This window comes from Rhea pennata, chromosome 2 (assembly GCF_028389875.1).
Source record: "Rhea pennata isolate bPtePen1 chromosome 2, bPtePen1.pri, whole genome shotgun sequence".
Taxonomy (NCBI): Eukaryota; Metazoa; Chordata; class Aves; order Rheiformes; family Rheidae; genus Rhea; species Rhea pennata.
Genome location: NC_084664.1, coordinates 35,086,006 through 35,158,094, shown reverse-complemented (window position 1 = coordinate 35,158,094; position 72,089 = coordinate 35,086,006). Strand labels below are relative to the sequence as shown.

General features: G+C 37.5%; 1 protein-coding gene and 1 long non-coding RNA gene across 2 annotated transcripts; both read right to left on the bottom strand.

The window, feature by feature from the left end:
- Window positions 1-29,017: 29,017 nt before the first annotated feature.
- Window positions 29,018-34,044, bottom strand: LOC134136916 (uncharacterized). The gene is made up of 4 exons (XR_009957576.1): window positions 33,988-34,044; window positions 33,530-33,567; window positions 31,686-31,824; window positions 29,018-30,148 (listed from the first exon to the last, which is right to left on the bottom strand). It is a non-coding gene; the product is annotated as an uncharacterized LOC134136916 (long non-coding RNA).
- A 10,062-nt stretch (window positions 34,045-44,106) lies between these two features.
- Window positions 44,107-64,617, bottom strand: SP4 (Sp4 transcription factor). The gene is made up of 6 exons (XM_062567803.1): window positions 64,493-64,617; window positions 63,714-63,814; window positions 61,663-63,220; window positions 46,142-46,373; window positions 45,727-45,926; window positions 44,107-44,615 (listed from the first exon to the last, which is right to left on the bottom strand). Exons 1-6 carry the CDS (start codon window positions 64,497-64,499, stop codon window positions 44,368-44,370), a joined length of 2,346 nt encoding a protein of 781 aa, XP_062423787.1. The 5' UTR covers window positions 64,500-64,617; the 3' UTR covers window positions 44,107-44,367.
- Window positions 64,618-72,089: the final 7,472 nt, after the last annotated feature.

Genomic DNA, 72,089 nt, shown 5'->3' with positions numbered 1-72,089 from the left:
TTCTAAATAAGCTTTGACTGAGACACACCAATAATTCTAGCACTCACGAGAATAAATGGCCGTAGCTGGATAGCTACTGTGGCCAGGAGTATCATCTGGTGCGCAGATAAAATAGTATAAAGCTTCTAAAATACATCAAAGTGCCTGTGCTCTAATTCAAATGGGTCTCAAACTGTCACAAAACCTGGCAGATGATTGTTTAAGGGAGGACAACAGAAGGATGGCTACAAAAACATTTTTAGTACAATGGCCAGCAGCTCAGTCAGTAACAGCCTAACACAGATCATAGATCGTTAGTGCTACTTATCAATGCTATGTGTAGCATGCCCGAGATTTGATCAGTTTGGATCAGAAGCTGAACAGAGTAGATGATCTCATTGGTGTTTTCCATTTCTAACTCCTGCAAACCTACAATCCAAACTAATACAAATATCATGTGGCTACATTTCTGGCAAAAGGCAGCAAGAATATTGAAAACTTTTCTCGTAACGATGGTTTCATATCTCCCCTCTGAAGAAAGACACAAAGGAGGAAGGAAGACAGAAAAAGGATGACAAGAAAAAAAGGAGAAAAGAGAGAGAGAGGAGGGGAAGAAGGGAGGGGAAGAGGGAAAAAAGACTAAGAATCAGTCTAACTGTGGAGCAAATTTTCACTATGTAAAGATAGACACATTTTCTCTTATACCCAAAGGATAACAAACATGAAAGTACATGTTGCTATTGGCACAATAAGTATTAAGACTCAAAATACTCAATCACATGTTTACTTAGATAGGACAGATATGCCTACCTGGATGGAAATTATGATATACTTCACCTATTAGCTTGGTAACTCTCATAACAACAATGCCATCACAGAACTACAACATTTCACGCCAAGGAGCAACAGCCCATAACTCCAAACATTGCCGCCTCTATAGGTAGTAAGACTGGACATCAGCGAGAAGTTCAAGGTATACTATGCACTATGTTCAAGAAAGACCTTTTTTTTTTTTTTTTTTAGTAAGTACACCACACACTATCTCCTGCTATAAGCATGAAAAGATTTCCAGCTTCTAGCTTCTGGGTGGGGAAAATTTTAAAATATCTGACAAAGTTAAGTTTCATATTATTCAATCCACAAATAATGTAAGAATGTCTCAAAAGTAATTGATCATACAAAAAAGAGTAAAAGTGTCACTTGATAAGATATATTAGTCTAGTACATTTAATATCAGCAACAGATGACAAAAATATTACCATCAGATCACCTCATACCTGTGCAAGAAGCAAATATGACTTAGCTCTCATTTCCTGACTCTTCCAGGACTGTACTTTAGAGCAATTCATAATCATACTGGAAATTTTACCTGTGCTGCAAAGCTTCACATTTTTCATACAGCTGTGGCTTGGTTGTAGCTTCTATCACATTTTTTGTATTTGCTGCGCCAATCATTAACTCCTGTACAGAAATGCAAGGAAATTAGTTGCAACATGTGGAATTCACCTTAGATTTTTTTTTCCATTTCATACCATTTACTAAATTGTAACAAGAAAATCACTAGGAAAGAGAGTCTGAAGGAGGCATCTCATTGGATTGTTTTGGTTTCTGCTTCTTAAATAGCAAAAGAGAACAAGAAAACAAAGAAAAACTCCACACTTATTTTAACAATGATTAGATCGAACATAAAGGGAATGTAAAATGAAGTCAGGCAATCTCACTGAAGGAAAACAAATGCTACTTTAATTGTACTGTTAGATCTTTTCCAGCAAAACAAAATTGGCCAATAGTGACAGAAAGCATTAACTTGTATTTAATTCTGCCTGTGTGTGTGCAAGCCAAATGCCTTTTTCAACATGCACCATGAGGAAACTTGTACATATTAAACTACAATAAATTCATTGTTCGTAACAGGGTTCTCAACTTGCACGAAAGCATAAATATAGGGTTTCTTTTGTATGAAGTTTGACATGCTGTTGCCTGCATTGTTTAAATCTGAAATTTAAACAATTAGAAATTTATTTGAAATTCTAAATGCAGAACCACACTATATCAGAGCACTGAGGCAGAAGAGATAGGCAGACTTGGTGAGTCCACTGAGAAGCTTCAGATTTTCAGGAATGCATGCAGTGAACACTGAAATATCAAAGCTTTCCCTGGCATAAGTCAACTCAACCACCAGTGTGTTGATAAAATGCAATTTATCTTCCTTATTTAAAGAGGTTTCAGTGACGTTTTTTGTCAGAGTGAACATAAAGACACAATAGTTTGGGGAAGTTAAAATGTTTTATTTGCTACAATTGCTACAATTAATTTTAGTTAAAAATAAGTAATATACCTTAACCTTGTATTTCATTTACTATCATCATCAGTGATATGCATTTGACAGAAGGGGTTTCTGCAACTCGTAAGTATCAGCTTTATATGTGACTCTAGGATGCTAAACAAAAATTAATAAATGGTAGATTACAATAAAAAAAGATATTAAAGTCATGTGAGGAGGCACTTTCCAGAACTTTTCTACAATAATAGTTTAAACAATACGTCCTGCATCTGCCAGTCCACCTTAAAGGAAAACAAGGGAAGTGATTACTACAGTTTTAATAATAAAAGAATATAAATTCTACTTCTAAAATTCTCCTTAGTAAGAGCCTCTGTAATAACTTTAATTCAATGGATTAGAAACAAATCTATCAAAGATAAACTAATTTGTCAATATATTTGTTTTTAAAAAAATCTATTTAATTATCCACTCTATATAGTCAAAATATAAGATATAGACTATCTATACAATCTAGTTACCAGATATGTATTCTAAATATGTATTCTAAATATAAGATTACATTATAATTTGTAATACAAGATATAAAGGGACATAAAACACTAACTGTAGGAGTTCCTAAATAAACAGCCCTACTAACTTTGAAGTTTCTGCCAAATCTGTTTGCACCTTCAGGCAGCTGGCTTCTGATATCTTCAGATCCAGTCAAAATACTTTCTAGATGACTGCATGTACATTGAACTCCCATTCAAATGGAAATGATAGAATCTACAATGTTTCATTTCTTTTGCCAACTTTTCACTTGTTCAATGAAATATTCTACATACATACTTTTCAGAATCACTTGCAGATGAACCTAGAAAAATAAAAAAGGGCAAAAAAGGGCACTAATGAAAATAATTTCTCAAACATAGGAACGATGGCTAAGAAAAGTTTTATAAATTGTCTTGTACCTTATTATGGCTGTAAATCATAACAGAAGACATTTAAAAACATGGAAAAGGACAGTATATTATGAAAAGATTTCAAAAAATCAAAAGCAAGCTGTAATTTTGTTAACTCCTGCACAGGGACAAGAATTTTCCTTAGAATATATATAGTTAAGTAGCATACATAAAATTTCACAGGACTGACATCTGGAGAAAACATAACTCACTATAGTAAAGATTTGGGGAGAAACAAAAACTTTAAGAGTATCAGGATAGTGAATGATACTGATATTACTGATATGCTAATATTACTACTAATTAAATCCTTATTTGAATAAAAAGTTTCAAGTAGTCGTCCATCTGACTTTAATACAGGAGCTCTACTCCAGTGATACAATTCCATGTCTGGCTGATTTCTGCAAGAATCTGGAAATAAGAACAGTAGTAATAATACCTGTCTATACACATCACATTTCGTATTTTTAGTTAAGAACTGTAACTTAATTATATTTAGCACACAGGGATGTTAAATTACAACACAGACAAGAAGGCAGTTTCATTATGCTTCACTTAGGCTGTGAATTTTTCTCAACAGGTAAGTCGCATGAAATAATTCATTTCTATCACGAATTTCCTGAAACAAAACTTAATCAGCACTCTTAACTACAATCAAGACAATAGTTTGTTACATTTTATTCTGAAAAAACAGAATGAAGAATGGCTATTTCTCTCCATTTCAGTACCCAACTCTTTCATAGCTTTGTCAACTGTACTTTAGATTTCATCTTCCACACTATGAAACTGGAGTTACAGGTCTCTCAAAGTAGCATCACCTGCTACTAAAAGCCTGACCTGTAAACAAGGACAACACAGAACAAAGTAAGTAAATAAGAAATCATATGCAAGCACATAATAAAGCATCCAAGTGGGATCTAATGAACTAAGTCATATGACCTCTAGATACCGATGTGCTTTCAGCTTTTCGCCAAAACTGTGTGATACCTTTGAAGCTAATCTGCCAAAATGAAATATGGTGCTTATGTTGTTAGTGTATTTTTTTTTGTTGTTTGAAACTTGTTGAGTGGTAGCCTCTGTGTTCCTGTACTATAATGTAATGTATATTTCAGATACAGGACTAAATGGCAAATTTCTTTGTACAGCTGCCACTGAAATTAATGGAATCTACAGACATAGTATTTGTATCTGAAAATCTTAGGGCTTTCTTTTATTTGCCATGTTTTGTTACCACTTTGGGATATCAGTTTTACTTTTCTAACTGTACAGATTTAATCAAGACATTGAAAAGATTTACCACAGTCAATCTTGATTTTTTTTTTAATTTGTAACAAGTTTTTCACAAAAATTTTGAGCTAGAACTGTTTAGGAACTTTCTGCATTAAAAATAATTTAAAATGGCTTTTTATTAAAAGTGTTTGTGCAAATAATGCATAGAATAGAAACCTTCTATTATGTTCATTCTTTTGTGTTCTTCTTTCAGTTTTATTTTAGAAAGAGGCTGAAAACTCAACTTCATTTTTTCAAATGTTGAAAACCAAGAGTTGCTCTACATTATACAATAGGAATCAAAACCACTGGGAGTCTTTCAGAGAATCTGATTTTTTTTTTTTTTTTTTTTTTTTTTTTTTGGGGGGGGGGTTCATACGAACTTCTCCTTTGTTTTTACCACATCTGGCGCCCCTCTATTTTTCTCTATCCATTGTCAGGTCAGCAATCTCTCTATGCACCAATGTTTAAAGAATCTGCTAGTAAGATGACCTTTCCTTCCTTTCCTTTCATTCTGCCTATCGTTTCCTCTGGTCACTATCCAGAAGCATTTGCTGTGCTATCCAGGAGTTTCTAGCCACATTGTCTTGGAATTCTTTTAGCTATTAAATGCTAATTATTACCTGGTAGTTTACACCTACCAGCCCTAGATGGGATAGGAACCCTTATGCCTGGTGTTATTTTAAAGCTCAGTAGACAAATGTAGCCTCCTATTAAACAACTCTCTAATTTAGAAAGCTGGCTCTGCCCTCAAGAGATGTGGGTCCTCCTGTTTGAGCAGAGAATTCACATTTACTTCTCAACGCGTAAGGTGCCAAAAACCTGAATCTCTACTCCACTTACATATTGAATAGTTGGACCTTGTTTTTAGTCTTGACCATGACTGGAGTCTCTTCGGCTGAACACTTATACCTGTCACATTTATGACCCTCTGATGGTAGGATTTTGTAATGCCAGCATTGTTCTCAGTGATATTATCAGATTCTTCACCTTTAACCCCAAGTCTGTATATACATCCCAGGAAAGAACTTCATTATCCAAAGACTGTGTTTCCCAAGGAACAATATTAAAATATTTGCAATAATTACCTTCCAGTAACAGTTGCCTTGTTTTACATGTATGTGTGTGTGTATATATATATATATATATATATATAAAACCTTGTTTTTATATATATACATATTTACAAGGTTTGCCAGGAAGCTGTACTTTCCTGTTTCCTATACAGATGTGTGGGAGTGTCTTAGTTACCACAAGATTAGGGAAGATTTTATTTGGGTTATTGATTTATGTTGCTGGTTAACTCAAGGCTCTGGAAATATCCTTTCCGGTGTGCCAATTTACATAATGGAACTGTGTTAACATTGTATATTTACACAGTGATTTTATGATTCCAGTTGGACCAGATCCCCTTTACTTTATCACAGTACTATAAAGAGAGGCAATGGAAACTCTTGTATGTACACCAGTGTGTGATGAGCATGACACAGCTGTTCAGCCTACTGGCAGCAATGGCACTGATCAGCACCTTCTCTGTTCCATGACCTAGCATGTCAGTGAACAACTCAAACACAGAAGTTACCCCAACCTTCCCCTTGTTCTTCCCATCCCTATCACACCAATGTCCCTTGTATCATACCCAGCAACTCACTGAGTAGGGTCACATCATTTTGAAGCAATTTAAGTGAAGACATCCGCTGTAAGTCAGATTCCCCTCTCACAGCAGTATTAGTTGGGCATACAATGAAACCTATTTACTTCCACATAAAACAAATGTGTAATAAAGAAGATAAGCTATACCCATAAGGTTCAAGACTTTTTCTTCCCTGTACACTGTCTGTGAATCACAGCTATTCCTTTAGTGTCCTGCAAAGAGCCTGGAGGCCTTAATTCCTATCTTTACTTCAAATTTCCTTTGTCATCTTGCAATTGTCTTTTGTAGGACTACTGTCCCAAAAAAAACACAGTAAATACTTCAAGCAAAGGAAGTGCCCTCCCTTTAAAAATGAACATCTTTGCTGAACCTCCCAATACTATGGAGCTATGTCCAAGAGCCTCTGCAAATTCCACTTGTCTCTAAAACTAATGACTTTCATCTTGTAGGGCCTGACATAAAATTCCACCCTCTTTATTCTTTTATATACTGTCTCAGTTCAGAGAAGTCACAGCATGATTTTACCATGTACCTCCACAGGGATTGGAAATTCAGCCAGAAGAATAAAATTTTAAAGGAGAGCTCCCAAATCAAAACATGTTCCTGAATATTCAGTTTGAACATGAGCAACAAATCCACTGAAACATCAAAGTGGGTGGGAAGAGTGAGAAAGGGGTGGCATCAAGACAGATAAATTGTAGAAATAGTCAGCTATGGAACCTGCCTTGGCAAACCTTCTGAACTCTATATCCATCTGTTCCACATTAATCTGTCTCCACTGGGTTTTAGTCCAATCATCAATGCTGCTCTGAAACAGAAAGTACAGATAAAAGTGTCAACAACATTTGGTAAAAACAAGCTTTTGCTATATAACATATAAATGGGTGGAGGGGGTGAGTCTATCATGCAGCAATAGCTGTTGGCCCCTGAAACATTTAAGTTTTTCCAAGCCTACACCACCACTACCTAGAAAGCATACTAAATAATCCATTTTCTCAAAATCTAACCCCAAATCTAAGCTTTTAATGATTTCATACCTAAATCTCTGAAAGTGTGAGAAAGACGCGTACATATCTATTAAATATATACCTATATCTAGTGATGTTATACAGATGCAGCTGAAAAAGTGGGGCAAACTTCCCCCATCCCTCCCTGGCACTAGACATGCTATGCAAAAAAGTATGGGAAAAAGTTAAACATACAGATTTTTAAACTGCCTTTGAAAAACAACTTCTTGAGATTAACAGAACTTTATAATGCTGACTTATCATACAGCTCTGTACACTGACTTTCCTGCACTCAGGATCTAACCAACAATACACTAGTCATTGATTTTGATTATTCCTGCAAACTATTGGTAATAAATAAGCTTAAAATGAAACTGCAAGGGCTATTTTGCTTTGGGATTATTTCGAGTGTTCTAAAATATGGCATTTATAATTTCAAGAACAAAAGGAATATGAAATTCTTCATTTTTTTGTTTGTTTTTATCAAAACTATAAACACTTCATGGACCAAATTAAGAGTATAACATTCAAAACATTCCAACTTTATAATTTCTTTAAAAAAATCTTAGTGTAAACACTAATATCCCACACTTCCTTGAGCAAATGTACTTCTTTTCAACATTGTTTCATTTGCTTGTAGTATGGAATAACTACTTCAAATAGCTTTGCGGATTCCTGCATTGGTAACACATACTTTTCCAGCATCTCAATCTCTTGATTGACTTTGAAGAGGAAAAGAGCAGTAGATAAAGTACAGCTATAAAGCATTTTGAACCTAACAAAGCCTGGTAGTGAAATCTATACATCTGATTCAATGCACCAAAAATTTAGAGGAATTATTGCAAGCAGGTTAACATGTTGCATTTGCAATGGCTCTGAAACACCAAAAGGCCTACCATGCTCTCTCTGTTTGAACCATAAAGACAGTTAATTTATACTTTTGTAATAAACACCTTGACTTCTTAAATCACTTTTTTACTATGAAGTTGTATAAATGCTAATAAAACCCCTCCATGATGTTTTAGAAAGATCCACTAGATCTTCCGCTCTGATATATTCAAAGTATATTATGTTGACTTTTCTCAAAGAACATGAATATAGAGTATATGCAAATATTCTGCAGTGCTTTATTTTATCAATGATATTACATAACATTGGAAGAGAAACAAGAGAAACTGGGATTTGGTGGTGATTTTAAGATATGGAAGACAAAACTTTTGATATTTTACTGCTGAAATTTTAACTTTTTGACAAAAAAAAGTAAATATTTGAATGTGTGTATCACAATAGCATTAGATTTAGTACTGAAAGAATACAAACAAACAGGCCTTCCTGACATTCCCCATTACCTATCAAGAGAAGCATATGGATTTTCTGCAAAGTGAAACAAAGCTTTCATTTTAAATCTTTCTCTGAATTCTATTTGCTTCCTCTGATAAAACAAAGGTAGTAAGATCTTTCACTGAAAAGAGATACGGAAGTATCTCTTTTAAAGGTTAAAAAATCAGCAATAGCTGTCTGTCTTTCACAGGCAAGAGATGATCCATGTTTTCTACCAGCCCACAATAATCTCCCTCGTTCACCTCTCTTTCAAGTCCAACATCTGTCAATTTTATAAATTCTTCTAAGTCAGTAAAACTACCAAAGAGAAAAAAACACACTTACAAACACAGCAAACATTCCTTATTATAATGAATAAATGTGTAGTAAGCCCTACTGGTTCTAACAGTGGTACTTATAAAAGTAGGTTATTCTAAGACAGCAATTCAGAGATGGCAGGTACCTACTACTGAGAATTAACCCAGTAAGAAAAGCAAATGCAATAGCTGGGAAAGCAAAAACAAAACAAAATACCTAGTAATTTACATTGTATTCTTAAAAATATTATAAGAAGACAATCCTTAAATACACCTATGTCTAGCAGCATTTCAGTACGATAGGTCTGACATGCTATGCTGAAAAGCTACTATTGCTGAACCAAACTCTACTCTGTTAAATGAGCTTGACCTGAGCGGACATGCAAACTCAGCTCATTCTAGTGTTACATGGAAAAAGACACTAAACTTATAATTATTTCTACAGTGCATATAGATACAAATCCCCTGCCCCACACACTCCTTTTACCTAACAACAAATCTCAAGAGACGTTCCTTAAACATCCAGCTCCATTTCTTAATAGTGCTTAGCAACTTAACTCATTTTGAAAGGCTTCCATATCCATATCCACTTTAAATCAGCTCTCAAAAATTCTAAAGCCTTCAAACTTGCTCATCTGAGCACAGAGATTTTCATAGATGTCAATCTATGGCAGAAAGAGAGAAATATACGTATATATTTTTCCCATTTTTTCTCACTAGCAGCCAGAGTTAAGCCTAGTTGCTTTCTTGCCTGTTCTGTTTAATAGTTGGAGGCTGTTCATAAACTTCATCACCATGAGACACCTCTTCACAAGTGAAGCATGTGACTTTTCTCACATGATAGTGATTGATAAAGTGTGGTTATGAATAATAGTCCTTACCAGAAATATAATTTACAAAATAAAATCAGACGTCATTTAAATAACACATCTCTTACCTCTATAGCTATCTTCTTGTTGCATTTTATATCTTTAGAAATTTCTTGTCATCCAGATTTAATAAAGCTTCTTTTCTATCTTTCCTGAAAAAGAGGGCATGTTCCATCCAACCATTCATAATTTGATGGACTGTTCTAACATTATCATTTGATTGTTTAACTCTTTGCGCTAAGTCTCTTACTGACATTTTCACTTGTCTGGTAAGAGTCCCAGCTGGTTGCCATCTGCCACTAGTACTTCTGCTTCTTTCAGCTGGTCATCAATAGGTCTCAGCTTTTTTTTTTTTTTTTTTTTTTCTCTCTATCAGAGGATATTTTACCTGCAGAAGAGTCTGCGTTAATTTGTTGTACAGCTGAACAAGTTCAAGGTTTCCAATATATTGTTCACGGGAAAGACATTTACAGGATGAAACCCCTCCAAATCATGTGATAATACGCACTCAGATGGACAGAAAAGCTATTTGACAGCGGTCCTTCCACATCTATATTCTATGAAAGGGAAACCGTGCAGTCCTTAATTGTTTCAAGGCAGAAGAGGCTGTTGGATAGAAGGTGGAAAGGTAACAGAAAGACAACTGACTGGATCCAGAGTTTGGAGGATCCAGACTAGGAGTGCCTCCAAGTATCTAACACTCAGCTATGGTCAAGCTGAAGTATAAGGTCCAGGTCAGACTCTCTTAGACAAAGATGTGGTATTTCCTTTGAGCAAGCTGCATAGCAGGACAAAGAGCTGTTCTTGGGTTCACACACATGCGTGCAACTTGCAAGAGGTAAGGGGAAAAAAAATAAAAGCACACAGCTTATACTACTGTCCTGCAAGCACAAATTTTTGCAAAACTGTTCTTTTTCTCATATACTGCTAAAGCAGAATCTAGAATACTGGCTTCGTTGAACATCAGGAGATACTAGCTGTCATTATTATCAGCTTCCACGTGTCTCTGGTAAAAGACAATCAATATTACAAGGGCTTTCTTTATTACTACTTAAACTACGAGCTCTCTCCTGTGCAAGCACAGGGCAACTAAATTTCCCAACTGAAAAATGGGAAATTTTTCCTGGAATCATAGATGACATTTATTCATATCCTATAATTTTACTGTCATTTTAAGATTATGAAGTCAAGGAGAAACATCAGACACAGATTTCATTACAATTACACACAGCCTTTAGGATCAAAATTCACACTCAGCAAGCCATGCTTCACATCTCTACATATTTCTGATAAATAAAAGCAGCTTCAAGAATTTCTAGGAATTTGCAAGAAAAAAAAACACCTAATCAATCTTCTTCATTTATTAATAACAACTCACAAACAACTTAATGTGAAAAGTTTTAGCTCCCATATTAGCATTTTTAGAAAAAGCTGTATAGATTCTGACCATTTTAAGGTACCCAGAAGCCTCGTCAAATCAAACAAGATAGAAAAAAATGCATAAAACAAAAAGCGAGAACACAATTAAAATGCTGGGAAAAGAGGAAGACATGATACCATTGTATCTTAGTGGTTACATCACTGGTCAATGGTTGAAATGGTTATTAGTCAATAATTTTAAACTCAAGTGGGTCTAATTATCCTACAGGAACATGCCATCCTTTGTGCTGCCACCTAGAAGCATATGTTTAGTGAAGGATGGGGAAAGAAGCTAGATACAGAGCACAATTTTAAATAGCTTGGATGTCTAGGTCCCACGAAAATATCTTTCAGAATGTTATTACTACAGAATAAGTAGTATATTTACACAGGTTATGTTAAAGTTGTCCTGAAACGGAAAAATTGTTGCTTTTATTTTCCTAGGGATTGACTAATCCACATAATTATCAAGGAAATCTCTTACAGATGTAAGAAGACAATTCTGAGAGTACTACAGAGTACACTTCAATGCGAAAACAGGAAGTTTCCATAATATATCAGAATACTTGAAAAACTGTACTCATGCACAACATTAATACATAAATTCACGTGGATGAAAGGCAGACTGTATTATGCAGGTCATACTTCCTCATCAATGATTAGCGATGCCTTATTTAAAGATGTTAACTTTCCATTAAATCAGTGGCTACAAACACTTACAGGTGAAACAGATCTGAGAAGTAAGGCCAAAATATCTGCATTCATCCCTTCAACTCTTCAGATCATTTAAAGTTTCCTGAAGTAATTAGCATATTTTTGTTAATTTTATTACCTTCGATTTCATCTGTTTATTAACAGAAAAGAAATGAAGCCGTTTTGAATTAATGAAAAAGCAAACTTTTATTTTTGCATTGCAACGTACCTGGTCAATATAAGTATTTGCAATTATCGAGTTTTTCATCAAACGTTTGCAATAATATAGTATAATTTGGACTAAATATCACCATGCTTATAGTTTTTTTTTTATTTTTTAAAAAAGAAAAATGGTTAAAAGTTCAAGGGAAAAATAGAAAAGCAGAAACATTAGATTTCTTTTTCAGTAATGCTCTTTCAATTTGAAATCTCATCCCAAATGCTTTTAAAGTACAAGGACTGGAACTGTACCAAGCAATATTATCAGTATTTGTCATATGCTGAGAAACAGACTACGTGTATTTCCAAATATGCTCTTGAATTATGCTACACAGACAAACTTTGAAATGTTTAAGAATGACAGTTTAGTTTAGATCCTAGAAATTATGGAACTGCATTTTTCAGATCAAATATTGGTATACAATCTGCCTTCTAGCTGCTTTCTAAAATCCTACATTGCATGGTTCTCACCTGAGTGTTTTCTCTCTCTTATATTCTTCCTCACTCAAAGCATCAATTTTAAGCTAATAGTTTTGGAAAAAGAAAAAAACTGCTGCTGCAAAAATTTGCCAAACAAGAGGCAAGTTGTCCTTGCTATACTGAAAGTATTTAAAGGTTATGAGAAATTATATGCCTTCTCAAAGAATAGATTTAATGCTATCTGTATTATTCAAATTCATTGAGAAATGTTTCAAAAGAAACAGACAATAAATGCCAGGAGTTAAAACATAAGATACTTATTTAACTGTTAACAATGCCCAAAGGAACAAAGTTCCCTTTCCTAAGGAAAACTCATTTATTCAAAATTATTTAGTTAAGCATTATTACTATTCTATGCGTACCATGGGTTAAGTGCAATACTATGACACAATTTAAGTGTGTTGTATACATAGAAATGTATGGCTAGTAGGAACTTAAAAAGCAACTAGTCTGTATTCCTGCCAAGACCAGATCTGCTGTATCCATGCCATTTCAAAAAGTTTTTCTGGCCCTCTTCAAAAGATTTTCAATAATGAAGAGTCTGTCACCTCCCTTAGGAATCTATTCTAGTGCTTCATCACACTTGCCATGAAATAGTTTTCCCAGTTATCAAACCTGAATCTTCTGCACTGTAGTTGAAGCTCCTTACGTTCTGGTCACAGAGAGCAGACTACTTCCTTTCTCTATATAGCAATCTTCAATGTACATGAAAATTTATGTCTGCTTTCCTTCTTCTCTTCTTATGCTCAATAATGATGACCAGATCATATTTCTTGAAGTGCAAAGCTCATACTTGGGCATAATAATACAGCTGAAGCCTTATCAATGGTAATTAAAACGACAGATTTCTTCTCGGGTCCTTCAGGCCACTTGCCTGTTTAAACATCTATTTGCATATTTGCCTCTTTCTTAATAAGAGAATATTGTTGACTCATGTTCAGAATATGACAACTCCTAAATCACCTCCTCAAGAACTGTTTCTAATCGGTTGTTACCAGTTGTTTTAATCATTCCTGCTTAAAAATACACACTACTGCAAAAACATGTTCCAACTACATAGGTAGCTGTATGCAGCACTAGATGGAGCAGCCTAGACACATCCACTGTACATAAGATTTTTTTGTACTTTGTGGTGTTAAATCCCAATACAAAACATCAGTGGACCAGGAATCTTTCTTTTCACTTGAATTTTCTTAGATCCTGCCTTAGCTATAGGTCAACTTCTAGAAAGAACCAGTATTTATAAATTCTACTCCTATTTTAATTAAGATCTTAAATTGATTCTGCAAACGAAGTACATCACAAAGTTACATTTATTTCAAAAGAAACAGAATGCCCTTGCAGTTCCCAATTTCAATTGATGATACATTGGCATGTATATCTTGTAATAATTCTTAAAATTTGTATATACATTTCATACAGTACCAAAATATTTTGTCAGTCCATGTTCTGAATAGTTTATCTATGTATAAAGTATAATTTCACTTAAGCAATGTATAAACTTTTTTATTTTAATATTAAATGAAGGGCAGTTCTATGGATATGGATACTGACCTTAAATACAGATTCTAACCCTGAACAGTTATGAAATCCTACACAGAGAACTGATGTAAGATGTCTGCCAAAATCCAGGCTTTTGGCTTTAAATTCAACATAATCATCTTCAAGCTCCTCTAATGTTACAAAAAAATCTCTTTTTAAATTCATCTAAGATGACTACTGGGGTCCAAAAAGAATACATTTTTTTTCAGGAAATACATTAACAAGAGTTTCTAAAACAAGATTTATAGCAATTATTCTTTTTCCAAATTGTTGGAAAGAGCCATGGTAATGCCCTCCTAAAAGGATATCATCCCCTTAAATGAGATTAAAATAAATGAGAACTCCGTGCGTGTGTGTGTGTGTGTGTGTGTGTACAAACCTACTATCCCTCTAAAAAATAACCACAAGACAACAAACATATTTTTCCCCTCTCCCAGGATAACATGAGAGACAAGTCCTTCTTATCATCAACATTATGGTATGACTTGAAAGGAAGGAAGCGACAAGGACCAAACTGAGACATACACTTAAGTTCTAGTTCACCCTGAGACTACGGAAAACTGAGTGCTGTGAAAGCATGATGCTTCATTTCTAGGAGAAAGTGAGCACTTAACTCTATTTGGTGAGCTCATCTAATACTAAACCAGTCAAGGTACTTCAAAGGTAACTCCAGAAGGGAAAAATACTTGAATAAAATGTCTTTTTTTTTTGACTTTGTATAGCACAAAATACTTTTTTTTTTTTGAAGATATGTGAAACCTCTTCATCTGAAGTACAAAACCAGAAATCTTATCTCCTTTTAAAAACTGAAACTCCAGTTGTGAAACTTTGAATTATGTATTTTTAAATCAAATCCTGTTAACGGTTTGTAGACTTATTTCCTCTACTCAGATAAGGCAGATAAAACTGAAAACAGCTTAGACCCAACTTATTAATGCACAATGTGTCTTTCTGAAGCACCTACCGCATAGAATCCTCTAAGTGCTGAAAAATCCCCAAGGAATCTTGTGTGTTCGTGTGCTGGGGATGAAGGAAAGGAGATGGAGTTCACACAAAAGGTGTCCTACCTTTAAATTGGACAATTACACATCAGTGTTTCTCAAGATGTTTGCTAACTCTTGACAAACAGGACATACTACATCAGTAAAATTAACTGTGAAAGGTTTTACAAAACCATTTTTCTTAGCTTTATTTGAAAAAAACCCAGACACTGTATTTGATATCTTATTCATAACATGGAGATCACAGCTTTGAGATTTCCTCTTCCCAAGAAGTGCTTGGGAGGAAGGCATCAACAAGTGAGGATAGGCAGCAGATGTGATACAGCTGCACATGAGGAAGACAGCAAGGCTGAAGAACACTGTGGTATTTCCCTTTCTGTGGGACATAAAGCAGTCAATCCGGTAAAGAACATGGGACTCATATCTCATTTTCTCTCCGCCCTTTTATCTGTGGGAGAGATTCTGTATTCATAGCAAAGCACTGGAGAAAGGCCACCTGATGCTCGTGAAAAGTTTCGTGAAAGACCACATATTCCTTGCTGGTTTTAACTGTAGAAATATTGAAGCTAAGGCTTCCTCCTAAGAGTGGGCTAACAGTAGATTGTTTTACATGATACGTTAAGATGCTTAGTGTGTCTTCCTTTTACTCTTCCCCCTCTTGCCTTTTTTCTGAAAAAACATTAACTTCAGAGTACACGTAAAAACATTTTTTTCCAACAAGAAGAAAAGCTAGTGGACAGCATGGTTGTGCTAGCCAGGCAGTCTCTGAACAAACTTTTGATATTTTTGTATTTCATTTTTTCCTGTACTATTTTAACTTATCTAATGGTAAATGTTACTGATAGTGACACTTTCGTTTTGTTTTTAAGGAAACTGAGATAATACCAAAGTATTTCCTTATCAATTCAATTATTTTTTAAAAAACAGAGTAAGATCAGTACATGTATGTACCACTGATAAATATATGTATTGCAGTAAAAAATACAATATTTTGCTTAGGAAATTTGGGATATGCATCTATGCTTATATTACTTCTCTTACCTTGATAGCACTAACCCTCCTGTTAAACACAGAACTTTAACAAGTTTTAACAAGCCCAAATTATCTCTGCTTGTTATCATTAAGTAGAATATTATGAGCTAACTTCAAATACTCAAATGGTTTAAGTCAACTCACTGAGAAAACAATGAGTCAGAGTCAAGGATACTATTATGTTTAATTAGATTATCTTAAAAATCAGCAGCAACCTCATGCTGCTGAGCAACAGAACAACAGTCATTTTCTACAGGACAGTTGTACTTCCTTAATATTCAAGGTAATTACCATGCCCACAGCTGAGCACAGTACCAAAGCAGAGAAATCAGGAGTATATTAACGCAAGCTCATGCTAGCTTTGAGGGGAGAGTTCTCTTTCATCTTGTTAAAAGGACATTAAAATGCAAACAGTAACGTATAGAAGTAATGCTACACTTGTTCCTTTGTTAAGTATGTTAAACATTGATAGCCTCTTAGAAAAAGTCGTATTTTCTTTGCTTTACAGCATGGCTGCATCTCTTTGCCACTAGGAAAATAAATAAATAAATAAACAATACTAGCCACTAGGAAAATAAATAAATAAATAAAAGGACCGATGACCAAGACAGACAATTAAATAAAATCTGGCATGTCTGGAAAGGTATATCATATGAACTCTTTTACTTAAGAGTCTTCTTCCTTTCTCATCTTTCCCTCTCAACGATTTCTTTTTTCTTTTTAAAGCACCCTGCACAAAACCACACATATTAATCCTAAAGAACATAGGCCTAAACATGACAGTAATTACATCAACTTCTCCACAGCCAATTAAAGAAATTCAGATTTGGTTCTATCACTAAAAAAAAAAAAAAAAAAAATAAAAAGCATGTTTAACACACACACACACACACAAAAACATTTAAGATAGTCTGAGAAGCCCATGTTTGTGCTCTGAAAGTGATACTTCTTTTGGTCCTCTTTGAGGCCAGAAACCCCAGTCATACCACAAACCAGTCACTGCTTTGTTCTGAATTTCAAATAATTCTGTTCACATATTAAACAATCACACAGTGCAGATTGTGTATGGAGAAGCATGTGAAACATTTTCTTGGAAATAGTTTGACACAATTTATGTATCTCGCACTGAATAGCATGAAGCTTGAAGCTTCTGACAAACAAGTCAGCTTTATATTGACAGCTATTTGGTAAAGCACCTGATTAGCACTGTAAAGCCCAAAGGCAAATAGTTTCTAAAGAACTTGAATAAAAGTCGTATTTCATTGATGAAAGTAAAAACAGCACAATAACTGACGTTTGGTATTCCATTTTCACTTTTTCTGCCAACATTAACTTTGCAAACGTAAGTGAGGCTTGAACTTAAAAATTAATACTTTTAAAACATGCTTTACTTAGCAATAAGCTGGGAAGTCTATAAGCTTTCAGTGCAGATGAACTTTCAGAAATGTATTCTAAAGGTCACTTTTGTCCTAAATTAGTCAAGTCACTAATGAAGGAATCACTGCCTCAAAAACAAGTTATCTTATACCATCTTGAAATCTATGCCTTGCCAGAAATGATAATTGCTGCACTTTAATTAGTGGCTTTAAATTGTTATTAAAGCATTCTCATCAATATTTACACTTATTATACCTAGTACGCCTTGAACCTTTCATAAGGTAATGGCAAAAGCTAAGCATGAAACTAGAAAAACTATGTATAGTCCTAAGCAAAGTCTCTTGAAACCACATTCTGCCCCCACTCCAATGATTCCTCAGAGCAACAGTAAGTAGTAGTAAGGGATTTTATCAAGAATGATGAAATCGAGAAGTATGTTACAGTGAAATCCTGACCCTAAGACAATGTGGGAAGTTTTGCTATGGATTTTAAAGCAGTGCCTGAATTGGACCCCAAAGACGAACAATTTTGCAAGACTTGCATAGATTAAACTCATAACATTCATTTAACTCAGATTTACTTTAGTAACATTTTTTCAGGTTTTTAATTACCTAGATTATATATTTGCAAGAAAAAACAATGCACATACGCATGCAGACTGTGTCCTACCATATCTAATAAAACAGTAAATTCCTATGTTCCTCTATAATTATTATTATTAAATTATAACAACTTTAAAACTTGTGTCAGAAAATCTGCCTTTAAAAATGGCACCTTACCCAAAACACATGCTCCATACACACACTGAGCTCTTTACTGTACTGCCCCAAAATACTACACAGCAGGTTTGAGCTCCTGAGAGTCAGCAGAGTTCACAACCATGTAGAAGCAGAGTCCATCTCCTAATTATTTGCACCTGTGCAAACCAAGTAAGGCTTATGGGAACACAGGTGTCAAGAACACAGGGAAAGGGAAAAGACATAATTCAGGTAATCATTTGGCCTGAAGGGTGAGTGTGAGAGTAAAAAAAAAAAATAGTAATCCCACAGAAAATAAGAATTTCATTTAAGAGTTCAGTCTGCAAACAGATTAGAAGAGTGTGTTTTTAACTTAGATATTTTGGGATAATTACGTCATGCTTGTGATGGAGACCTTTTGGATCAGAACGGCAAAGAACACAGTCATCATAGGGCACCCATTAAAACAGAAGCTGGTGGTGGGGTTGCCTCAGCCCACTCTACTACTCTATTAAATAGAAGTCTCATGGCTAGGGCATACACCTGTGAGACGGCAGACCTGGGTTCTGCACCTCTGCACTTGAAAGGAATTTAATCAGCATTGCCTACTCCCAAAGACAGCTCCCTGCTCCACAAGGCTGCAAGGTAAAGAGAAGAAATTTGGCTGTTATTCTGCCAAAAATGCCAGCTGGAGCACAAGCAAGCCAGACAACGTAGTCTAGCAGCTAGGACACTCACCTCAAGTTTCACAACTCTGTTCTCAGTGTTACTTCTCATTTTTGTTCAGTGACTGCTTAATACAAATACATAAGATGTCCTGAGTGCTGGGACCAGAGCCCATCCTGAAGACAGCTGACTGCTTTAGGCAGTAGGCAGCAATGCTAAACTAAGTAACATGACAGGGCACATCTTTTATTCATATTTGTACTAAAACCAGACGAAATCCTTCAAAACAGATTTTTCCATATTTACAGTTATTTATAGCTCTGAATTATCACCTACATCTCAAGAACATCGAGAAGTTTCTATGAAAAGAAAAACTAATCAACATTCTTTATATTCACTAACAGTCATCATATGTGTATTTGATATAACAGTTATAGGCATTATTAACTATTATTGCAAGACAAAATGATGCACCAAACATGCTTTAAAGAGCTATGCTATTTTTCAAGGAAAATCAACTACTGATTTATGTCAAAACTGCATCTAAATTATGTCTTGACACTCAAGAAAAAAAGCTTACAGAACTGTCAGAAAAAAAATAAAGTCTTTAATTTTGGGCAATGTTGGTGGGGGCTTTTATTTGAATTTTATTTCATTCCCTCAAATTTCTGTACAGATTGTGAGATTCTATACAGAACATTTCTTTGCATGTTGCACTTCTAATTAATTCAACCAAGTGACCAGGATAAAACATCCAGAACACTTTTCTTGAGAAAACAAATGAATAATTCATTTAACATGAAATGCTAAGATACTGGAAGCCACTCATGCTTAGGTTATTTAGCACTACAAATTTCTCAATTTCACAACCTCTAAGTTCACAGATATATTTAAACAAATAAAAGCACAAATTCCACATGGTCAGTGCAGTATTACGTTACTTTAATTGGAAGGATCATACGTTCTCTTTCTAAAAACTTCACAGCTTCCCATGAACTCTTCATTCATTCTGTAGACCTGCTCACTGAAAATTTTCCCCTGATTTCACCAAACTCCAGCTTTTGAAATTCCAAAATGTTAATGAATATTCAGTAGATCTAATGAATAAAAATTAATGGTACACTCTACAAAAAAAAAACAGTAATAACTATGTCTGAGATGCTCTTGCCTCATTTGACTCTCTCTCTTCTGGTCTGGCAGAATGAGAAATTAAAATTTATACCATTTTAAGTATCTACTATTAAAAGCAATGGAAGAGCAACAAGTAATTCCAGCAAGGTTTAACCTTGTTGAGTCACTCACAGAATTAACACACAAATGGAAATGAATTATCCCATAGATGATAAAATTAAAATGGAATTAAATTTGTATCAGATTAAGTTAAAAGAACTAGCAAAACGGAAGGAAAAAAAAGAGCAAGCACTACTAAACACAGATTTTTATGAATAAACATATGATTTATTATCATAGCCCAACAAACAGATTTGCTATGAAAATTAAACATAAATCTCACTCAGACATGTAAGATTGAACCCCCCACAACCTGTGCCAAATTAATTTCTATGGTCTCTGATTTCATCTGAGTGATATAATTGTTTTGTGCCCCAGAGGGGTGCAAATAACTGGTTCCTAGCATTTATAGGAATGTACAGCACGTATTCCATTCAAGAGCAAAACAGTCATGAGCTCTTCAAGCAGAATTCTGGTGAAATCCAGACACCTAAACTCAATATTACCATCCATAAACACCTACTCAGCTGCCACCTCATCCTGAAGGGACCTACTCTTACAAAGGCTCTGTTTGACTCTTACTTTCTTTGGGTGCCTCAAGTATTTCTTTAAGGATGACTACAGTAAATTCATTGTGGCTACTATCTGGTTATCAAGAATCCAGATTGTCAGTAAGAATCAGTTTACATACAGTGGCTGCATATAATTTCTCCGATGGCCAAAATCGGCCATGGTTGCCACACTGGTAAAATTACTGGCACAGAATATTGCTCCAAAGTATCTGCAACAATTGCACAGTTTGAGCAGTGCAATGTTTCTCTCTGCTGACAGACAAAAAGCAGCCAACACATTTATCCAAGTCCTTGCAGTGGTTATTCTGGTAGACACTTTAAGAAGCTTGTTTTTGTATTTTATTTTATTTTTTTTAATGAAATAGGATTGAGAGACACAGTAGCTAAGTAACTGCAGAACTAAAGTACATCATTTCCCAGCTCAAATCCCAGAAATGAATGGCCCACTTCCTTGAAGGGCACCCAAAGCAGCAGGTGCAGGCTAGACTCAACACGAGTATGTCCAGCCTCCTACTACACCTGCTTACCAAACCAGGAAAGCGTAAAACAAAACAACCCCCAAACGAAACAACCCCACTACACTCCTCCTTAGTTGGGAGAAACAGATGCAAATACTAAGGCTCAGGAGAAAGTCCCAGCCATAGACTACATGCAAAGAATAGTGCTTGATTCAAACAAGCTCCTAAACACTGGGAAGGGTAGGATTTAGGAAACATTCCTGTCTTTTTCTTTACAGCTAACATTACCCTAATCCCTACTCAGCATGCAATATTTGCATCCTACTCAATACTCCTAATTCTGTGTGTGCACCATAATTCTACATCCTGGTATTAGAAACCCCAAATATTTGAATCCTGCTGTTTGTATTACCGAGTATAGCCTGTATTTCTCGGACACTATATTTACTCACTATGGAATATAAGCAATACCTCAATCTTCAGTAAGCTGTTGAGAAACGTACCATATCTGAAAAACAGTATCTTAGATCTGAAATTCCATGGTTTTAACTCTTTGCCACAGCTGAAGTAACCTGCCAATCTGTGACTAAAGAATTTAGTCACAGATTTTAAGATTTTAAGGTAGCTTTAGCTCTTTGTACAGGTTCCAATGTTTTTTCAGCATGTCCTCTGAAAAGCTTTCCTGATGGAAGATACAACCTAGACTAGAACGGAAGTAAGAAGAGCAGAAGGAAAAAGTCATTTTTAGAAAACATAGCCATGATGTCAAAGTTTCTTTTCACACAAGAACACAAAGAAAATATATTTTAAAATATCATTACCTGTAAGCATTCTATCCTGTCAATTATCTCAGAGTATAACTCACTTCTGACACGATTCCAAAGTATATTCAACTTGTTACAAATTCCACCAACTGGACTGACTTTTCTGTATCATCTTTTCTACAAAGAACAATCAGGAAATAACAGAGTAAAAGGATCCCCTACAGCCCCCAAAAGTGATGTTGGAAAGGTATTTACCTGTATGCCGTAACAACTCCATAGTCTTTGAATACCAGTTTTTACATAATGTATGTAGTGCCAGCACAAGGTATTTTGATTTCTTCGTTTAGTAAACTGAGAGTGGGCTTCCCACAAACCTGGAGTCAATCCTAGAACCTGAAAGGGAGAACCAGGGTCCATGGACATAATTGTCCGGATGCAGTAGGTGGTGTGGTGTGTTGTGTGGGGAAGTTGCAGTTGTTCCTGTTTTTTTGCCGTTTCTTTACCTCAGTATCTCTAAAACATTAAAATTTACATATATTAAAGATTCACATCAAATATACGAACTAAATTTAAGTGAATACAATGCAGTAGGATTAGCATGGCGTTGCAGGAGAATTGCACTTCACCTATATTACCTTCTGATAAAAACTAAAGAATTCCTCTTTCTTGTCATAGTTCTCATTCTATTTCCTCCTCTACTCTTCTTGATATTGTCACCCATCTTTGTTCTTCTGCTCTCCAATCCACACAAGTCAAAAATTATAAAAGGTTCCGTCAAAACTTTTTGGCACCACTCCAAAACCTGTGATTTTGGGCTGAGATCAGAATTAACAGACTGTCCCTCATTAACACTTGTCTTCTAACAGAGAAGAAGAATTTGTTAGGCATTCAGATAAACTTCAATGAAAACTTTAAAAATTAGCCTGTTAAAGTCCAGTCTAAACATGTAATAAAGGAGAACATGCAAAGTCAAAGGAGTAGCAAGACAAGGACTCGCCATATGTAGCAGATATTCAACTAAATAAAGAGAAATCTGATAGCAGAGTGCTGAGTGAAGTGGCAAACTATTTCTTCACATCGAAGTCTCTTTCCAAGCAAACCTAAGCGCTGTGCATTCAGTTCCTACCTGCCATAGAGAAGATTCCTCCAGCACACAGATGCCCACATCAGTTTCTCTCCCCCTGCAAAAAGAGTGTCTTGCACGCTGCAGACTCCAAACCCACGCACTTACAGACTGTAAGCCTTTAACAGGGAAGATGAATTTGATCTTCCAGGTGCTCTCAGAGTGCTTCTGTTCAGTAACAGCCCCGCTAAGTTCTGCAGGCCCAAACTGGGTGAGAGTTGTTTCTTGCACAACGAAGGAATCAAGCCCTTTATCTCACTCCCTGGTCAAAGATTACTGTGGAAGCTACACACTTGTCAAGGTAGGGGAAGTGGAGGAGGCTGCTTGCCTACTGTTTCTAAGGGGGGGGATTTTGGTTGCCAGTTACTGACTGCAATAGGCTAGTTTTGAAGGGAATTCTTCTTGACCATGAGTACAGAATCCTAAAGAATGTTTTTTGCTTGCAAACATACAGAAGTTCTCAGGCTTCCACTGAAAAAGCAAGCTAGAGGATTATTATTATTATTATTATTATTAAGTAAATTGAGAAAAGGGTCGGTATTTTCTTACTTCACAAGGACTGCCTCCCCCAACTCGAAAGTTGACTGATAATGGGAGGAAAGCAAACACAACATGGCTCATTCACTGCTTGTTTGTAAACCATGTATTCTCTTGATTTGCATGGCTCTTACCAACTTCATGCCACCCATGAAAGTGTATATCATGAAATCTGACTGTAAAAGGGGAAGCAGATTTGTCTTACCATGGTGGGGGTGGAGAAATGGAGGAGGAGAAAAAAAACAGCCTGAAGAGGTTGTACTTTCCTTCACCAAACGAGAAATATAGTTAATTCTTAAATACACAATATGTGAATGGTACAGTTGATGATTAATTACTCAGCTCAACTTCAAGTTTTATAATGATACTGACAGAAAAAATCTCTAAGATACATAATGATGCTGCCTATTAAAAAACTAACAAACAGATTAAATCTATGCCCTTCTTGTTAGTATACTGCCTACTGACCAACACTTTTAGGCTTGTTATGCAATTTACTACCCATATTTGAAGCTACCTGGTCAATGAGCAAATTGCAGAATTCCTGCAACAGAACTCCTATTCATGTAGGCATGCTGTAGAACTCAGAGTGAGTCCTTGGCAGGCAGATACTGTGAAATAAAGGGGGGATTAAACTATGGAGCTTTGGGTATTCCATCTCCTGAAAAAGCTGTATGTATTTTCCCAGCAGCCTCAGATACAGTTCAGTATCTTGGGCTTCTATAGGTGCTGTTAAAAAAAAAAAAGGAAAAAATGCTAAAGCTTAAGTAATGATAGGTTAAGTTAGTTTGGAAACTAAGTGAAGAATGTAAAGTTATCCCAGAATAAAAAGGAGAAAGAAAAAAAAAAGGAAATATTTCTGGGTTATTCCTCATTTTTTAAAAAATGTGGATCTTAGGGCGATGTTACAGCAGAATATTGCTCATAAAGCAGCACAGAAGCTCTGCCAACATACTGGATATACAATGGGAAGGTATCCTGTAACTAGCGATGCTCAACAATTTTCTATCACCACTCTGTCATTCCTCCTACTTTTGCCAGCCACACCAAAGAGAAGTAGGAATCATTGCAGACATAGGTCTTATAAATGTGAAATTCTAACTTAGAATAAAAGAACATCTGTAACATTTCTAAAGATAGAATACGATGGATACACCAAGTCTGATCACAAGAGGTCAAATGTTAGACAGTTACACTCCTGAAAAGCCTTGTATTGATGTTAAGTTGTTGCTGTGTTAAACAGTCAACTTCGTTATTTTCCAGACTGAAGTCAGTGTTAATTTGCATTTCAGCAGAAGGCAGAACAGCCATAGTTTGTGTTGCTGGTGTCATATGATGATCTGTGAAGAATACAGATTCATACAAGCAGTTAGGTCTGATCTCTGTCCAACATAGAGAAAGCCTGTTCTTCTACTGCTCCAAACTTTAGTAAGCTTAATAAGAGGAAGTTTTAGAACAACATCATCTTCTACATCCTGATGGACAATGTCATTCCACTGGCTGGCAGGTACTCCCTGCAACTCTAGTCTCAAATTCTCTCCACTAGTTTATGCAGCCAGAAAAGCATCAGCGTAAACTTTCTAAAAATGATCCAACCCAGGACACAAAGCAGCTTTATTCAACTTCTGCATGCACTTGCAGCCCTGATACACCTCACCATGAGGTATTTAGTGGTCAAATTATACATTATTCTGTAACACACAGACATGGACATAATATAAATCTCATTTCATCTACCCTTACCATTTTCTACTTCCTCAAAAGTATCCTGAAAAGCAAGTAACTGCCTTCTTTGGCTTTTAAAATCACAACTATTGTATGAACAAAAAGACTCCAAAGCTAAAATTTAAGAAAAAAAAAAAAAAAAAAAAACCCTTAAAAATCAGTCATCAGTCAAAAGATATTTGAAAGCACTGATCTTCACCTTTGGTACTAACAGTACTTGTTTTTAAACTTAGAAAGAAACATAGAACAAATATGCAGAAATTTAGAAGAGATGGACATGAACAACTGAAGGTCACAGAATTCCAGGTGACTGACTATTTAGATCTTCATCATTAATTCCATTTTTCTTTGGTAACATAGGCAAAGATCAATTAATATGGAAATCCATTAAAAGCTACTGTAAAAATAAAACATTGAAGACTCATTTTGGTAGCTTATTTTTCCATAGTGGATAGGGAAAAAGGGTACGAAAAGATACTTCTCCTTGATGCTTAAAATGGTATCTGAAATCACTTACTTGCTCATTTACACATAAAAGTTCAGATTGGGGTCTGGTTAAAGATCATACAGAAAAGATTGTGCAGAATTCCTGTTCAGTGTCCTGAATCTGATGTGAACACTTAACCATTGATTCAGTGACATGCAGCACTGCCCTAGAATTAGGATCTTTTCTGCAAAAGAGGATTAAGCGCTTGCATTTCAAAGCAAGTACAGTACTGTGATAAGAGTGCTCTTTCTTTCCCCCCCCCATCCTTTACATATGATCACAAAGTTGCCTCTGATCAGAGCTACATATTAACATACTATGATCTATCTTAATCTTTTCAGCCCTTTCCTTTATATGTTTCACTTGAATATGCTAATCACAGCCATTGCTTAACATACTGAGGCTGGGCATCAGATCCTTTGAACAGTTCACTGTTATTTTCCATACGTGGAAGTTTTATTGTTTGATAATAAATGGGTTAGATAAATTATTATTTAAATGAACTCTGATAGCATAAATAAAATATTTTAGCTAAAATCTATTTAATTATACTTCATTAGTTTTTCTGTAAACACTGGCAATATGGCTTACGTGATAAAGCATTTTAACAAACATTAATGGAACATAAAAGTTTATGTTCTTTTTTCATACTCCATTTTTTGCTCAAGCTTTCAATTAAGCTAGCTCATCTCTTCTTCAGTCTTAGTTCCACAATCATTGTTTTGCCTGGCACACCTACAACACCGACATGTCATACAACAAGGAAGTGACCCTGACCAGAGCCACTATTTATTATGGTCAAGATTAATATTCCTTGCTCTTCCTGCAATTGATAAATCACCTCTGCATAAAGCCACTCCTGATTGTCTTTTTTTTAAACTTTAGTTAGTTCTCTTGGACAATGCTCATATAATTATGTTTTCTGTAAATAAGTGCGCATTGCAATCATTGATGTCACATTCCTTTTTGATGACACCTTCTGAAGTAGTACTAGTCTCACTGGAAACAGTGGGATGCTTTATATGAAAGTTAAGTTCAGTTAAGTTTACATCAAATGCTCAAGGCTACAAAGTAGTGTGATCTCTTAAGAATAAATGTACAAGGAAATCCAACAAAATACTTTTTATTTCTGAAAGCATATTTCATGTATTTCAAGTTTTTGGTGACTCTACAAAATAGCTTGAATCTCGCTTTTAAAATAGACACTCAAAACTTAAGTTTTTGGAAATGTTTTCATATGGCAACAATTACAGCATTTAAAGTTTACTAATCACATAAAAGATGTTCTAAAGGATTTTTCTAGAGTGTTTAAAGGAATGAAATGATTACCAAGCATTACAATTTTAAAATATTTAATTACTTTTTCATGAATTTACTACCAGCTTACATCCATGACAGCAAAGAATGGCTGCTTTGGCAGATTATGTTGTAAAGATCACATAATAGTCCTTTTCAGAATATTTGATACAAGTCAGTCTTTGCTACAACTGTAAGAATGGGAAAAGTTCTTCCTGACATCAGTCCTTTTATAGCTTGTTTTATTTTTCATGATTTCCACATGTTGTTCCATATCTTGGAGAATAAAAAGCATATATTCCCACCAGATTTTATTTTTGATTCTTGTTTAGAATAGGTACTAACACCTGGAGGCAAAGCAGGCAGAAGAACAGTTGTAGTTTGGTTATTGGCAACATACTACAAACTGTTTCTTTAAACGTGAAAGGAAAAAAGCTAACCAAGACATGCCTCTAAAACTATCATTATTTAAAAATCAAAATCAGCTCTGTGTTTTTTTTTTTCTTTTTTTTTTTTTTTAAATCACCAGTATGTACTCAAATCTCAGATTGAATTGTAGATAGAAATAGCACGTTTCAGGACAATATTACATTATCAGTCAACTGAAAGTGAACACTGGGCATCTTCAGAAACAGAAGTTTATATCACTTCTCTCCTACTTCCCTCTCTCCCCCCGTCAAAAACAAACAGACTGGAGGTGGCAGGAGGAAGGCAGCAGCACTCTTGTATCCACTACATCTAGTGCTTTTCTAAGAGAAGCAACAAGCCCTGCTAGTACTTCAAATCCTTATTTCAATGGTTTAATAGCCACTAATATAGTTTCTAAAGCCAGTTTATTTGGGGACTACAACTTTATACTTAAAATGATTTCCTAGACACAGGTAGCTGCAATACAGTTTTCATAAAATACTTTTTCAGTGGTGCAAGTGTATTACACTGAACAGCAATTTTATACCAGTCAAACATTTAACCCCTTCATTTCCTTTCACTGAATAAACATTTTGTAACTTGATTTCATGTTGTTTCTTAAAACGTCAGTACAGAGTTCTGTTCAGAAAAGCATGTAGGAACTTTAAAGATGATACTATTTTTCATGATACTTAAAATTAAGCACATGTTTAAAATTACATTGCTGAAGCAGGTCCAAGCTACAGACAGATCAATTACATCTTCACATCACTGTCTCAACTCAGCTTCTTTGAGAGAAATCTTCATTAGTATATGAACTCCAGTCACACTAGGCTCTCATTAGGCTCAAAATGAGATTGCCAAATGCCAAAACTGACTACAATAACTAAAATTATACAATTCAGGGAGACCGTCATCCTAGGAGCTCATAGTTTTAGAGCTTAGTACAGCTAAAGATACTTTGCTATATTCATGCTGAGTCTTATTTACTCTTCTTTGTGTGGGAGTAATTTATAAACAAAACCCAGAAAAACAACCCAAATAAACAAGGAGGGAACCAATAAGGAAAATAGCTATGAGAGTCTGTTCTTGTGTAAGTAGTTACACACTCCAGGTTTATTTTTAGAATTCAGTTTGGCTTGCTTTGACAGTAAAGCCACAAATAGCTCCAGAGCAGCCTCAGCATACCTGTTGCCTTGCAATTATCACTTGACTGCAATATGTAAGCAAGCTGGCAAAATAAAGGCTAAAAGAGTAGCTAGGAAGTGCAGCACAGTGCTTCAGTTTCCATTTTAAATGGCATCCTTCTTTTAAGATCTAAGATATCAGGCCGTTACAAAAGTGTTCTTTTGGCCCTTTGGCTCTTCCGCGCTCAACCTCCTCCTTCCAAACCTACCTCTGAGCACTGCTAGTTGTTTCATCCTGCTTTCAGTACAACCTTTATTTCCCCCGTAAGACTCGGAGATCTTTAGTCTCTCCTATACACAGCCTCCATCCTTCCCCAAGGAGCAGAAGTCCTTGGCACTTCAGCTCTGGAAAGTGTGTTCAGCTCAGCATCTTATAGGTAAGCCACTGAAGAGTCTCCCCTCCCTCCCCCCCCCCCCCCAAAAAAAAAAAAAGTCTTCCCATGGAAATTTGGAAGCAAGAGGCCTCCTATGACACAGGGGATTCTCCAGCAGTGCAGCCCTTCACAACTTCACCTGCTGAGTTTTCTCCAACTGTCTTGTTCATCCAGAACATGCTTTAGAACAGTTGACTACTCCTTAGAGACTTGTAAAGGAGATATTATATTAACAAGGAGTTTAATTGGCTTAATAAAGGAAGTCATGCTTTCCTAACTTAATAAACCCCTTGAAATTCCACATCCCAATAAACCTACGCTATGGTTTTGTTTTACTGTGGTAAGGAAAAGAAAAGCAAAAAAAAAATCCAAATCCAAAAAAAAGAGTTATGCTGTTAGATGTTAAGGAGTTTGGAGACTAGACTTCAATACTGGGGTTATAAATCAGACTTCTTGCATATATACTAAGCATGGTCTAAACTGATGTCAATCTCAACTTGTGGTTCTCATTTACTCTCCTTTTCCAAAGGCTTTACATCTTTTTCATTTTTAGATTTATAGCATAGATAACCAACGCATGGGGTTGGTAATCACAAGACATGTGCACTAAAAATTTTAACAAGTACTACTGATGGGGAAATTTTAGTTCCTCTCTGCAAAACTTGTTTTAAGTAAATAGCCACAGTGGTACTATAGACACTGTTTGTGACAGCCATTCTAGATGTTGGTTTGATGTTATGGAGATAAAAGGAGAAATAATCTTACTCTCATTTTAACAGAAATGCCTAAGCCAGGTGAATGCCTATACTAGCTTTCAAAAAAAAATAAAAAACCCCAGTTTCCTAAACAAATTCAGAAATAAACTGAACTTTGTTGCCAGCTTCCTCTTTTCTTTACGTTATTCATTTCACTCTCATTCTTTCTCTCTTCATTGCTAATCTTTAAAAACCCTGACCTTTCCAAAATGCCTAACAGATTTCAGATGTGCTCCTTCAAAGGAGAAAGATTTCATGCACAGCAACCTCAGATGGAAGCTCTGTCATAGGCTTCAATCAGAAGACAGATTTAATCCTTTGTCTTTCCTCCACAGTAGATGAGATGCAATGCAATTCCACCACTGCTTCTATTCACAGCTTTTGTCTCTCGGGACCAGGAGGGGACCATTATTTCCTCTGAAGCTGCTGAGATAATGACAAGCCTAAAATAACAATTCTACTACCAAAGTACATGAAAAAAAATCTTATTTTGTATCATTACCATCAGTATTTATACAGTTTCTGGAATACTTATCTTAATGCCATTCATTTATTTCTCTTGAAACAAAGTTTTCATAGAATTGCAGAAGTGAACTAAAACTGTTCTGTGAAGCCTGTTTGGCTGTCCTGGTCTTCAACTTTGATTTCCTACATCCCAACTATGCACAGTAACCACAACATTCTGGTCTCTTCCTCTATCCTGAATCTTTAACTGCAAGAGTTTACTCAGTTTTTAGGTTTTTAAACAAAGTTTTGTCAAAAAAAGATCCTAGCTAACAGCACTCAGGAACACATGCAACACTTAGAACCTCATTAGAGCAGCAAAGCACTTTTTACACTGGTGTATACTTTTTGTACAAAGTCTGAATCCACTCAGTTTAAACTTGATTTGAAGCTCTGTTTATGTTTTCTTATTTCAAAAGTAAGTCTCATCTATTTTAGAGTCCCTTAAATTATGTTCCCTCCCCCCCCCTTTAAAATATTCAGGTAGACTCAGCTACTCTTCAAAACGTACTCAATCTCCAGAACTTTTACAAAACAAAAGACAAAACATTTTCTATTCAACTCTAATCCTGAAAGTCTACTAACAGATGCAGTTAATAAAGCAAGAGTTTTTTTAAAGCAAGAGTTTGAATGCAATTTTACAAGGTATGTATACTAATGGAAATTGTACATATACAAACTGAATATAATTATCCTTTATTCTATTTAAAGTTATCATGCAAGTACTTTTTAAGTAGCTTATAACTCTTGTAAGACCAATTTAGAAGCTATATACAAATCTTTTTATTTAGGATTTCAGAGGTAGCATATTTCTTGATCCACCAGCACCAAGTTTCAAAAATGCTATCAGGAAAAAACAGTAGAAAATTTTAACTGCTCTCTCTCCTTCATTGCTTACTCTCTTCTCATTAGTTTACCTCATTTATCAGCTGTAAAAGCCTTTACTAATATGACTCTACAAACCATTTTTACATCATACAGTCTGCAAATTGTTGATTTGTGATGACTGCATATGCGCCTAACAGTCCATGTGGTAGCTTCTCTATTCAGCGCTCCTGAATGAGGTGGTTAGTCATTACCGCCCACAAGGGCAGTGGCTCATCACTCACCTTCACAGTGACATGAACGGGACAAGAGGTACAACATCTATCACTGCATCTACGATGGCTCTAGAGGCCTGATCACAAAGCACATATACTTCACACTGTAAACAAAACTAAGCCCCCTGCAACAACCCTTCTCTGATGAAGGAATAGAGAATGGAGCATCTGCATTTTTACTAGGATACCTCTTAATTTCATAGAAGTTGCTCTTCACTGGTTTTCTCTATCATGCCATTGAAGTCTGATCCTTGCCTTTGAGCAGGGGGGTTGGACTAGATGATCTCCAGAGGTCCCTTGCAACCTCACTGATTCTATGATTCTTTGTTGTTTTATTACAAATGTTTAGCCATAAATACCTCTTCTAGGAAAGCAACTGTATGTTCAAGTTGTGCTTAGGGAAGCATCTTGTACTGGAAATTTTTTGGAGTTCTCCATTCCCAGTCATCCTGTGGTCTTCATAATGCACAGAGCTTTGTGAATCAGCTCACGTGGCATCTAGAGGAAGAAAGATTCAACTCAACAATATCACTATTATACTACAAAGCAAACAATAAAACAAGGTGAGAAGAGCCTCAGCTAATTACTAGAGCTTTCCAACAACTGATTATCATAAAAGACCCCAGTAGGTTTTGGTGGGACTGAGTGGAGAAAGCAAGATACAAATACATAAATATGTGAGTCAAACCTGAAGAACATTTTCCCAGAATACACTTGCACGAAAAACACATGTATACATCCAAACCTTGGTTATCCTCTTAAATCTGCTTTTAAGCTTGCTTACAGATGCATAGTGACAATTTCCAAACCTCTGGGCTTAGGAATGTGACTATACAAAGTGTATTTTGAAAACTATCCCTGAATCCTCCATATTACCTTTCACAGGTGTCATTTTAATGAACATAATTACATTTAGTCATTTAGACTGCTCTGTCCAAAACAGAGTTCTTATCCTTCCCTCTGAAAGCAGATGAAGCCTATTTTGTAGCTAGTAAGTACTAGAATTAGAGCTACATTTCCAGATAACAGTGAGGCTGCATCTCAGAACATGCAAAAACTGCTACATATTCTCTAAGTTTTCAGCTGTGATATAGAACCAAGCTCTACTCAATACTATAGATACACATAAAACTTCTTAAGTTAGTGGGAGCTGAATGAGTGTTCCTGTCAAAATAATTTCACCCTAAAGCTTGGCATTCACATCCAGAAATAAACTGTTCAAGTTCTTGTTTGCCAGCACATGAAATACAATTTCATGACCTGGCACCTGTGCACATCACTATGAATTCCACAGCTTGCTCAGAAATGCAGAATCAGAGTTTTCAACTCAGCTAAGTATTTTTAGCTGCCTCGGGGGGGGGGGGGGGGGGGGGAAGTTAAAGATAACTGAGTGCAGGTTAAACTGCATGCAGGCTGCTATTATGCTGGCAACAGATTAGTTCACTCTGTAGCACCGACGAGTGCACATAACATTAAGTGACCCTTGCAGTTAAGTTGCAGCTCATGGTAGTGAGCTGCATGGGACCAAGACAGCTCCTTTGCAGAGCAGTCCTCCCCGCAGGGAGGGCCAGCAGGCTCCAGGCGATGGGAAAGCAGCAAATACCCTGGCCAGAGCATCAGCAGAACTGCACCAGCCGAAGGAGCAGAGGGAAGAAGGGGAGCTACACCGTGCACGGCAATGAAGTTCCCACAGGTTTTCCTGACTGAAACTACATCAGCAAAAGCAACTTGTTTGCCACAAAGTGTTTTAGCAAGGGCCAAATTAAACACCGTTGTCATATTCCCACTTCTCATCACAGAAGCCACAGAGCCAGAACAGCTAAGAGGAAATAAATGATTTCTGTCAAAATGGCCAGCACTGCCTTTGAAATCATACACTCAAGGGAGGCAGAAGATGCAGGAGGAGGAGGAGGAACAAGGATTTTGCCATTATAAAGTATTTTTACCTCTGAGTTGGTACCACCAAGCTATGTATTTTTTAAAAGTATTCAGCTAATTTGACAAGAGATACAGATGATACCCGAAAGTGATGTGAAGAGTAGCTATATGAACAGGTAGTTTTTCTTCCACCTGCTGGTCAAACCAAAATATTGTTTTTCTTCATCAGTCTTAAGTTTCGCCCGCCCTCTCCTCCCCCCCCAGCCAAGAACTTGTTGTTGCTGTTTTTGTCCGAAACCGCCTTTCGCCAGCCCGCGACACTCACCGCGTCCTCCGCTGCGCTCTTCGGGGCAACGCTCGGAGCTGAGAAATGAAAAACTGAGACGTGAAAAACTAAAAGAAAAACTCCCACTACTCACACTGGAGAAAAGAAAAAAACAAATAATAATAAAAAAAACCGCAGCAGCTTTCGGTGGGACGACACAGGCCCCAAAACAGCGCCCGAGCCCCGCCGCTACCGGGCCGCCCCTGCGGCGCGCAGACCCTCAGCGGTGGTGCCGCCGCCGCCGCCGCCGCCCCGCGCGTTGGTCCGGTCCGGTCCGGCCCGGCCCGGCCCGGCTCCTCTGCCGCCGCCGCCGCCCGCTCTGGGCGCTCGCCGCCCGCGACGCTTTATCCCGCTCGGGCGCCTCCAGCCCCCGCGCCGGCGGCGCCCCCGCGGCCCCAGCCAATGCCCCGCCGCCGGCCGGGCCCCGCCCGGCCCTCACCGAGCGCCCCGGCCCTCACCGAGCGCCCCGGCCCCCGGCCGTGGCGGCCCCGACCCCGCCCCGCCGCTCGGCGGCCCCCGGGCGCCACCTGCGCGCCGCGCCGCGGCGGGGGCGGAGGCGGGGGCGGCTCCTCCCGCCGCCTCAGCGGGCCGGGCCGGGCCGGGCCGGGGCGGCGCTGCCGCCTGCTCGCCGGAGTTGGCGTGCGGCGGGAGGACACGGCGTGTGACCTGCCCCTCGGTGCGGGAAGGCGGAGAGCGCGGCCGCTGGTGCTGGCGAACCCGCGGGTGTTTGAGAAAGACTTGCGTTATGTCAGCTGCAAGTAAAGTGAGTTTCATTTGGTCGCTGGTTCTCGGAGGTTTCCTCGGTTTGGCACTGAGGGACTGGTCGTTCCTCGCTGTCCCTTCGTGGTGGTCAGCCCGCTGTAGAGCATCTCTGCAGGTGGCTGCTCATCGCAGGAAAAGTTGGTTTTCCCCTTATGACTAACGCAACAACTTTTATCAAATATGTGCACGTTTGTGGCACGGGCAGCTAGAAGACATCTGTGGTCATAGGGGTTTTTGCAAAAAGTAGGTGTCATCTACGGGAAAAGAATGTCGGTTATAAGTTGAGCTCTACTAAACCTTGAAATCAGGCCCTGTAAGGGGGCAAAGGTACCATTGCACAGAGCCGAGTTGCAAGCTCTCCTGAAAGTGGAGCACGGATAGTGACTGCGATTTGCTGCCCACCAGACCTTTAGAGCTGGCGAGCCTTCTCGCTTGCTAGACCAAACTATAATGCTCCTTGATGGATTTCTCCCTGATTCTTCTGCAGTGCAGGGGATGTTCCATACAGTTCTTCCCACAGTTATTTTCTGTGAGCACCTTTGTCCTTCGCTTCTTAAAAAAGGGGCTTACTTCCTCTTCTACGTGGGCCTGACGTGTTTCAGCACTGTCACTAGGGCTTGGAGTTAGTCTCCAGTGCCATCCATCTGCTTTTCATACTTATTTGATCGGCATTGAGCACGTAAACAATTTCTAGAGTACAAGTCTGCATTTTCCACCTTTCTTAAGGGAACTGCAAGATAACTCTTTTCTTTCTACTTCTTTTGCTCTTGGAGGCATCAGTCTGTACGATATAGCTCCTCCTTGCCAGGCTTGATCTACTTTTCCTTTCCAGTATCATAGAGCAGCAGAGAAAATAGCTGTCCTGGTGTCCAGGCTGTCCAGAAACCTCTTGCTCCCTGAGGAGCAAGGCTTTTCTGAGGACAAACCAATCTGTTTCTGAGGTCACATGCAGTTTGCAAAATTTTAATGAACACTGTTGAAAAAGCCTTATCTATTTACCGTTTGCAGGCAAGTAATTTCCCCGTGTCCTTGGGGGGAAATCTAATAATTTGAGAAAGTGCAGTATTTTTTAAAGGAAACAAAATAATTCTACTATTAACCAAGGGATAAAAACCCCAAAGATTGACCCCAAGTAACTTCCTGACTTCTTCTGTAACCTTGGTGACTGACAGAAATTGTCTTCAAGTTTTATTTGCCTTATGCTTCAATAATAATCCTTTTTTCCTTTAAATCATCTTCTCCACAGTAGTTCAGTCTCGCAGTACGATTCAGCAATGGTTTGGTTGAAAACCTCAGCCTGAGTTAACTATTGCCACTGTAGCATAATGAATTTAGGTACATTCAACAAGATACACAGTGTGGATATTTGAATCTATCATTTGGCCAAGCAATTAACAGAGTAATCTTGAATCCAAATCTTAAATCTTGATGCAAGGATGCAAGGTGAGAGTTGACTAGATGTACATGATCAGATATCAAGCTCTATGATTTCAGTGAAGTATTTGAATAGAATAATTTTTTGTTCTTTAAAATAAAAAACTGGCACCTTTCAAAAGAAAGTCATTTTCTGATCTTTTATTATAAATTCCTATTTGTCAAATCTCTGTGGAAAGCTTTGGGTAGCTAGGCTTCAACTGAAAGCCTAACTTTCCTGTCTACAGGACATTTTTTCTGTAGATCTTAAAGTAATATCTGAATTTACATTTCTTCAGAACCACAAAAAGATAATCCCAGATAATTCCTTCTCTGTTTCTGTGACACATTCTAAATCTGTTATCATTTTTCCTATAAATTTCACTTTTGATTTTCCTCAACATATTGCTGTTTAACAGGCAAGGTTGATTGAAATAAATATTTGTCTCAGCCAAGGATAATTAATTTTCTTCTGCAGGCACATGCAGAACTTGAAAGAATGCAAAAGATTTAAGTAGAAACAGGATTACATTTAGCATTTTTGTAGGCAACACCTGTTCACATAGTTGTTCATTACATACTCTATTGCTTTCCAGAGTAGTTGTCTCATGTATGCTTCTGGGTAATCGGCTACCATTGACTAATGAAATAACAATCTAATACGTACCAGAGTTCTTAAAAGACTAAAAATTTATATTCTAAGACTGATGCTAAAACAAATAGAAGACAGAGGCTGTTAAGTAGTCGTTAACTAAAGGAGGAACCAAGGTGCAGTCACTAATTATTACTGGCTAAATAGCAATAACATTACTAATCAGGATGGTTTCTAGCTGAGCCGCAATAAAAAGACAAGGCTACCCAAAGGTTTCGGTATTAGTTTCTTTTCACATATTCAATACTTAGGAAATTTATAAATACTAATGCGGAGGTATGAATTATGTTTAACGTGAAAGCCATATTGACCATAACATATCTGAATTGCATCATTTGATTTTTTTTTTTTTTTTGGTAGGTGGATGCTGAAAGACAGTGAAATCAGTTCAGCCCATATTTAAGAGGAAGAGCTTAAATGTACTGTTATTTCATGTATTAAGCTCTTACCATTTAAACCTGAGTATTTTTATTCCTACAAGGTTATCGCCTTGCTTTTTGAGTAGTTTCATGCTGTAATAAAAGAGGAGAAAAAAGCTAAGGGAAATTGAATTTTTTTCTTCTGTGTAGGTAGAAGAATCTTTCTGTTTGATGACAGCCTGTAAAAATTGATTGCCTATTTTAATGTAAACAAATAGTAACACATGTAGGATGATTGACATTTACTATGTCCATGCACACACCCACAGGTCTACTTTTAACTTATTCCACTGTAACTAAAATCCAGCAGTTTAAGGATGCATTTAGAAAAAGAAATGCTAATTAAATCTACTTTTTAAAGAACTTTTAGTACTAAGTCAAAGACTTCCGCTGCTAATCAGGACAGAAAGAATCTGCCTACAACATGTGTGTGACCAGGTTTGTTTCAAAGGCAGAAAAAAGGTCTATCTGCAAAGGAACAATCTTACCTATTCTCCATCTCCTTATAGCTCAGAATGGGAACTATCATTTTTCCTGCTGCCCTGTCATCATTTTAGATCTAATTCACGTTTGTCCCTGTTATTTTCTTTCGTCTTCTGTTTTATCGTGTATGCTTTTATTACCCCTTTTCTGCTGTCTTACCATCCCTCTCAGCCCACTGTCAATTATTGCTTCCTTCAATTCTGGCCCCCCTTTTTTTCCCTTTGCCAGCTTGTATTGAAAGTCCTTTGGAGTTAATTGGAAGTGATAGTGAAGTTTAATGGGAGCTGCCAACAACAAGCTAAAGTTTTGGGGAAAAAAAGCATACCAAGAAGCATACCAGAATCCTTTTTTTTGCTCTACCTTTTTTTTTTTTCCTGTAATCATCTTTTCTTTAATCATCAGCTTCTACCCCTGGCTATGCAAGTTTCACGTTGGGAAAGGACAAAAGAAGGTGATGAAAATCTGGCACTTCTAAGAGGTCAGATTTAAAATTATAAGCCAATAAGCTATTTCACTGGGATTGCTTTTTCTATTTTCCAATTATCTGTGTAACTTTATGTATTAGTTTCCTAAGTTTTTAAAACTGTAAATAGAGTAAGTGTAACTGTAAGATAGGAGTAAAGGATTGACTAAAAGGACTTGGAAAGAGGACAGAATGTTTTGCATTCATTGATGGACAAACAGAAAATTCTCTCACATAGTTGAAAGAGACTTCATCACTTATAAGCGATAAGTGACATTGATAAGTGACTTGCATCACTTATCAATCCTATTTATATAAAATCCACCAATGCATCATTTTTCAGTACACTACATTTTGTGATACACAATGTATATCGATTAGCAATAGTTTTAAAGTTAGTAAATTCAGCTTGAAAGTTATCAAGGGTGAAATTATCCACATCATAAATTCAGCTATATTTACTAAAAATATAAACATGTCCATTTCTACTTAGAGCTTGTTTATCTCATAAATCTGGGTTTTAGGTGTTTTAAAAAACTTTCAAAATTTTCACAAGTGTGTCAACACCAAAAGGTCAGCCAACTTTGAAACCAGTTCTTTGTGGAATTTGTCCTAAGACTTCCCTTTAAAATGTGCAAAAGTGACCCAAAGCTATACGTTAAACTTAAAACAGCTTGAAAATTAACACTGAGCAGAATTTCACATTAGTGGGACAGAAACATTTTGGAGATCATCCTATCTCCCGCTAATTTACACTCCATTTTAAACTGTACCCTTGACTATGCTTCCATAATGCATTAGGATGGAACAGAAACCTCATTCACTTCAGAATTACTTTCCAGAAAGAGTTCTTTCATATAAATATACTTTCATATAAATATATAGAAGGACTACTTCTTTTGGCCAGTTGTTACATTTGCCCGCAATGGCTTTAGCAAAAAGCAGGAGATTACCAAGCTATAAAGGTAAAGCACAACAAATTTGAGAATGCAATAAGGAAGACCTTTGTGTAATTTCCCTGTTTTTGAAGTTCCCATGCAAAGTGACCTCCTCCAACTGGAACATTTTGGTAGATTTTATTAGCTTTCTAAAATCCCATATGGCAACTAGTCTGTGATTGTTTTTTGTCCTTTTTTCTTTTTTAAAATTATAAAACATATCTGAAAGTATTATGAAAGCCAAGGCTGGGATTCCACATAGGGGAAAGATGCAAGAGAGAAAGTGAAAAATTGTAGAAATGCTGTACAACCAATTGCTAGTAGACACAAAGAAACTTCTGAACATTATGATCTCCAAAACAGAAAGGATTTCTTCCTAGGAGAAACTCTGAAGGTTGACAAGATCTTTGTACTCTTTTTATTTTTTAATGCAAGTCATATGTTTAAAAAATATTATAGGGAAAAAAATCATTAATGATGGTTCAAGGCTAGATATTTTCAAGACATGAAAGTATAACTGATAGGCAAAGCTTGGAACTTAGAAATTACGAACCTTACATTGAACACTGCTGTCAAAGATATGTCTATGTTCCTTGACCAGATCAATTTAGGAGAAGGTTATTTTTTGATCCTGATTTATTTAAAAATAAATAAATAAATGCAAAATCAGAAAAATACCTCAGCTAGTGGAATGATTTGAAAAATAATAATAATTAAACATTTCCCTGGAACAATTCCCAAGTATTAAAGCCTGTTAAAATCCTTTAGAAGTAAGCTGTAAATCTTACACTCCAAGTACTTCTGGAAAACATACATACATAGTTCTGTGTCAAAATTAAGAGCTTTTCAGCATTTCTGTTAATGGTAAATCACTTCTATTACGGAATGGGCACATGGAGCCACATCCCTCAGTCGCAGTGGTTAAGTATCTAGCTTAGCTGAAGAAAGTGCCTTTAGCCACATTCGTATCAAGTGATTACATCACCAGTCTATAGCTGTAGGTAATAACTTCTAGCAATTATTATAGGGAAGCAGTTCTGCTATAAAATGCATCCTGCTGTACTCTCCCCTAGAAAGTTATTCTAGCAAGCAAGGACAGCATATGCTAGCTGTAGGTCTCCATGGTAGTTCCATCAACATTGACAAATCTCAGGATATTGGGAAGTGATGGAAATAGTTTGGGGAAAAGGAAACGGAGTTGAAACAGGGACAGAGAAAGTATAAGGAAAGTGAAGGTATCAGCAAGAAGCTGAATAGGAATTGTAAATAAATATGAATTTGTATAGAAAAGAACTGGTATTTGCTACCTAAATATGATTTGGTACGTAAAAAATCATTTCATAAAATTGAAGTGCATTCAGTAGCACTGCTGTAAAGTTGGAGAAAAAATTACTACATTTGGGATTTATATTTGATAGAGTAGAATGATCACTTAAATGACTAATATACATACTCATCCTTAATGTCCTCATGTTAAATTTTGTTACATTTTCTGATATTGTACCACAATGATGGCAGCAAGGGTGAAGGATGAATCCCTTAACAATAATTTAGAAGCTGTTCAAAAGAAAACAATTAGTTTTAAAATGATTCAAAACAAAAATGTCAGTGCCACAATACTAAAGCAGCAGCCAATAGAGACATACTAGTTGGTCAGAGGCACTTACTTTGAATTATTATGTATTTTGACTTCAGTTAATAAGTCTGTCTGACATTAGAATCATTACATTCAAATAGAGGTTAATGAGACTTAAAATTAAACAGGCATTTAATCAAACATACAATAAAGATAATTGATTTTAGGTCTCAATTAGAAAACAGGAAAGATGATTCTTTCTTGCAGTACAAGACTAGAAGTCACAAATTTTTAATTCCTTCTTAGGAGCTTGACAGAAGAAGTAAGTGGTCTTTCTGATATTTATTTCACAAAGAAAAACCCATTATGTGTTGAAGTCAGTACTTTCAGCTTTCTTTTGAAATTAGTTCATTTTTTTTCTAATCACTTCCTGTCTGCAAAGTTATGACACTTCTCTTAGATGTAATTCTAAATCATTTTCTTTGTTTCTCTATTTTTCCCTATTCCTTTACCTTAGCAAAGTTTTTCCTTCAGTTACTCACCTGCAATTTTCTTTGATAAAAATGTGCACGTTTAGAAATAACTGTAACTTCCATTCCCAAGAGCTGAACAAACCCAACAGAATTCATGCTGAGCTAGAATCTGCTGTTTTAATTCCCTGTTGGGAGTCTGCCAGTTGGGAAATGCTGACCAGCAAGTACAGGTCTTAATTACACAAATCCAGAAGCTGCTGCCAACCTTTCCCCATTGAGAAGCATTTGCTTTCTAGTGTTCTTCTTGATGAACAGATTATCATTCAAACATAATTTATTGCTGCTTTATAATATAAGTAATTAAATGAAGAAACCTTTTAAACTCAAGGGAATTTTAATAGGTTACTTGCAAAATGTTATTGCAGGCAACAACTTGTACATGATTTTAGTTCCAAACCCACCAAAAATTATACAAATCAGCATTGTAAAAGTGTCAACTTAATGCCTTACAGGCTTTGCTGGCAGAGTTAGTTTCTAAATTCTACACATGGGGAAATGTTACTTGTTCTTTTTTTTTCTTTTCCTTTTTTTTTAGAAAAATTTACAAGTGAAATATTACTACAAAACTTTTTATAAGGAATTTTTGCAAAACATTTACATTTTTACCATCAACTATTTTTCTGTTTCAAAATCATTATGTAGATTTAATACCCTATGCTGCACATCAATTCTTGCAGGATGACAATTCAGTGACATGCATTAAAAAAAAACACCACAAGGCATTAAAATGAAGACTTAAATACAAATATTGTTGCAATAAAACAGTTATAAAATTGAAAAATAGGACCTAAACATCATGCTTACCTAACTTTGACAAATTAACTTTTTCTCCTAGATTACGCACTTTTATTACTGCTCTCATGAAAAAACGTGATAAATAATGACTTAACACCAATTTCTAATGTAATCGGCAACACATACACAAACCTAACCAAAGAAAGCATATTTTAAGAAAAAAACTATTCTAACACTGGAGTTCTACCATGGTAAATACACTTTGCACTGATAATTACAATAAAGCAAAATTTTTAACGGTGGCAAAGGGAATGAACAGTGAAATGCCATTAAACAAGATACTACTGCACATCTGTGCCCTATTACTTACAACAGCTATATCCCACTGAGTCAAATAAAGGACATTGAAATTTACGATCCTTTTAAGACAGAAAAGTGGATTCAGAATGGTAAGCAGAACAGACTGTCAAAATGTTTCTAATTCCAGCGGTAAAATGTGCACCTGCTAACACAAGTTAATGTACTTTAGATGCTATGAAGCCAACTAGATTTAGATTTTGATACATCTATAATAGGGATTCATTGCAGATTAAAAATGACTTCAGTTTCCCATTTGCATACATAAGTATGCATGAAAAAATTATATATGAAATGGTTGTGCAGAATGCTCATAACTTCAGTTTACAAAAATTGTTAACTTCTAGGAAACATGGTAATAATATTAGGAAAGATTTTCTTTGCATAAAGAAATTTATAGCACTGATTGTGAAGCATAATGATAAAATATATATTTGACGTTTCATTTCCTATATAATAAAATTAACAGTTAATACTACCTAATGTTCATCTGTATTAAATGTAACATCTAATTGATTCTGATGTTTTAAATCCAGATACATCAGTTAAGAGTACTTTAAATAAAATATACAAAATAATGTACAAAACCCAACTAAAATTTAAAGACTCTGTTACAAGTCTACAAAAGCTTTAAGAAACTTGAAATTTATAACCACAGTGTAAAATTGTTTTTCTTTAATCTCAAAGCTTTTTATGTAAACTGAAAGTATAAAATACCTTCAGTTTAGTATTTTGCTACAAAGGGCTGGCCTAAAGTGTACACAGTGTAAACAATGATTGGTATTTCTCTTGCTTCAAAAATACACAAAACACCACAAGATTGATAAAGTATTCAGATGAGAAGTATATGTTTCGGGAGGGAATGCAGAAGGTATGTGTTATGTGTTTCAAACCAACAGTTACCAAACACATTCTTCCTTTTACAATTTGCAGGGAAAAAAAAAACTTCTTGCACTGTACTTCCTTTAGTTACGTCAAAAATATTTTGGTGTATAATTAAAAAAAATGGTCATGAGAGTTATTACCAAATAACTACATTTGTAAAAGAATAATTCAAACTCCTGAGTATGAAATATTTGGCCATCTTTCCTCCTTGTAAGCACTGGAGTTTTTACATACAAATGCACATTTTTTTTTGTTTTGTTTTCTCATTTCCTCTATATTCCTTTTAAACTGACACATCTGAAAATGTAACCAAATCTTTCAAGTCAACCTAGGTAATAGAGATAGTTATATTCCTCTTTCCCCAGTTTGTTTTGTGGTTTGAGGCTCAGTGTAAGATTTCATAGGTGACACATATTTATTACCAGCCCACATATTATCCTTGGAGAGGGAATAAAGACAGTAATATTTAGGGGAAAGGAGAGAACATTTTACTTACAATTCCTTTTTTGGTTAAAATGTGATAATTAATTCTTTTCTTTGGCTATTAAGTCAAAGCATAAAGAACTCAGCACATTAACCACAATATAACAACTAGTATTTACAGGAATAAGAAACTGGAGAATGAGCTACAACACTCATGGAAACAATTCTCTGATTAATGTCCATGGATTCTAAATAAAAAAATTAAAACAATTACCTATTTAAGATTGAGTTTTTATGATTCACATTACCTACAAGTTAGAAATGGACCACTGGTGTTTTAAAATATAATGAAATGAAATACCAAAAAATGACAAGTTGTCATATTCATTTTCATCCTACATAAAGATACCATTATTTTTGTAAAATCTTATGTTAATTATCTTTCTACGCTTTAATCTTTCCTACTGTATACTCTAATTCTACATAAACTTAACTCTCCAAAGAAAGAGAGGGATTAGAACTCACTGATTGTCATTTATACACACTACTATAATGTAGTGGTCAAAATGATCTGAGGTCCACCTCAGATCCATTTTGCAGCATGTATAGTCCAGCTGCTATTTGAACAATTCCAAAACTTGAGAAAAGACGGCCAAAATCAACTGACATGTTCTATGGACTGAGCAAAAACTAAAATCCTTCCATTATCACTCAACTCTGTACTGAGTTTTGTTGTGCCTTAAGGGAAAAGGATGCTCCCATGAAAATAATACAAATCTATATTAAAAACAAAGTACCTTCATCAAATGATATCAATCCTCATCAAGGTTCACCCTGTTTTACATTGACATTATCTGATTTTACAAACATATTAATATACAATGCTAAAATAGAAGGAAAAGTTCATTTAAAATCATTACATGATATACAGATATATAACTAAAAAAGTACAGTATGGAAATAATATTCCCCCATCTGTTTATCCAGTTCATCAATTTGCGCTGTTTGTATTTTTGAAATGTTTTTCTTGTTGCACCAGTGTACACTTCCCTTGCTGACCCTCCAACCTGGAACACTTAAAGAAGTCAAGACTGAAAACATGATTTCCCGCTCTGTAATCCACTTTACCAGCCCACTTCCATATCCTGAAAGGCATGTAAACTTAAGTGCAGCACTAGGCATCTGTATAAACGATCCTTTCAGAATTCCTCCATGTTTGTTGAAACATTAGGGGTTGCTGGGTTTGAATCTTGAGAAATGGCAGCAACAGTGACAATTCTTGGTGAACCAAGAACCTCAGTAACCGAAGAGTCCAGTTCTCCGGAAGTAACGATAGCAAGAGCTGTTCCACCACCCTTCTTGTTCTGGTGAGTTTTGACATGTTTTGAGAGATGGTCACTTCTCATAAACCTCTTAGAACATTCTGGGCACTCAAATCTCTTTTCACCTTTTTTAAAAGAAGAAAAAAACCAAAATGTTACTGAAAGAGGGCAGTAAACACTGTTTTCGTTTGATCATTTGAATCTATTCAATGTTTGAAGTGTCCTTTTGAAGACAGTATTTTCTTCTCTATCCATTTGATTCCCAGATCTGTTCTGTTCAGTCACAGGCTTTTAGCTCACTCTTCATTCTTAAATTGCCTTCAACAAATATTTGCTATGTGATCTGGTGTGTAGTTTGAATTTGAGGTCATTAGGTCACTTTAGGTCACTAATTTTAGATCACTATTTTTATGAACTTCATACCTGACAGTGTAGGAGACAAAGAACCTAAACCAACTATTTGATAGCATTAAAACAAACAAACAAACAATTTAGGTTAGAATGATGAGAAGACAATTTGGAAACATTAATCTCAAAGCTCCATGAATCTGTCTCATGAGGATGTATGGGACAGAGGGGGAGATTCACCATACTAAAAAAAGTGCTGTCAGTGTTTGAATGTCATTGGTGTGCAGGTTTCCTTTGAGTGCTACCTTCTGAAGCTATAAATTTGGGGGGAGGGGGGAAGAAGCCTTCTGGGGGCTAGAAGTATGAAGGATGATACCATTTTCAGTTTGTGGAAGGTCCAACTTTCTAATCTGAACTGTTAAGAGAACTTGTTTTATCAAGTGTCTCTTGAAGCTTCATGAAACCTCCCAAAAAGACCAAATCAGATGAATAGACTAGGTTAAATTTCTTGAGGACTGAACTAGTCCAAGTGAGGAATCAGCTGCCTGCCTCACAGCCACCCTACACGCTCAAGGAAATAAGTCAAATTAAGACTGGACACTACAGGACATCAGCTATCTATGATGATAAGATCATCTTCTAGCGCAGGTTCAAAAGAACTGTTTGAATAGATCATTTTAATTATTTGATTTCACACTCATTTATCAGTACAAATTTGTATTGATAAAAAATTAAAGAACTACCGCTTACTCTTTTTAAGTTACTTTATTTACATATGAATGTAGTTTCCAGAGATTCTAATAGGTTCTTTTCTTTTATGTAACTGTTAAGCCATAGCCACTATGATTCAGACCTGCTGTATTACGTATACAGAGAGGGCTGACCAACCTGTGTGGGTTCTTCTATGTCTTTGCAACTCATCACTCCTTGTAAATCGCTTGCCACAAAAAATCCAGTTGCATACAAATGGTCTTTCACCAGTATGCCAACGCAAATGTGCCCGAAGATGAGATGTCTTGCCATAAACTTTTCCACATCCTTCAATATGGCAGATATGTTGCTTTTTTTTTCCTGGCTCATTGCTGCCTCTAAAAAGATCAAATATAAACAGGTAAGTAGTAATAATATTAACTAACTTAGGAAAAATATTTATATTAATTGAGAAAATTATAATCTATCAAAAAAAGAAACATACAAGCACATTTTCTAACAAGCAGGATTAAAAATATGTAGGCAATACAAAAAGATTTCATGCTTAAATTAGGCAAGCTGTAATAAATTGTCTAAATACTTATTGATTTACCTTCCTTCCCCCTCTCTACAGTTAGGACATGAGCAGGCAACTCTTCTCAGTCTCTTGCCAGGTTGTACTTCCTGGTCAGAAGCTTGTTGAGCTTGTTGCAGTTGCACTTGTGTTATCTGATCAGGACTAACAGCACCAATTGCTGCATTAGCAATGCCACCTACTGCTACAGTTACAGGGGCTATTGTGGCTTGCTGTACTTTCACTCCTCCATCTTGTCCTTGCTGCTGACCTGTAAAATAAGAAAATCTTCGTACCTTTTATTGGTCATTTAAATAAGTGATAAACTTTCTATTACAATTTTATGGAACAAAAATCCACTATAATTAAGGTAAACTGCAAAACAAATACTGCATCCAGCCAGCCATTTTACCAGTTTTCCTGAAGCACTGCCAGTTTAGGTAGTCCTTTTTAATGTCATGTGTTATTAAAACAGTACAAGACAACAAAATAGCGATACTAGGGAATGAGAACTAATTTAACAGGCATATTCTTTTCCACAAAAGCTCAGATAAATTAGAAAATATTAAACAAAATATTACATAGAAATATTATTAAATCTATTGCCAGTTAGTATCTCTATAATAACCTTGTATAATATGTACATTCAGAAAACTAGCATTAGTTCATTTTTAAAAGTTATTACATGGTGCATACAGAATTGTTAGTTATAAAATATTTGTGATACCTGTAAGTACTTAATCAAGACAGAGCCTAACTTTATTTACATTAAGACAAGTTTCTCTTAGTTAATGAGGTCTTTCAGGACTGTGTAGCTGATGTTCAACATGAAGTCATAAAAATAGGAAAAGGGCAAAGCAACAAACTACACATTAATCTATCAGTACTCATACCCTGGGACCCTGAAAAGTTTGAACAAAGAGACTACACAATTCACTAACAGCCTCCAAAAAAGACTATGTTTGTTGTAAGGCAAATAGTTATCTTTTTTTAAAATAAAATATCCACACAGATACCTCAATAAGTGACTATTGATAAAAATACTCTGGAGAGTAAGAATTGTGATTTAAACAGATAGGACTACTGACTTTTTGGACCCAGAATTTGTCCTTCTTGCCTTGTTACAGTCTTACTGTCTAGAAAAGGGCAATAATCAGTATGTTTTTGAAAGAGTATGACGGGTCACTGGTGTTCTGGTAAAATGCTTTAAAGTCTGAAAGGAACACCTCGCCTAATCAGCTGACAACAAACATAAACACAGTGAACAACCAGAGCTTCTAGATGAAATTCTTCAGGTCACTGATATTCCTGTAACCTCCGCAAAGAAAAGGACTAAATTTGAATGAGCTAGCACACCAGAGCTTTGAAAAGTGATGAGTAGCTTTTCTGTTTTGTTTTTCAGAACAAGTATGGTTTCAAGAAGACTGGAAGGCTTTACTGAATCAAAGGGAATTCTAAAATTGACTTGATGCATTAAAGATTCAACTTCATTGTGTAATTTCATGATCCCATTGGCTTTTTTGATCAAAGCAAATTAGAGAGACTGTCTTGATGTTAAATAGAATATTCCAATATAGGTAAGTATAATTTCTTGAAAAGCAGGGTAATAGTACATTTGCTTTCCTAAATAAGTTAGTACTATAGGTTTTGAGAAAATAATCTGACACAAAGACATAACTGGCATTTTGAATCTGGTAACACTGAATGCTAGTCCTGTCAGCAACAGATAAAATAAATTAACAAATTGCCGTTTTCAAAAATTCTGTTGTTACACACAAATGGGAAAGAAGGGGAAATACTATTCTATTTATTGACAGAATGCAGTTACCAACATGGAGTGCCTCAGAATAAACCAAAATATTCTATATGCCCTGTCTGACAGTCCTCAGTATTAAAGCACTAATTTAAAAGCAAGAAATTAATTGGAGGTAATATGATTCAGAGCAATTCAAATGAGTACTGCAACTTTCTTCTCAGGCATCTATAAGAGTCATCAGTGAGGACAGTACTGAGAAAACCCTTTCTGAAGTCTAATTTGCCTAGCTATCAAATGAGTTCACATATGACACAGTGCTGAATAATGATTACTTTATTCACACAATTGCTGAGGAACTATGTACACTTGGACAGACCAACTTGGATAAAGTGCCATGATAACAGCTATAGATTAACCTAACAAACACCTCCACATACAAGCAAATAGGTGAAAACTAAAAAGCATGATATATAGAGAACCTCCCAAAGGGACTAAGTGAACAACAACTATTGACAGATACTGAGTGCTTTTGATTCTCTAAAAAGAACAAAGGCAAATCCAGAAGTGATAATGATTGAATCCCACTTGCTACTGGACAGCTAAAAAGTAATAGCGGTGGGGGGGGTGTCTAAAAGCCTAGAATTTACAGCAGAAGAAAAACAGAATTACAATCTTAATCTTGAGTGTAGAGACTCTATACATCTAGGATAGAAGAAAGTCTTTCAGAAAGAATGAACACTAGAAATAAGTTTATTTCCCATATTCTCAAGAGATCTCTTCATACCTCTTCAATAGAGCAATGAACCTGGTGTTAGCAAAAGGCATTCATGTGAAGAGTCCTTGAGGGAAATGAGGATAAAGAGTATGGAGAACATTGGGGCATAAATGCAGAGAGTAATATGTAGCACTTGGGTCTAATATCAGCAGAACGGGACACAAGAGCTTCCAAAGAAAAATACTAGTCCAGGGCAATTCCCTGTCAGGCTGTTAAAGCTGCTGCATTAGTGACCGAGTTTAATGAATGACTAAAAGCAGCTCTTTTTTTTTTATTTTTCCTAATCTTATACTCGTCTGAACATGATATTTTTATTCCTTATGCTACAGCCAGCTTTAGTTTTTGTTTAGCCAAAGGTAAATAAATTGACAGGACGAACTAGCTCAACTTGGAATACCTCACGGAGCATAAAGTGTTATCAGCCCTCTTATTATTAAGTAAACTCAAAATGCAAACTGATCTAAATCACAGGGTCAGCACTATAAATGAAGACAGTCCATGAATGGTCACTACAAAAGCTAAAGGTATATCAAGTACTATGGCCACACCTACCGCAGTCTTTGACACTATTTCAGCACTAGTCAGGTTTTCAGGTATATTATATATCCTTTGTCATCAAAAGATGTTAGACTGATGACTCCATCCATGTCAGAAAGTCTTGTTTGGCCAAGAAAGTCCTGCACCTAATCGCTCCATGGTCAGAACGCAGCTGAGTAACACCATTTTCTCTCATTCTTTTTCTTGAATTTTCTTTAAAGTTTTAATGTGATTTTTTCCAGACTGATTTTTCAAGATAGATATGAATTGATGCACTTAGAACTCTTTTCATACTCCATCACTAATGCTACAGTGGCAAACATCTGTCACAATTCTAGCTGGATCTGGTCAGCTCTCATTTATGGAGAAGCCTGTTCAGTATTTCTGGGAGTTGCACACATTGTGCTGATTAGATACGGCTTAGAGACCAAAACTTGAGTCATGAGATAACAAGCCACAAGAGTCTTCTGATAGTTCTTCAGAATATCCAGTAGCACTGCTGACACATACTTTATCCAGCCTGTTGTTTCCTCAATCTTTGTCTTTTGTTCTTTAATGAATACTTGCATGGCCCACATGAGGACCATCTTAAGAGCATTACTGAGCTACAACTTTAATCTACTTATTAAACATGATGTAATGATATATTTGAGTAGGAAAGCTTCACAGTAAAAGTAAAGGTGACAGTAAAATAGAAGAGATGGAAAATGCCAAGAGTAATGTTGCTTAGGCAACTCTAATTTCCATATGGCTTCAGTTAAACTAAATGCACGCCCTTTGGATGGCATTAAAAGAGTTATTACATTTCTTAATGTGAATGTTGACTTTCTTCTTTAAATTAAGCTTGCAGAGCTGTTGATTATTTCAAACTCCTTCTCCCTTCAATTCCACTTACTAAAATCACAGCAGGAGGGTCTGAAACTCTCAGTGTCACACAAATAGCATTATTTAAAGATCCAGATCACAATATTCACTAAGCAAACCTGTACTTTTTGAGGTAAAGGATAAATAGAGGAAGCATGGATATCTGATAGTTATGTAAGCCTTGAGTGTTTTCTAATAAATGTTCTTTACCAAAATGTTCTATATTAAAATTTCTAGACCTAATTCTTTTGTTACGGACACCTGAAACAGCATCCTAACAAGCTAGCACACTCTGAGCACACAGGACAGAAAACATCTATTCTCCTTTAAAGTTATTAAATATGAAATTCTTTATCATTGTTTGAAAGTAAAAATGAGTATATTTGAGGCTTGTTGAAAGTCTTTTTCAGGAAGAAAGATTTGTAAGTTTTCATGAAACTGACAGAACAGGCTGTGATCTATGTCTTGTAGCGAACCCAGGAAATCCTTGATTTGCATCACTGGGGAGCGATTTGGATTTTTTTTTTTTTTTTTAATAACATATTAGGATTTACTAAGGAGCAGCAAAAGGCTTTTGCCTTTATACCATTTACATGTATTAAGGGAAGATGAAAGGACACACAGCATTTAAAAAATTACTGAAAATTAAGGTAACTTTAAGATTGTAAGATTGAGCAAAACACAGGAATGAATCTTCATCTTGCTAACAGGAGAAACTGAGTTTCAAGAGCCTTGACATGAAAAAAGGAAAGCGGGCAAGTACTAAAGAGGAGTACTGAATTAAAACCTCTGTAGCAAGAGCTGTAAAAAAGGCTGCAGCTATGCAACGACATGGAGAGGTCTTACTAGGCGTATGACGACTCTACGCTACATCTATTTGATAAGTTGAGACTCTGCTTTCCCTCAAGCTAGACCAGAACTATTACAGTACAGTACAAGTTACAGAACAGTGCTCATCAGCCTTGGTGGTCAGATTAGACAAGCTAAAGCTTGCTGAATGTGCTGCTGCTGCTGTTTTCCTATTATCCTAATGAAAAAAAATATTCTTAACAAATTGTCACTAATGGCAGATGAGGCACTTCATTATTTCTTAAATCAAGCTTAATAAAGAAAGGACACTGAGGTGTTATTTAACTGTTGACCTGAGTTTTTAGGCAGCTTACAAAATCTCAGGTAATTTCTAAAATTTATATCAAGAAGGATTTTTCCGTAAAGATGATGTATATGCAAATTAGCTCTTCCTTTGAAAAACAAGCAAAACAAACCTTGCTAATTCTTAAAACAGGTAGCTGAGATAATACTATTCATAAAGGAACAGAGTAATCTACTGTCAGTTTCTAGACAAGGGAAAAAAAGACCTTTTAAAAATAAAACCATAGACTTGTTGCTATAGTCATAAAAATAGCATTTAGAGCCTTCCAGAAATTCAGTTTCAAGCATGAAATCACTTAGCATTACTTCTTCCTGATAAACTCCAAACCACAAGACTTGATATCACAATACTTCACCATTCATAATCAAGCTTTCCAGTAATAAGAGCTCTTGTATTTCAACATAGCAGATTTCAGAAATGGGTCTAAACAGATCACTACCTGAGTGAACAAAGAGTCAAGGTCACATTTCATTTATGCTAGTACACTGGAGTTGTCAAAGTAGTCACTGCAAATTTACGCCTGCTTTTAGAAGACAGACTTTCTTAAATTCCCATGATTTCTTTTTAATAGCAGTTTCTTGAAATTGTGAAACATTCTCTCCTTAATGAAATCATCACTGAACTTGTAGACAGTTGTAGTTTACTGCACACAGTCAGGTTTACAATTTTAAGTTTCAACAAAATGTTAGTGCACAAAACAACACTGATGGCAATTACTCCGTTTTCTTTTCACTTCTGTCTAAAATTTAGAATCATAGAATTGGTAGGGTTGGAAGGCACCTCTGGAGATCATCTAGTCCAACTCCCAAATGAGTGGCCCATATGGGAATCGAACGCGTGACCTTGGCATTATTACCACCTCTGCTCTAACCAACTGACTCTTTCTTTTGAGGAGTAATTATTGCATGTTTTCCTGTGGTCAAATAAAACAAGGCAACTTGACATGATACTTATTTTACAAATTAAGTGCTGTAAGACTTTCACTGTCTGCAATATTAAAAAAAAGACAGACTTTTATTCTATGCTTACAACTTAATAATTGCAAATATTGTAGACATTTTTAAAACTTCTCAAATAGAAAGCCTACATGATCTTAGCTAGTAATCTTTCCCACTGAAACAGTCAAGTAAATGCACAACCGAGAAGAGAGAGAGAGAGACAGAGAGAGAGAGAGAGACAGAGACAGAGACAGAGAGAGACAGAGACAGAGACAGAGAGAGCGAGAGAACCAGATGAGCCCAATTACAATAGAAAGTTTGGGTTGTCTCAGCATATAATGTCCAGGTGCTACTGTAAGCAAAAAATAATTTCCAGTATAAACAACTACAGTATTAACTAGACAACTCTGTCCTTCCTACTAACTAAAAAGACATTACAGCAAATTTCTATCTTCTGCCATTGTAGATTTTGACAAAATCTGTAGGAACTTGGATCATCTTGCTTAGGAGCTTGCTTTTGCATCAGATGGGCCAGTGCAATTAGTGATCATCATGATTAACTAAGCTTATTTTCTGTGAAAAATACTGCTTAAAAGCTGGAATCCTAAAGCAGTAATAAATAAGGTTTTTGAGGGTTTAACAGCTCTTTAAAAAGTGATTTTCATTTTGTGTAAGATTCTTACCAGCAAGACCGAAATACAAAACACACCCCATGAAATTTTGTGAAGATACTTTAATAGCTTTTCAAAAACAGAATGCTCTACCCAGGTGCTTTAGGACAATATGAAGTCACTTCCGTATTTTCAGATAGAAAAGTAATTTTTCCAGATTGTAGTATTTTTTTCATTTAACTGAAAGCCAGTTCTCTATTGTTACTTTAATAGACTTCGCAAAGAGCTAGCACAAATACAATACAGGAAATGCTATAAGTAAACAATGCAAAATCAACTATGGAACTGCATTTTCACAAAATTTAGTCTTGCACAATCAAGCAGGGGTTTCAGTCAAAACCAGAAAACACTCCTGGTTGTTCCAGAAGGTTTGCTGCTATCTTAATAGGGTTTAGCTTTGGAGGGGGGGACTACAGTTTGTTTGGTATTCTAAAGAATGAACTGTCCAATGATGAGTCAGAGAAATTAACTTGTTATCCTACCGCTAAGGCAAGAGAACTTTTTTTTTTGAAAAGTGATTTTTATCTTTGTTGAAGAAGTCAAAGAGTAAAGAATATTTGTTAAATCTTCAAGAAAACTTCTCTGCAGACAAAAGCATGCAGTTCTGTGCTGTGAAATGTCACATTGCATAGAAACTAGTAGTGAATGAAAAATGTGATTTTATGTTTGTTTTCACTGAAAACAGCCTTTGCCACCCCAACTCTCATCTCACTCTTTAACTTAGAGTCACAACAAAATTTGGACAAGTTCTTTCTTCCTACTCTTCCCCTTTACCTCAGGGAAGTAAACTTGTTGACTGTCAGTTGCTACAGACTAAATAGGACTGCAGCATCTGATAACCTGTAACAATTAAAAAATGCACCCATCTTAAATGCTTCTGCCATAGCTAAGCTAAAATGCTGACTTAAGATATTTAAGAAGTCTATTTTTCAGCATTTTAATTCAATGTATGCGTGAGTCAATTACCATGAATATCATAATAGCCTAATCTTCAAAGGACACAAGGCAGTTGACAAGAAATACATGCTAAGTTTTCAGTACTTTTATTTTTAACTACAGTTTAGCTGCTTTATTTACTCTTTTATATTTCCAAACTGATGCTTGACTAGAGGGCTCATAAATATTCTTTAACTAAACATTTCAGCTATATGAAATGTTACCTTTATGTTGATAAAAATATAGCTTTATGCACAGAAGGGATTAGTAAACAGGTATGTAGACACAGAAAAAAAAAAAATCAAAAACACCTAACCTTAAAACTAGGTGAAGTATTTGATAAATTTGTTCAGAATCTAAAAAGCTTCTAGCAAGAGGGTGGTTAGAATTGTTCTCAGGAAACATAAGACTCATAAAACACTTCTAAAGATATTTTACAGTAAGACTAAATATGAGATAGAAGCCTTGGATTTATCACAGCCTATAGTAGATAGGCTAATCAATATCAATGACTGATTTGTTTATTAAAACTGCAACATCTCTTATACCTTGTTGCAACCCTTTATCAGAGCTATATTACAGAATAACAGAGGGAGCATGTAAGCATCTAAGACCAAACCCCTTTGAAGTTCTGCCAACACTTCTGTAACAGATACCCTTTAAAATGGCATGCTTGATCTTCCTTTCTGGTATAGAATATAACCTAAAAAACTTGATGTTTTACTCAGAATTATTTCCAGATGACCAAAGAAACAAGACAACCAGGACCTACATTGCTTAGACTTCAGTATTTTGCTCAAGGGAAAAGTGGTCAGGTCATTACTTGAAACCATCCTGTATCTAGGGAAAGGTAGATTTGTACTTCAAGTGTTATGTAAGTACCTATTATGTAATTCCAAAGATATTAACTGACCTGTTTACAACAATATGATACTGGTTTGCAAGTCTATTAAGACTAACTATGCATACTGAGATAACATGGTCATTGAAAACAAGCTTACTGAGGTATATGACTGCTCATCAGTGTAAGTATTAAGGTTTACTCCAAACACTATTCTTAAGAAATAATGTGTACAGAAATCCATTTAACTATACTCCAAACAAACATAAGCATGCATGGAGATGCTAAGCTTCTGAAGAGACTGAGGATGTCCAGAAAACCATGGTTTTGGTGAAAGTTTCATATAGCCAGAACAAGATATTAATTAGAAAAATATAGTTCATGTGCAGTCTTGACCATTTCAAGAGCTGGGAATATGAGCATATGAATAAAATAACTTTTATTAACTAAATATTTGATTAAAATCACTGATCACTGGGAAGTTTTTCAATAGTAATATGGTTTTTACTCAAAATTAATGTTCCCTTAGAACCTTCTGACCAAAAATAGTAGTAGTAGTAGTAACAGGCTGATGAAGATGTGCAGTATCATTCAAATAAGCATTTTCTTCCTTGACAGATTTGTGAACAAGAAAATTTAGTTAATTCATTTTCCATTCTATATGCTATTTCTGAGGACAGAGAATGAAAGGAAGGGCAAGAATTCATATTCTCAGAGCAAGTACCTATATTATAAAGATATTTCTTATAAAAATATTTCAGTAAGACCACATACTGTAATTGTGAAAGTTTTACTAATGCTCGCCTTTGAAGACCTTAAGAACCTGCAACCATTTCCTGATGTTACTAGCAAAGAGACTGTTCATTAGAAGCCTGTTTCACTATGTAATTATAAGCAAACATATTACTTTAAATACTTCCCCTCCCCACTTTATCCAGAAGTAATGAAGTCATGCCTTGCTACTCACAGGTCAGGGAGCAAAGGCTTGTTTTACGGAGGTGCATCACAATGTTATTCTCCACAGACACTTTAGTTGAACAAATAGATTATGGTTTCCATATGCATCAGGTTTAGAAACAGCATACAGATATTTTTGAACTACTATCACCTAGTAAAATATCATGGTTTGTTGATACACTGTTTCTGCCAGTATTCTGAATTTCAGTTTAAGAAAACCCTACAGCCAAAGCAATCTTGTTATTAGAAGATTAAATGCTTCTCCTATAATTACTCTAAAGCATTTGAAAAGAATGCCAAGTGGTATAATATTTGGAACACTGTGGCTCTACAACAATCCTCAGCTCAAGGCAACCTGAGAACAGTTGTAAATGACCTTTCATGACTTTGAGGAAAAAGTACGCTAAATTTTCATATTCCTTCCAACTGGTTTTCAAACACTCACAGTAGAAGACTGTCTAGCATGCCAAATATCACACTAGGATGCAAAAATTAATAAAGCCTTCTGCATTTGTTTTTTCCATTTTTGTAGAAAAGAGCTCAATTCTTTGTACTTATCTTTTTACTGCAGATTCCATAACTTCTGTTTCTTTCCAGATATTTGCCACAGCTTGCTTGCCAATAAACATCCAGGAGAACACTGGATGTTGTTCAAAACATCATGCAAACACCACCCTTTAACTCCTTTGACTTTCACAATTAGCACTTACATTTGCCCATTTGCTTGTATATACCATGGCTATTTAAAACCCTTTTCACCTCATCACCACCTAAAAGCTTCCCTGCTTGCTTAAGTACAAGATCATTAAGATTTGAGTCTACCCATACTTGCTGCTACATTAACATGAGCAAGTAGGAGACTAACATGAAAATCTATTTTTCTCATACAGTGACTTCAGGCTAAACAACCCTCCCTTCCCTCAATATCTAGTATATATAATAGAGATAGAAGTTCACGGGTGGTACAAAGGTGGAACAGATCTTTAATTCTTGTGTTACGAGAAATTAAAAGAACAGATTAAAAAAGGTGTTTTAACCATTAAGGCACTGAATTTATTGCCAACAAGTGCTGAAGATATCAAAAATTTACATGGGCTCAAAAAAGACAATTCTTTTTAAAAAAATCCATTAAATATGAAAGTGACCACTTCTGACCCATGAAGACTTGAGCTGCAGATCACTGAAGAGTGAAACAGGATCTGAGAAAGCAGATCTTTCTTGTACACATTGCTTGTGGTCAGCAAACACTGTCAAAGACTAAATATTTAGTTAGAAACACCTTTGAATTTTATATTCCCGAATTATACACATTATCTCTTATTTATCATTTTATTCCTGTTTGAGATCATTTGACCAAAATTTTTAAAATCCCTGAGAAGATTGTTTGGATATTCCAGTCATGCTGGTTGAATGTCTTCAGCCTTTGAACAGTAAGTCACAGAATCAGCAACTCACAAAAAGAGGACTCAATAAAGGAAGAAAGGGAAGAGAAAGCTTGAAGAACAGGCAGAGGTAGATGCAGGCAAGAGAAAAATACATAAGGAAGCAGGAGATCTGGAGGTACTAGCAAACTGCATAACTAAAAGTAGCAGTGCAGCAGAAGCAGTGGGAAGAAAAAGGGGAAAGAGTCTTAGTTACCCACATAACTACATAAGTAGGTAAATGGCACTGCTTTTTTCCCCTCTTTGAAATACCCCAGTGAAAAGACTTGATATTGGACTTGTCATTAATAACTGGTTTAAAGTCCATAGCATATCCCTGCAAGAAACGGTCATCCCTGCAAACTCTCTAGTTCTAGTATTGTCAGGCAAAAATAAATAAATAAATAAAATCCACTCAACAGAAGCTCTTCTTCCATGGTATTTTGGTGGATGAGCTCAAAACTTTACCTGTAATTTGGGCCATGCCACCACTCGTTTTAAAGTGGCATGAACTTGAATTGCAAGGTGGTGAAATCCATGACAAGAAACTAATGAAATCCTGACCAGGTCTAGGTAAGTTGCAATTAACTTTGAAAGTGTCCCATATAAGGACAGCCAGAAATCTTCATCCTCACATAATGATTATTTCAAGAGGTATGATCAGAGTTGAGACAAGTCTGTATCATTAATTTCTTATTTCTTCTGAGAAAAAAAAATCTGAAAAGATACCATCTTTATTATTGAGAGGTCCAATGTATTCCAATTGTTAGCAAAACACTGAGTTCAGAAAAGCTTGTGACTTCTTTAGGCCTCAACTTAAGAAATTGCACATGCAGAACAACTTTTACAGACAAAGTGATATACTTAAGCATTAGTTTAATAGTCCATTTTATTTCACTCCATATTTACCAGCATCCAATTCACATTCCATGCTACTCCTAGAACAAATATATTCCAAGTTTTGTGTTGAGAGACAAAGGAACCTAGCCCACAAAAAAGAAATGGTTTTATGAACCATTTTTTTTCAGAACCATACCAGTTTTAAAACAAGCTCTCTCCACAGTCATTTATATTATCAAGTAAACACATCCAGATAAATAAGAATACCTGAACTTTAAGTAAAGTCTATCTTATTTTAAGAGGAGGAGGAGGGGGAAATCCTTTGACCTTGACTACACAGCTACTACAGCAGAAGCCTTAAAAAGATAAAAGGGAGCTGTAGCTGTGTATCGTCTATTTATACCAAACTTATGCAGGGTAAACTCAGGAAGCCAACATGTATTTTCTTTCGCATTTTGTTTCAGATTAACAGTAAAGACTATCCTGTTCCCCACAGAATGAGGTATAAAAACCAACTACAATTCCTGTAGCACTAAAGAAATGCTACTTATGTTGCATAAAACTTGCTCAAAGGAAGATGGCTATGACATAACCGATCTCATAGCAAGCCAAGTATTTGCAGATTTCTGCATGTTCAAGTAAACACTTGCTTTTACTTAGCACATAGTTTGAATAGCTCTGAATTAAATCATTAAGTATTTTTTAAGGCTCAGATACTTAATTTCTATCTCTTCCTCATCCAGCTTTCTTCTGTGCCTTCAATTGTTCCTTCAACTGATGCTTTGCAGTTTTTACTTCTATAAAATTTCTTCTACGTCATTGATGTTGAATGATTCTTCACTTAGGCCAGAAAGTGAAACAATTTGAAAACTGCTCTGCTTTTGCCCACAAATAACATACAGTTACAAGCATGATACTCACCAAAAGCAGCACATCTGAGTTTTCCATTAACAAAACAAACAAAATCCATGCAACCCGCACACCTTATTCACCTTGTTTGGTTTACAGTAGAGCCTACACATCTTGAGATGAAAGACTCAGAAGAAAGGTTATAAAGCCAATAAGAATACTTACTTGAACATTTTAGTATTTTTCTAATGCGAGATCTCTCTTCCAGAATTTGGAATCCTCGAGAAGATCATTAATGCCTGAAGAAGCTTTACCAACATAGTTCTATAGCTTAACATTTCCCCGAGAATTTTAAGCTAAAGAGTTCCATTATTTACTGTTAAAGTTCTATTGCTTTACTGTTCCATTTATTATATTTTTCTTAGTTTCTCAGTACCCAAATTACTCCTTTGCAGTAACAACTAGCAAAACTAATATTCATATCACAGAAATACAACAGAAACAAAGGAATAGTTATTTATGACAAATATTCCCCCCTTCTCCTCCCACAAAAGTTTGGTGGCTTGATTGCTTGGGTTTGCTTGAAGGAGAAGAAAGCTCTTCTAACAAAACCCGAGTACCTGAGTTGACACGTGAATGGAGTCTTTCAGCCAGTCTGTTCCCTGACACTTTCTGGACATCCTACACATGGCTTATTTCTAACACCTACTCTTACTGTTCACTTGTAAGAAATGATCCACTTCTGGAAAGTTCGTTTACAAAAGAATTCACACTTCTGGAAAGTTCAATTCATTTACAAAAGAATTCACACTGACAGACTCGGGTAGTGCATAGGAAGAACAGAAATATCAGTCTGCAGTTAAGTGGGCAGTTAATTTTAATCAAATTCCTTGTAATGATAATAGCCTTGTAATGATAATAACAAAAGCCATTTCAAATTTAAAATGCTGAATCCAAAGATGTTAATAGCCATGATCAAGACACCTTGTTCCTTATAATTGGTAAGCAAACTTTAGTTTTTAGCATGTTTGCATTTCAATTTCACACACCATTATTTTCTCAAATATTTAATACAGCATTAACAAGAGGACAGCACTTCAAGCTCTTCACTCTTTCCATGCTATCATGGCATTCATTCCCAGAATGCAGCATTAGGAAGTTTTGCAGGAGAGAGATGAAGAGAAGGATAATATGATCTAACTCACTTTCTTGGAAGATCTCCTTTTTCCCCTGTCCCCAAGCCTCAGAAATAGATATAGTACCTTATGTATGGAGGAAAGGAGGGGAGAAAAACAAACAGTAAAAAACTCTCAGAGCATTCACTGCTGCTAGTATGTTTTAAAAAAGAAAAAAAGGACTACAGAACTTATGACTAAGGCTTCTTTAAGGACTACACCTGCAACTCGCTTCCCTTCCTTCATCCTCAGTTACAAATGCCAATTCCTCTATTTTCTAGAGGACATCACAGGCAGAGGTACAATCAAGGTAACTGAGCAAGATGATGTTCAGAATTTTTATTTCAGATTCCTACTAGCATTTAGTAAACAGTTTTAAGCCATTAGTAAGAAGGAGAAGAGAGAAAGGGGAGGAAAGAAAAAAAAAAAAGCTTGCAGAAAGATTGCTATCCCACTGCCAAGACCAGGCTGCTCCCCAAGCAGATTTCCCATATAGTCCCCTACCAAAATATCAACTCCTGTCTAACAACTGTAGCCAGTTGGCACTCTCCCATCACGGAAAGTTTTCCAAGGCAAATTAGACCATAGTCTATTGTAGCAGCTGATCACTTCCAGCAAGCAAAGTTTTGTTTGGAACCATTAAAACCAAACACTAGAAGGTCAAGATTTTAATTTTCATTACCTAGATTAACATTCTTGCAATGTTCCTTCAGTAAGATGGGTTTAATGCATCCAGTCCAGCTCTTAAGAATTCAACATGCTATTAGGTGCCAAAGAGTACTATAGCAGATAATGAGAAATTTAGCACTTGAAGAATTTTATTAAGCCAGCTAGATACAAATACTTTTAGTGTTGACTGGACAGCAATGAGATGTGAATCTCTCTTATGGTTTTATATTTCACAACAGCCTAACTGTACACAGTTTCTTTTATTAAAAAAAAAGTGTTTAACTACAAGACTAGAAGACTTGCATGAAGTAAAACCAAGTTCCTATAAATGGTTATCAATCTGGCAAAGAGAACCCCTAAAGATTTTGTGTAAAACTTGATTTAAAAGTTTACAAGTTTAACAGAGATGTCTTTATGAGACACTGCAGAGAACACTACATAGAATATGCTTTAGAATTAAGTTCTACTATCCAGCCTAAATCTTTTAATCAGTCCCTACTCCAACTATTAAATGAGCATAATCAAACAGGCATTTCATAATACAATTCAGAAGTTCAATACTGAAGTACTGAACTACAGTTATCAGTTAAAAAACCACACAATAACACATAAATCACAGGAACCTTACTATGTGTAGATGTACCTTATTCCATTTGATCTCTTTGCAGAGCGTACAACTTTAGGAGCTAATGCAGAGTATAATAAACAGTTCCACACAAAATACATGCCATGACATGAGATCCACCAGTTCACTTACTGTCTCTTTCCTCATCCCACACCCCTCCAACCCAGCGTAGATTAGCGGTACTACCTGTTTGGAAGAGTTTTCTGGTTTTGCTTTTGTAACTGAAGTCGTAACAGTACAGCCTCATATTCCCTTCCAAAGCTTACATGCCTTCAAAACTATTCTCGAATGATGCTTTTTCTGTTTGCCTTATTAAATACCAATAGCCCCATTCCAGCTGAGGCAACGACTCATATTGATGCAACTGCTAATATTAGCTCAATGTGTAGGAGAGGTGTCAGCTACATTAAAATACTGAAATTTAGTGATAAGGATAAGGTATTTCTTCACAGTTAAGAGCTTCAAATTTACTATGGAAAGCCTGAAAAACGCAAGAAAAAAACACATTGTCTGGTATTCTTGCAATAGTAAAATACTTTGTCAGACCACTCACCTGCAACACTGGTAATGGTAACCGGAACTCCTTGAACTTGAACACCTGCAGCACTCAAGTTGGCAACACTTACTGTTTGGAGATTAGGTACTGAAGCAAGCTGGGCAGCATTCAGTGTGATTGGGGTACCAGCAACAGCTACTGGTGCAATCTGAGCAATAGTTGTGCCACCACTTGAAGAAACAGGGGTAATGGTTAGTTGTTGGGGTAACCCAGCATTTTGAACTTGAAGATTGGAAAGGCTTTGCAGATTCTGAACCTGTACAGTTTGCCAGCTGATTTGCCCTGATGGTGTTAAAGTTGGAGCCCTGATGAGCACCTGAGTTGGACTCACTGCCTGCAGCTGAACATTCTGCAATGGCTGCTGCTGGATGGTCTGTATAGTTTGTCCTGACTGGAGCTGAAATGACTGTGGAGGAATGGCCTGAATAATCTGCTGTTGAGGCTGCTGGATCTGTATTTGCTGTAGAATAGGCTGGCCTACAATTTGGACCTGCTGAAGGGAACCTGACTGATCCTGAACATTCTGTAGTCCATTGGACTGGAGCTGACTGGAGCTCTGGGCTTCAGAGTCTGTAGCAGTTGTTTGAGGTTCTTCAGCCGTCTGCTCTGAACTGCTACCCGCTGTGCTTGTGTACTGGCCTGTTTCTGCAGAGCTTACTAAAGCATCACCACTAGTTAGAGATGTTGAGGCAGTGGTCGTAGAGGTGGAAGATGAGGAAGGAGATTCTGGCATTGTACTAACAGAGGCAGTAGTGACAGGTGTAGATGCTACCTGATTTCCATTGGAAACTCCACTCTCAGTAGACTGGCCAACTTGTCCAGAACCTCCTCCTGCTGCCACATTGTTTATCACAGGCAATGCTAAAGTTACTCCACCAATGTTTATAGGTAAAGTTGTTACGACTTGTGCCTGAGTACCAGGAATAGTTTGCAGTTGCAGTGGTATGGAAACACCAGGCCTTATTTGGACTGGAACTGTCTGATTTGCTAGGTTTTGAGCAATAATATTCCCCGAAGCTGTCCTATTTGCAGTTGTGAGGATAGCTTGATTATTCCCTGCAGGAATAAGTTGAATTTGACCCTGTATATCTTGTAGAGCAGTAGCATTAGCAGGATTGATTTGAATTTGTTGACCTTCTGTTGTCTGAATCTGTGGGATCACTTGGTATTGGACACTGCCACTTGGATTCTGTACTTGAATGACTTGAAATTGTCCAGGATTTGTTGCAGAAGAATTCCCTGGTTTGGTTTTTGTAGGAGATGAACTTCCGTTATTACTGCTGGAGGGACTAGCTGCACTGGAGGCAACCGAAGAGCTTTGTTGAGCAACATTATTTTCTTTTGAAGTAGAAGGAGCAGCAGCAACAAGCTGCCAAGTGTTTCCAGCAAGCTGAGTTGTTACTAATTCTAACTGTTGTGGCTGATTTTGAAGCTGCACCAAACCTTGATTTGGATCTATAATAATCTGCTGTTGTCCAGTTGCTTGATTCTCACCAGGAGTTCCTATTTTGCTGCAAGTGGCTGCTAGCAAAGCTAGAGGTGAAGGCTGAGAATCCTATCCATAAAGAGAAAATAGAACAGATTCAGAAGAGCATGAACACAAACCATCAGAAATTACTATTCAGATTTACACAGGAAGCAACAAAAAAAAAAAAAAAAAAAAAAAAAAAGAAAAAGAAAAGAAAAAGTGCTTCTGCATACAGAGACCAATCGCACAAAACTGAATGAGGAAGTACATATTCCTGTAAATAATCTTTAAACATAAGACCACCAGTTATCAATGACTATGTCACAGCCAGGACTGTTTTGTCCTCACTACCCTCCTTCCTCCCCCCCCCAAAAAATTAGAGTGCCTCTAATACATGGAAAGCAGGTGATTACTGTAAAATGCAACCAAAAAACATGTTCAGGCAGTAAAGATATTTCACTCAATGAACTATATTTCATCCAACCCAAAGAAAGATGCCATGAGCAGGAAATGCAGCTAGCTGAACATTTCATTTTAAATGCTAATAATTTGGGTACTTCCCTATTTGAGTGTGCTTTACCTGTGAGCCTCCAGTTTTCCCTTTTTTATTATTATTGTTGTTATTCTCTGCCTCGGGAGATTTCTCTCCCTCTGTGGGCATAGTTTCCTCCTTCTTTTGATCTGCAAAAATATCAAGTGTAACAGGTTAATTATTCACCTCCATTTATACAATAACAAAACCTATGAGCATATCTTTTTTGGTTCCCTGCTTCTCGCCTTTACCTCTTCATGAAAACAACAGCGCAAATCATTATTACAAAAGAACGAGTCCTAAGAAACGTGGTTTGAAACCCAACCCATGGGGGCTGGAGAGTTAACACCCAGAAAGGGGAGGTTTGGTTTCCTCTCCCAGAGACAGCAGGAAAAAACCACCCACATCCCTCCTCCTCCTCCTGCCCCCTAAAGCATCGACGGCCACTGAGTGGCCGTCGATGCTTTAGGGGGCAGGAGGAGGGTTGAGCAGGGGAGGGAAAGAGGGAGGAAAAGAGGAATGAAGGAGGGAGGGATGTGCACAGGAGGGAGGGATAGCGAAGAAAGGGGGAATGGAGGAGGGAGGAACGGAGGAGGCAAGTCAGAGGGGCAGGCAGTGGAGGAAGAGAAGAAAGGGGGCATTAGAGGAAGAAGAACAGATGGGTGGAGGGCAGTAAAAGAAGAGTGAGGAAGGGCGCGGTAGGAAGGGGTAGAATGAGGGAAGAAAAGGGGGAACCCGGGAGGGCGGGATAGAGGGGGGATGAAGGGTGGAGGGAGGAGCGGAGGGAGGGGTGTGCACAGGAGGGAGAGAGGGAGGGGGTTACATACCGCTCATCCCGCATTAATGCCCCGCTGAGGCGCCGCTCTAGGGGGGAGGAGAAGGAGGAGGAGGAGGCGGAGGGTGGGGTGGGGGTAGCGGGGAGAAGGCCGGTCGCAGCCGGAGCTGGGAGGAGCGGGCCGGCCTATTTTTCCACGAATGGCCGCCGCTGGGCTGTGGCGTAGCTGCCTCTCTCTCCGCCCGCCGCCGCCGCCGGCCTCAGCCCGCCGCCTTGAGTGACAGCTCCGAGCCGGCCGGGCGGCGAGGGGGGAGGGAGCGCGGCGGCGGGGCGGGGCCCGCCGGGGCCCAACCGACGCCCACTGAGCAGGAAACCGAGCCCAGCCGCCAGCCTCTCGGCCGCCCCTCTCCGCCTCAGCCCGGCTCCCCACGCCGGAGGCAGAGGAGGCGGGTCGGGGGCGGGACGCAGCGCCCCGCGAGCCCGGCCCCGGCAGGCAGCAGGGCCGAAGAAGGGTGGTCGCCGCCGCCGTCTTCCTCCTCCTCCTCCTCCTCTCCTCGTCGCCGGAGCCCGTGCCTGGCGCCGGGCGGGAGGGGGCGTGGCTAGGGGGCGCGCGCGCTCCGCCGGCGGGGGCGGGGGCAGCGGCTGCCCGGAGCGCGGGCGGCCGGGGCTCCCCGCGCTCGTGCCGCTCTTGACAGCGCGCGGGGAGGGCCGGGGGGGCGGGGCCCGGCCGTCGCGGGGCGGGGCCCGGCCGAGCCCCGGCCGTTAGGGTTCCGCGCGGCCCGCTGATTGACAGCGCGCGCCCGCGAGCGGGGCGGGGCGGGCGGGGCCCCGCGCGGCGCTGGCCAACCGGGTGGCACCTGCCCGCCTCGCGCGCTCGTAACTGACAGCGCGCGGGAAGCCGCGCGGAGCTTTCCCCCAGGCGCGGCCCCCCCCGCCTCCGCCCCTTGCCCGTCCCGCGCGGTTAGTGAGGAGGAAAAACCCCGGTGGTTTCCATGGAAGCCGGGCCCCAGTGCCCCCCGCCGTTCTGCTGTTCGTTTGTAACAGCCTTCCCAGCCGGCTCGGCGTGGCCCGTGGAAAGGCACCCGTGGGGGGGGGCGGGGCTGAGGGGAGGGCAGCCAGGGATTCCTGCCGCACCTGCTGGGGATATTCCCCGCAGCCGGGGGCGAGGAGGCGGGAACTAACGTTCCGCCTCTCCATTGGCCCGGCGGAGGCGCGCGGCACGCCGGGATGTGCAGTTCTGGGCTCACGCTGCGGCGCGGGCTCGAGGCGCGTAGAGCGGCGGTTGCGCATGCGCAGAGCGCAGGGCGGGCGGGGGCGGGGGCGGGGGCGTTTCCCTGAGCAGGTGCCGTTATGTGCAGGTGCCGTTGGCCTCGGTGGGAGGTTGTGTCCAGGTCGGGGCTAGGGGGTCTGAGTCAATAAGCTCAACTGAAACCTTCATCCAAATGCTACTGCAGATTCACAGAGTTGTAGTCAGTCCCCAGAAGCCTGTGGTCAGCCAGTCTCACCATTGTTAAATGAAAAATGGATGAATTATGGTTGTGGTTTCTTTTCTAAGGTTTTCTCCAGTTCCCTTTTTCTGTTCTTGGTGTGTGTGTCAGTGTGCATGCATCTGAGTCAGTGGTGTTGCCCACTCTCCCTGACTTACTCAGTAAGATAACTGGATAAGTTAAAAGTGATCGTGAATGGAGGGGTGGTGGCAAGATATGGTAGATCTGCAAGAACTAGGAACATGATTAAGCCATTTGAATTTCAAAAAAAAAAAAAAAAATGATAGTTGCAGTACTGATGTGCTCCTCTGCAGATTTAATATTTTTATAATACATACCAAGTGCTATCAAACAATATAAAGCACCCATTCACCACAAATTAAAGACAAAGGTGTGGGACAAATAGTTCCTTTATGAGATGTCCAGCAGTCTTGTCCTTCAAAAGGACGAGAAAGCTTTTAATCACTGTCTCAGGCCTTCAGCATATCCTCTGGAATAAAGGAAATGTAGAAATGCCCAGCTTGTCCTACATAAAATAAGAAAATGATTAGAAAGACAAACGATGCAGGCTGTTACTAGGCATTGTACATGCTCTGGATACGCAGATCACAAGCAGATGCATCAGAAAATGGCCTTACAAATGCTGATTAAATTACATTTAGATGAGCAAATAGTAATATCCCATAGTTTATAGCTCATCCAAACCTTGACACCTTTTCATGGGCAGGGTTGGAGCAGGCGGCGTGGTTCTGTTCCAGGAGGGGGGAGGAGCAAGGGTGACCCCAGAACCTCCAGGGCAGTGCCCTCACGAGCAGGACGCAGTCTCACTGTATCTGTGCAGGGCCAGGGTGGTCACAGTGACAGGATCTGTCGACTGTCCAGTGGTCATCAGCCTAGGTGAGGTGATGAGTCAGACCTGGGAAGTCCAGTCTGCAAGCCAGCAGGGCAGGAGACCTGGCTACCTGTGCCACAAGGTCAGGGATGGACTCAGCTGCGAGGTCGCTCTGGAGCAGGTCTGAGGCTCAGGGCTGAGCTCCAGGGGAGCTCCTGGGCCCAGGGGCAGCAGGTGGGGGTGTTAGGTGAGGTGAGGTGGGTCAGGGCAACCCTGACCCACAGGTGCACTCAGGGCCCTGACAGGCCGTGCACTTCCTGAAGGAGATTGCATAAAGAATGGACAAATATATTAACAAGGCTGCTCTTTTCAGTGATGGATGTTTAAGTTATACAAAAGCTTTTAAACTTTCACTGGATTCTTCTCTACATCTGTAGGTATAGAACTCCTGAAAATCTGGCCCTAGGGTGCAAGCAGACTTTGTCTCAACTCAGTATGTGATTGAAGAGAAAGATAAAAGATGTTGGTAGGTGGTTTCAGTAGGGGCGTCGTGTTTTTATGTATTTTTACCATCCTCATATACTCTCCTATACCACCTACTCTTTCCCAAATTCCAAATGTCAATCTTGTTCAGCTTCCTTCCACCAACTTACACTCAAGCTTTCTGAGCAAACTTCTTTCAGCATAGTTTCCACATGAACAAGTGCTTACCTTGTACACCCCAATGCTGGTTGCTCTTTGTGAGTGCTCATGAAAGTTAACTGTGGATTTAAACAGAAGTAGGATTAGGCCTGATAACATGTATTTATATATTATAACATTAACAGAACAGGAGTTCCACCTCCCACTGGGGCAGGGGAAAGAAACATATCAGAAATAGGGAAAAAATAAATGAAAAAGCTTTCATCACAATTTTATTTTATACTTAGAACTTTAAAAATATGTTGACGTTGTGAGAAACAACACAGTACAGAAATGCCTGGTTGAGTGCAGACCCACTGCAATGACAGGTTCCTGGCAAGACTTAGCTCAGGCATAGTATCCCTAGTTTGTGCTAGGGCCCAAACTAATAAAATCCACATAGTGCTGAGTATCAATTACTTTTCATTTCTCTTATTGTATGTGTATTTTTTTAGTGTCAACATTATGAGTTTATTCCTTGCTTTTGTTTATTTTTTAATTATCCCTTGTCTGTATGAAAATGTGTATTTTTCTGTCATTATTTTTTTACATAATGCTCTCTTTTGTGATTCTTATCCCCACTCTTTTCTCCACCTCAAAGATATTTTTCTACCCAAATTCCCCACTTCTCTTTTGTATTTCTCTTTTTTGCTCCTGAATTATCTTTTATCTTCTTCTATGTCACTTTTAGCTTGACCTCTAAACTATGCCGTAACATATGCCTTATTTGTCATAACACACTGAATCAGATTTTTAAATGTGTTTAGGCATTGCTCTACTGAGCATTGCAAGGCTTGTAATGCTGACTAGAGCAATACCTAAATATCTTTACAAAGGAAAAAAAAAGAGGGGGTGTGAAGGGGGAGGGAGAGACAGCTGGCTGCATGCTCCAGTTTCATTGGTTAGCCTCTCTACTATCACTCAGCTCTTACATAGGTTGCATTTGGACAGAGAGCAGAGAGGCAGCAGCTGTAAACAGCAGAGTCTGTGGCTTCACAAAATTCTAAATCTAGTTGTAGAATAGCTAGTATTAGAATAACAGTGCTTTAGCCCTTTGACAAAAAATACTGAAGTGGTATAAAGTCACTCTGACCAAAGTGGTGATGAGAATATATAAATAAATGAGGGAGTAGTTTTAGTTTGGCAGGTATCAGAAATCCACATCTCTGAAAGAATCCTCTTTGGCCAGCCCAAAGGCTCTTTTGTTAATTCTTTAATGCCCCCTTTCTGTTCTTAGTGCTCCTTTGTCTTGGAACCCAAATGTTTATATGAAATCACTTCCTTGGTTTGGTGCTTACTTTTCCCCCCTTTTGGGGCCCTTGCTGGCCTCCAGTATTTTGTTGTAGACTATCTTGGCTCCAACACCAGCAGCTTCGAAGAATTTGGCGATGGCATAATGTTACTGATAGACAGAGCCTGGACCAGAGCCACAGTGGAAATCGTGTACTTGGCAAGCATGCTCCCTAGGCATCATTCCACATGATCCCAAGTGGACCAAGTCAGGGGTGTTTGACCTGCTTGGATTCTATGGAAAACATCTGTGGAGAGCATTCTGTGGAAAACATCCACAGAAGCAAAAGGGATGAATTCTGTATTGCGATCTCTGTGTGAATGCATCAGCCTGGGGGAAGTCAAACAGTGCAGGACTGAGGTTAAGAATCCTGTCTCCAGAAAGATCAGTGGTGAAAATGAATGCTCCAGTTCTGCTTGCCATGCCCCTTACTTATCCAAGCCTGAAATACTAAGCTCCCCTTCCCTTCTACTGTTTCTGTCTGTCAACCATTCACCTGACATTCTCTCAGGGTTTTCTCATGTCATAACTGCGTGGCAATAATTCTGAGGACATAGGTGTGACTCACACACTGAATCAATCATTTATCTATTCTGTGCAGAACTTAATGTAATAAAGAGAATCTCCCTTCCAAGCCAGAGAGTCCATGTTGCCACATATTGTGACATAACCTACCTTTACCAGAGCTGAAGTATGTAAGGAAGGGAAAACCTTGTGATGCAGATCCTCACAATTAGGAGGCAGATACTTGTCCAGCTGGGGAGAATATTTCCATTAAATATGTAAAACCCCCTAAATAGTACTGTCTTTAAAGGGATGAATGTTACCATATTTGTTCTTTGGCTGTGGTATTCTAAGCTTTCCATCGGCAGCCTTCTGCCTACTTCTCCTAGCCCTTGCAAATATTTTTATGGAGGGCACAGCACGTAAACAGGATTCTGGTAAGGAGGCAGTGGTCAGAATCAAGTCTGACAGAAGATTAACGATTTTTCTTTGAGCTGGACAAGCACACATCTAACTACCATTTGACAGTAGCTTAGGCAGTAATTGAAAAGGTCTTAGTGGAGATTGCCAGTGAATGAGCTCATGAGCTAGCATGTTGGAGTGCAGGCACTGTCAGCAGTGACTCTTCATGTGTCAGTCTGTTGATCTCAGTGTGCTGGGAATTTGGGGTATGCCAGCCTGCTTCATTCACTATGGCCAGAAGAGAGTTGTGAGAAACCGAGATGTGATTGCTAAGCAATCACCTGATATACTTTGCCTTCCATGGTTATCCACAACAGCTTGCAGCACAGCGGAGAATTACTGCTTCCTTTCGATCTAGAACATGGATTTGGATGTGCAGAGAGTGTTTTTTCCCTTCAGTGACCCTGATGCAGCTGAGAAAGTGCATTCAAGAAAAGTGTGCCACCACTTCTTCTTCAAATGGAAGTTTTCCTTTTCATAACCTTACTTGCTGTTAATTTTCCTATCTACCATAACACTTGTATAGTGTTTTGATTCTGCACATGACTACTTTTATCCTCCCCTGTGTGCTCAACAACACTCTTATACTAGTCATTACCTTATCAAATAAGGGTTAAACTTACCACAAACCTATCATGACTACTGTACTCCCAAAAGATCTCATTTCATTGGTGAACCATCTGCTTTTGCAGAACTCTTCTCACAAAGCCAGACACAGCACTGAAGGAGATCCTGTCTTTGTCATCATTGACAATATCTCAGTACACAGAAGTAGCACCTGTTGTAACTGCAACTTTGCTATCTCATTTGAAGTGGCCCACTGTGTGCAGGAAACAACACCTCTGGTTCAGGAAGTCTGCGTGAATCTGCATTGCCACTTAAAGATCTGCTGCCATGCTCAGATCTATGCTACTGCTCAGCTGGTCTTGCAAAAAATTAAAAAAAGTGGAGAGGACGTGAAGGTGGATGTTGTGACAGGTCTGTGGCATTTGCTGTGAGCTTTTTAAGTTTGTTGGATACTTCAAAGACAGAGGCATGCTCCCTCTCCCCTGTTCCCACCAGTGAAAACGGGCTGCAGTTTACAAAGAATCAGACAGAGGATGAGAAAATGGTCTACAGCTACATCTGGGATACAAATCTAGGACACATAGGAGCATAATCATAGTATCCTGTGCTTTGCATAATTTGCAATTAATGCTCACATGTGATCCAAATTTTATACATGTTATGAATGACAGTTCTGCACAGATCTTCTATTGATAAGTGTAGAAAATGTTGTGTGACAGAACTTCCAATAACTACACTAGTTGTTGGTTCAGAAATCAGTGAATATTCCTGAAATTCAAGACTACATGTACAAAGGGCATAGGAGAATCTGAGATGGAATTTTCACCCCTGAGCTCTAACAGAAAAGTAAACAGACTAAATAAGGAAATTCCATGGTGTAATTCTTACATGATTTTACTCTAAGTAAATTTCTGAGGTGAGAGAATTCAGAACCTGAGTGAGAGACTCCATTTTTATCTAAATCCAAATCCCAGTAAATTTGGTGGTAGAAGAGTGACCCGTGTAAAAGGAGAAATGGACAAAGAAAGGTACAAATAGAAGTAAACTAATAATAATAGATCATTTCAACTACCCAGGATTAGTGGTTCAAATGTCATTGAGGAATATAGCTCAGAGTAGCAAATTCTTGTCACCATAAATGACTGGTTTAAGCACTAGATAGCTTTACTGGTGCACAAGAGATTTAGTCCTAAGTAACAAATGAGATCTGATTTAAGAAGTAATTACAGCTGACTTCCTCTGCCATAACTGCAAGATAGTGAAGATTAGTGTAGTGATCCTAACTTTAGAGAGAGTGTCCAAGGACATAAAAGCATGAAACTGAAAGCAAAGTATTTAAGAAAATAAAATCCTTAAAATGAACATGAGATCAGTTTAAGCATGCTACAGTAGAATGGTAAAAAACAGCAAGTATATTGCATTAAATATTTTATTCAAGTAATAAATCAATCTACCAAGAAGCAAAAAAAGCAGCTCCAGTGATGCCAACAGGAACTGTTGTAAATAGTGGCAGCTAAATTCTAAGCTGAAGTGTGTATCAGTGTGGGGAAACCTAAAAAGCAAGGAGTCAAAGATAAATCTAAATGAAGATAAATTGGAATATGTCAGAACTCAAAGACCTGCAGGCATCAAGAAACATACTAGGCTATCTTGAGAAACTGGATCAAAGGCACCAGAAGATCTAACTTCCCTGCAGATTTTACTGCTTACATGGATCAGGCTACCAGGGTATGAGTTACATTTTTTGCAGATAAGAAAGGTAAATCACAGTCAGAAATTGAAATTAAAACATTTAATATTAAAATGAAAAATATCATTTAAGTTA

What these genes read in the sequence shown, in the direction of transcription:
- SP4 (XM_062567803.1), bottom strand. An exon ending in GGAAAACTGGAGGCTCACAG is followed by an intron (nt 63,221 to 63,713) that starts GTAAAGCACACT and finishes CTTTATGGATAG; the next exon opens with GATTCTCAGCCTTCACCTCT. An exon ending in TGTAGAGAGGGGGAAGGAAG is followed by an intron (nt 45,927 to 46,141) that starts GTAAATCAATAA and finishes TGATCTTTTTAG; the next exon opens with AGGCAGCAATGAGCCAGGAA.